General features: G+C 57.8%; 1 protein-coding gene across 2 annotated transcripts; it reads left to right on the top strand.

Annotated features, from left to right (window-relative positions):
- The first annotated feature begins 8,166 nt into the window (after positions 1-8,166).
- STARD8 (StAR related lipid transfer domain containing 8) lies at positions 8,167-50,757 on the top strand. Of its 2 annotated transcripts, XM_048319022.1 has the most exons (15): positions 8,167-8,463; positions 10,750-10,783; positions 40,963-41,034; positions 42,385-42,466; positions 43,547-43,610; positions 43,897-45,236; positions 45,878-46,051; positions 46,508-46,667; positions 46,933-47,131; positions 47,263-47,473; positions 47,644-47,758; positions 48,026-48,241; positions 48,462-48,679; positions 48,839-49,015; positions 49,124-50,757. In XM_048319022.1, the coding sequence occupies exons 1-15, from the start codon at positions 8,419-8,421 to the stop codon at positions 49,239-49,241; spliced, it is 3,225 nt and encodes a 1,074-aa protein (XP_048174979.1). In that variant the 5' UTR covers positions 8,167-8,418; the 3' UTR covers positions 49,242-50,757. The 2 variants fall into 2 exon arrangements, with proteins under 2 accessions (XP_048174979.1, XP_048174982.1); XM_048319025.1 differs by lacking the exons at positions 8,167-8,463; positions 10,750-10,783 and adding an exon at positions 32,213-32,556.
- Positions 50,758-67,103: the final 16,346 nt, after the last annotated feature.

The following is a 67,103-nucleotide window of genomic DNA, read 5'->3' as shown; positions in this document are numbered from 1 at the left end:
AGTTTCCTGTGTGGTTCTTGCTAATGAGTTATGATTTTGCATTGCCAGCTTTGCCAGTGGCAGCGAGGGTTCCATCCATGGGCAATGGAGCCAAGGAGCGCTGAGCACCGAGCAAAGCCACCAGCATCTCCAGGCCAGCAGGATGAGCTGCTGACCCCGTGCTCTTCCTCGTCAGCTGAAGATGAAGATGGTGTCCCTGGCTTCCTCTGTCCGAAGAGCAGCGAGTGCAGTCCTGAGGATGAGCCTGGTTATGAGCTGATCCATGACAAATCCTTGCTGTTCCTGTGGGGATCTTTTCCCAGGAGAACCAGGAGGCACCGCTCAAGATTTATCAGCCTCCCACAGGGACCTGCAGGGCACAGTGGGGATGCTACAGGCCACAATAAAATTTTCAGCAGCAGTGAAGTGTTGGCCTTTGGTGAACATTCCCAGACAAAGCCCGGGCATGTGCTCAGGCACAATGAAACAGATCTGGTGGGGCTGCTTGGGGCAGACCTGGGGAGAGCCCACAATGCTCTGGACTGGGAGGAAGATGAGGTTAATGCCTTCTCTGTGTCTCCTGGAGAAGTGAAGACATATCCTGGACAGCTGGTAGGTGTTTCACATGGTGTCTCTGGGTGCCTGTTCCCTGTGCCCCATTTCCTGCTCCCTCGAGATGCCCAGGTGGTCCTGAGGTTGGGATGCTCTGGCAGACACGGATGCTTCTTCTTCTCTTTTACTCTAAACTCCTGCCTCAGGCTGGTGATGTGCAGTTCAAATCCAGTGTGTTAAGTTGCCTTTGTATCCTTTAGCAGTTGATCTTACTACCCTGATGGGTTTCTACCCAAATAGGAACTGGATTTCTGTTCATCCTGGTGGCCAAGTGGAGCAGGGAGTGTGTTGGGGCTGAGGGCAGAATGTATCCCCCCAGGCCCTGCAGGAAGGACAAGTCACCCTGGCCAGGGGAATTGGCACTGGCTGTTTTCCTCTGTTTGGTCTGGGCATTGTGTGCTTTTCTCTCACCTCTTCCTGTGCCTGTGGACCTGCATACTCCTGGCTGGGCTCCCTCACTGCAGCGTCTGTGCTCCTTGTGCAACCTGTTTGTCTGTCAGGTCCCAATGACATCTCTGTCCCCCCTTTGAGTCCCTGTGCTTACAAGAAACTCGTGTGAACATAGTGGTCCTCGAGACCCTGGTCCTGGTTATTTTGGTTGCAGAGAGCTCCAGGCTCCAGAGCCCCTGGAGCAGAGGAGCTGTGGGGCCATTGTAGCAGCCCTGTCCCCATGGCTGTTCTCCTGGTGCTTCCCCATCCCTACCTCTCTTCTCATGCTTCCCACAGCTGCTGCTGCTGCAAGGCAGGAGCCTGATAAGGTCATTGATATCTACGGGAGAAAGGCAGAGGGTGAATTTCAGAGCTCAGCAAGAACTGCTGGATTTCACTGGGACTGTGCTTTCTGGTTCTTTTCAAGCCTTTTTCTGGTGTTTTGTGTCACTGTCTCAGGATCATAAACAGAACATGCAATTATTTATCCTGGGCACTCATTTAAAACCTTCCTCTCCCCATAACTCACGCCTCCCTTAGCAAAACCCACGGGGCTGAGGTCTGGGCTGGAGCTGCTGCCTCCTCTTTCTCAGGGCTTTGGAATTCCTCCCAGCAGCAGGAACAGAAGCGTGAGACAGCCCAGCACAGGATGTGGGGACAGCCCGGTCTGCACCGTGCCTACAGCCAGGATCTGTCCCCAGAAAACCTCTTCTACCTCTTGATTCCCTTTGGAGTGGAGAAGCACGTGGCTGCAGCTCAGCCCTGTGGCACAGTGCTGGGAGCAGGATCCCTCTCCAGGACAAGCCTGGCAGCCCCCGCGGCCGCGGGGGGGCGAAAAGAATTCGCTGTCACATAATGAGGCTTTGTGTGTGTGAGGGCTGGCATAAAGGGTTTTCTGAAGCTGCCTCAGAGCCTTTCCTGGCGTCCCCAAAGAAGGCTGGCAGTGGCGCGTGGCTCCCGTCCAGCCTGGAAATACTCTGGGGTGCGGTGTCCAGGGGCACGGGATGGGCACGGGATGGACACTTGGTGTCCCTGAGCATGGAACGTCTCTCCTTGTCCATGCCAGAAGGAAAGGACATCTTTGGGCAGTGGTTTTGACTGAACAGGTGCCAAGGGAAGATGTGCCCAACGCTGGTTTGCTGCAAATCCTGCTCTGATGCTCCTGACAGGGGAGAGCACCGTGTCCCTGGCAGCCCCACTGCTGCTGCCTGCCCACGTCCTGAGCCCCCTCAGCTTGTAGTGCTCTGCTTTCAGGGTGCCCACAAAACCAGCCTGGCTCTGGTGGGGTTTGACAGCAACCCCAGGCTCTGAGGGCAACTGGGGAGGGTCTCGTGGCCACTTGTCTCTGCGCCGTGGTGGAGCCAGGCAGTGGGTCATGGTGGCAATCCTCTGGAAACCCCAGAGTGCTGGAGTGTGACAAACTGGGCACTGGTGGGCTTGCAGAAACCCTTTGGTCCTGCCACCTCCATGCTCCCACCTGCTCAGGGCTGCATGCTTAGAGCTATCAGGGGGTTTGATTGTTGGCACCCAGGAGCTGTCGAGTCCCCCATCCTGTGTCCCAGTCCTGATGCCATGTCCCCAGTTCTGCTGAGAAGCTGCACTGGACAGGGTTTGCCTCTGGATTTGGGCGTGAGAAACTTGGTATGTGAATGGCCCAACCCTCCACGAGTGAGAGGAGGCTGCTGTGGATTCATGCCAGGGATTCATCTTGCAGACACCTGCCCTCGCAGGGAGCCAGCACTGCACCTGACAAGATTCCTCTGTCCTGGGAGTTAATCCCAACCCTTGTCCAGAATTAGAGCTGGGATCCTCCCTAGACAGCAGCTGTCACCAGAACTATGTGCAAAAATACCCAAGGAGCTCAGATGCAGTTTATTACACGGCATTTCGTTGTGCCAGAGGAGGAGGTGCCCCTGTTGCCTGTGGTTGTTTTTTAGCTGCTGAGTGTGCTGTCAGTGGCAGGTACCAGGGGGATGTGTGAGTGTGAGAGTGTGTGAGTGTGAGTACACACGTGTGCTGCCAGCCCTGTGCCAGCCTCGGGTGTTTCACCATGGGAGCCTCCCTGCTCCAGCTAATAATAAGAGCTGCTGCAATTCCTTGGGCTGCTCTGGTGCCTGCCTTGGGGGCAGGGGATTAATGTCCCAGGATTAATGTCCTAGCCAGGCTCCAGCAGCTCAATGCTATTCCCAGGGGAAGGAAAAACTGCCTGGTGAGCATTCTGCTTATGTCCTCTTTTGTACTTAAAAATGCAGCCTGATTTATATTTGTTGTTCTCACAAAGGCATCTGGAAGAGAACTAGAGTGCAGTAGCAGCAGGTTTTTGCTAGAGTTCTGTCCTGCATGGGAGTCTCTGTAGATGCCCCCAGACAGTAACTCTTGGGTGCTTGAATACAAATGGATTTAAAATTGAGTGGAGATATGGCTCTCAAAAAACCTCCGTTTCCTTCTGTATCACTTGGGTCTATTTGTAATTTGCGTACGTTGTCTATAGTATCTCAAAGATGTCACCATATCAGTTATGCTCTTTTAAGTGTATTTAAATAGTCCCATGCTGAGCACAGCCCCAGGCCCCTGTTGAACTCCCCAATCTTTCTGGCTCCGGGAATGGGGGCAGGAGCACCCCCCCGCTGGTGCAGCGGAAATTCACCAAAACTATCATGGGCTGGTTTTTTTCAGTGAAATTGGGAGGTTTTGCCAGTCTGTGAGGATTAGTCAGCTGCAAAGTTTGTTTGGCTTTTGTGTGTGTGCTAAATCAGTCGGTGTTTGTGAATTCCCTCACTGGTGTTTGCAAACTGGGGCATCCTGTGTGGGGAAATGCACAAACCCGTCTGTGCCAGGAACCCTTCTGGGGACAGGGAGTGCAGGGGGCTTACCGCAGCCCTGGCTGAGGCCATGAGCCCTTGGGTTGTCTCTGGGAGTCCAGTGCACATCTGGGCTAAGCAAAAGTGTCACTGGTGTTGGAGGGTGAAGCTTCAGCAAGACACAAGGGCCACCAGTGCTGGGAGAGGGGACGTGCTGAAGGGTATGCCATGGGACTGGCCTGTGGGATGGGGGATTGATGCCTTTGGCCCCAGAAGGCTCTCTGGGGTACTGCTCTGCTCACCCGAGCACTTCCTTCTGCCACAGGAGCTGCTCATGGGGATTAAGTAATTGCCTAATTGTCCATCCCAGAGAGAAGCTTTGCTTCAGTGCTGGGGCTCCGGTGCAGCCTGTGGCTTGCGTGGCATCCTGACAGCCCCATGTGTCCTCCACCCTTGCAGGCAGCCTCCATGCCCAGCACATCCCACCTGTGAGCCATTGGAGACTGGAGCACATCGGGATTATTTTAAATGAGGAGCTTTTTAATGGAGAAGCAGTGGTGGCAAGTGGGCAGGGGGCTCACTGGTGGCATGGGGCAGCTGTGGGGCTGCGGGGAGCTGGGGAATGTCTTCTGCTGCCCTTGGACATTCACATCTCTCAGCTGGTTTCTTGTGGTCTGGCCGTGGTGGTGCTTCTTTGGTGGCAGCAGAGACATTCGGCCTCTTGGGCTGGAGCTGAGCCCCTAGGTCTGAGCAGGGGTGGCCCCGCAGTGGAGCCCCAGTCCTGGGGAGCTGTGGGGTTCCATGGGTTCTGTGTGCTGGCCCTTCCTGGGCACATCCTCGCAGCCCCTCGCTCGGGGGCACACGGGGGGGTTCAGCCCTGTCCTTGCCGTCTCTACCTCCCCACTGCTGCTCCCGGGGACTGCAGGTTCCGCGTGTTCTCCCCCCCCGTCCCTCTCTCACCGCCCTCGCGGTGTCACAGCCCCAGCACCGCCAGCACCCGCCCCGTGTCCGGCGTCGGGAGAAGAAAAGGGTCCCTGTTCCCGCTATGCTAATGGGGAAACGCCAGCTCGGCAGGAGCTGCGCCCTTCCCAGCCTCGGGAAATGCCTGTGCACAGCAGCAAGTGGAAAATCCCCGTGTGCCGCCGGCTCGGGGCTCTGCTGGCCGAGGGGAGCCCCCCGCTCACACCCCTGCGCGCACCCCGCGGCTCCGGGCCGGGAGCGCGGCCAGGGGGGGCTGCTGCGGCTGCGGGGACACAGCCTGGCCGCCACCATCCTGAGCTGGCACTGATCCTGTGCAACAGCCGCCACAGCAATAGCTCATCAGTGCACAGAAATAGCTCCGGCCGTGGGGACATGGGATCCTCCAAGGAATGATCTGTAGTGGGAAGAGGCTGTACCTGTCCCCCAAAATACCGGCCCTGTCTCCTGAGTTTCAGAGAACATGGGATGTGTGTGGCAGTGCTGGGGCTGGTTGGTGACATCCTGGTGTCCGTGTCAGCTCCAGGCACTGTGGGCAGCAGTGGGAAGCTCTTAGTGAATGTATACAGGGTGAAGTTTTCCTTAGAATCAGCCTCTTAAAATTAACTCAAGTTTAAAACGGGTTTTCACATGGGTCTGAGGAGAATAGTGATACACACACACACACGTATTTATATATAGAATGAATGGACATTGCTTTTGCTTTTCCTGAAGCTTGTCTGTGGAATGGGTACATTAGGATTTTTGGGAAGAGCCAAATGCAGTAGTGGGGTCTGTGTCCCTGAGCCACTCAGCAGAAATACCCATTTGGTGTGCACGGCTCCTGCCACTTCCCCACGGATCCAGTCCCCAGGAGCTATTCCTGCCGAGGATAGTGTCCTGGCACGCTGAGGAAGGATCCAAGATGCAGCATTACTGGAATGCTTTTGGGATGACCGGGTAGGAAGAAGCTACACAAGTATGCAGAAACCGCTGTGGTTTGTCTCCCAGGCCTGGGAAGGAGACATCCTGCTTCTATTTGTGCTAGCTTGGCTCTTTTGGCTTTTGGAGAAAGTGGGAGAAGGACCTGATGCCACTGGAGCGAGCAGGGGCAATTCTCTGGGTCCTGGCAGGGTTATGGCCTATCTGCAAGGGCTTGCCTGGTTTGGGGCAGGACAGAGCCACCTCCCCCAGCCTGTCCTGAGGGCCTGGTGTATGGATGGCCAGACGGACGGATGGACAGACGGACTCACAGATGGACGGTTGGTCGGTCGGATGTCTTTCTGCCCTCCAGTGTGCTGCCTGTGCCAGCTGAAGCAGGCAGGTGCCTGTCCTGCTTCAGAACAACACATGGTGCTGAAGAGTGAGCCCCTGATGGGAAGAGGAGTCCAGTGCCACCAAACCTGGCAGTGCCACCACCTCTGAAGGGACAGTCCCTCCCGTGAGAGCTGCCTTCAGCCCCAGCCCAGGCCCAGATGCCCCAGAGCCTGTAGAAGCATTGAAGAGTCTCCTTGCACTGCACAGAATGACAATGGCAGAGCCTTTTGCAGGACCCTGCGCTGGCAGTGCCCTTCTGTGTCCTGGCCACGGTGTTGGTCCCCTGGCAGCCTCAGCCCTATGATGGCAGTGGCCAGTGAGCTGAATGGGGGATGTCTGGCAGTGGGCAGTACCCCAGATGCCATCAACCCTGCAGGGGACTATTTGCAAGTCCTTGGGGTAAAAAGTGTAGCCCTTGAGGCAACAGTGGGTGAGTTACAGAGGGTGGGCGGCTGTCGGGCAGCAGCATTGGGCTTTAAATCCTTCAGGGAAAATCCTTGCTCGGAGAGGTGACCCTGGTGTGCCCATAGAGGTGAGACTGTCTTCCCAGCCCCGGGTTTTTAAAGGAGGAGAAAAAGGATGTACAAAGCTTGTGCTGTGCCTTGGTGTCCCCAGCCCTGCTGCACTGGCAGGGGACAGGGTGAGGAGCTGCAGCTGGTGCCAAGGCTGGGAGTGGTGCCAAAGCCCGCTGAGGAATGAGCGAGGGGGAGATGGAAGGAGGCAGCTGGAGCCGGCGCCGGGACTGATGCTGCCTGTGAGCTGCTGCTGGGGCCATGGCGGGGCTGTGCTGGGCCATGGCGGGGCTGTGCTGGTGCCACCAGGGCAGTGCTGCCAGTCCAGGGCTCTGGGTGCTGGTCAGGTCTGCTGGATGCTGCAGTGTTGGCAGTGCCTCATGCCATCCTCTCCAGGCAGGTGCATCTGCTCCAGCTCCACTGTGCCATGGTCTTCCGTGGTTTTGTCCTTGCCTTATTCCCCTTATCCTTATGCTTTGGGGCCCCAGCATCCCGTCCAGGCCCACCCTGCCTGACATGTGGCACTGGACACAGCTGCCACAGGCACCAGCTGCTGGGGGTTGGGTACAGACGTGTCACATCCCAAACAGAACCATTGTGCTCTGGCTCATGTTCCCGCGAGCAGGTCCTGTCAGAGTGGAGCTGACACCAGCCCGAGATGGGCGGTGCACAGGAGTGATGCCACTGGAGAGTCTGATGCCAGTCCAGGGTGGGTGACAGCCACTGAGGATCCTGTGGGAGCAGGGCTGAGCCCAGGCATCGCTGTGGATCTGCTTGCCCTTGCTCCTTCCGAACTGCTGACACAAATCACCAGTTTGTGGGGTGTCCTTATGTGCCTGCAAGAAGAATCCTGGCCCAGGGGGCTGTGAGTGGGGGGCTGGCACAAATGTTCGTGAAGTGACCTTTTATTGTGGCGCTTGTGAACGAATGACGTTTGCAGAAGGCAGATAAGGAGCTGTGAACAGCTGGAGTGAATGGCTCAGCCGTGTTTGATGGCTGGGGGGATTCCCCTGTGTTGTTCTCCCCGATGGGGTCCCACCAGCAGGCTGGCCCTGGTTGCCCCTGCTCTGTGATGAGGGTGCTTGTGGTGAGCCTGGGTGCCCATGGTAAGCCTGGGTGCCCCTGTGTCCGTGGTGAGGCCAGCAGCACCTGAGCACCCAGGGATGGCATCGTGGCTGGGTACACCTTGTGCCTCTCAGAGGAGAGCACCGGGAGCTGCCAGTCAGCTTGTGCAGAACCGGAGTGAGAATCTGAACCGTCCAGGGTTTGGGTTTCTAACGCCCTATGTGTGCCTTTGACAGCCAAACTCCCCCTTCTCCCGCTCTGGAGTGTCGGCCGCCCCTCGCCCCTTCCCACTGCCTGGGAATGGGAGCAGCTCGGTGCGTTCCAGGCAGGAAGGAAAGCCTGGAGCTGTTTAAAACTCGCAATCTTCAGGGAATTTCAATCGCGTCCAAGCCCGTTCCCAACCAACTGAATAGCGGTGCAGGGTTTGAATGCTGGCCCGCCTCCGCGGCTGCCTGCTGCTCCTCCCTCCGCCCTCCGCTCTCCGCTCTGCCGGCACCGGGGCTCTGCCGGCACCGGGGCTCTGCCGGCACCGGGCTCTGCCGGCACCGGGCTCTGCCGGCACCGAGGCTCTGCCGTCACCGAGGCTCTGCCGGCACTGGGCTCTGCCGGCACCGGGGCTCTGCCGGCACCCGGCTCTGCCCGGCTCCGCTGCCGCAGCGCTGCCATGGGGGTGCCGGGGGGGGCTCTCCCCACGGCCGGGGGCAGCGCCGCGCTCTAGGGGGGTCTGCCGGGCCCCGCCGCACATCATGCCATTGCTGGATTTCTTCTGGGCTTGCTTCAAGAGAGCCAAGGTAAGGGAGCGCTGTGCCACGGTGTCCGTCCCTGACACCCTCCGGTTTCAGGAGAAGCCTCTGGAAGGGGCGCTGGGGAAGCGTCCCCGGCGGGGCTCGGCTCGCTCACGGTGTCGACGTCTGCTCTGGGGGTGTCGTGCCCGTGCCCGATGGGCATGTGAGAGCTTTTAATTTTGGCTGGGCCATGTGTGGGTGCGCTGGTCCCTGTACCCTAAGCTCGCCCGCTGCCCTTTGCTGTGTCACCGTGTCCCGGCACGGGCAGCCCTGGGCGGGCAGGCTGCTGTGCCCGGCGAGCGCGGCGCTGGGCTCTGTTGTGTGTGTGCACCCTCAGCCCCCCGAGGTGGTCAGCACATGCCAAAAGGGTCTTCCCGTGCCTGCTTGCGTGGTGTGGCCAGGCTGGGACAGCCTTCCAAACCCAGAGGCTCAGGTCACCCCTGGGGTGGCTGTGGGACCACAGCCGACCTGGAGGGTCAGGGCAGCTGTGAGCAGGATGACAAAGGAGCAGCAAGGCCAAGGGCCCCCAGTTTTTAATTTCCTGCAGTAGCAGTTCTCATGGCGTGGCATCTGAGATTTTTCATTAGGGTTTAATTCTTCATCTGTCACCTTAATAAGCAGTGACTCTCCCTGCCTGCTCCTGATCAGTGTTGGTTTATTGTGTCCCAGCCAATGCAGTGTGGTGGGAGGTGAGCTGGGGAGATTGTGAGGGTATGGTTAGTGTGGATTTTGGGAGTTTCAGATTGGGAAAAGTGGTAAAATCCCTTTACAGGCAGTGCTGTACACCGGGCTGTGCTGGGTGAGTGGATCTGCTGCAGTGAAATAGATGAGGAATGCACGCTGTCCCCCGGGCTTTCAGTGCAATGCTTAAAATAGTTGAGTCTAAAAATGACATTTGTGAAATTCATTGGTAATATTAGTGGCTGTCTTGTCCCTGCTGTCTCGTCCCCGCTGTCTCTGGAGAGCTTAGCTGTCCTCATTAACCCTGCTCGTCCCTGCGTGCTGCATGTTGGCATCGCCATCGTACTGGTGGTGGCACGGAGATGGACACTGGGTCCTGCATTGCCATTGCATTGCAGAGCTGCAGCTTGGGATGGCTCCAGCCTGGCCAGCATGGGGCTCTGGTGCCCCCGGGTTTCAGCCTTCTTGGAAGCACCTGGCAGACCACTGGTTTCAGCTCATCTCTTTGGCCCAAAATGGGGTCCGGTGGCCCAGCTGGCCAGGGCACCACCCTCCTGGTTGCCTTCAGTGGACACCAGTGGCCTCCTGTGCAGCTGATTCTTCTGCTTCAGCCTGGCCTCGCTCTCCTCCCCATGCCAGTGTTGCTCAGCTGCTCACCACGAACAGGCGAGGAATTCTCACCTTCCTCGCTGAGGAATTTCTTGAAGAGGGAGAAACATGCTGGGCTCTGTCTGTGGGATTAAAGCTTTCCAGATTAAATGAGGTGCATCTGTGGCTGGTGGAAGATTTTGTGGGAAAAGGAAGGTGTGGGAACAGATTGGGCAATGCCAGAGGATCCAGAGGAGCCGGGTGACCTCCCCTGTGGACATGGGCATGCTCTGAGGTGGCAGTGATGACTGCAGCCCTGGTGATGGCACCCCTCGAGCAGGCGGTGCTGCAGGAAGCACAGCAGCAGGGACATGGTTAAGCCTGTCTTCCCTGGGTCAGCCTCAGCCCTGCTGCCCCGGCAGGAAGAGGGGTCCCGGGGGTCCGTGGGAAAGTCCGGCTCAGCAGCGCGGCGCATTCCTGCAGTGATCCTGCCGGCACCCCTGGCCCCTTTGTGGGGCCGCGGCACTGGAGGGGCTCATCAGCACCCAGAGAGAGACTGGGGAGCATCCTGGGCTCTGTGCTCACCTCAGGACCGGCAATGGGGACCTTCTGCTGCTCCTCCACCTCTGCAAATTGCTGCTGTGTCCCAAGTGCTGCCGAGGCTCTGCTGCTGTGAATCCCATTTCTCGTGGCTTCCCTTGGCAGCCGGGGTGGAGGGTGCGTGCTGAGCACACTATGTTTGCCCAGTGCTCAGGGCCCTTGGGACTGGTGATGGTGTTTTCAAACCAGTGGGGCTGATGCCCCTGGGAGAAGCCTTTGCCAGGGCCCTGCTTGTCCTGTGGCTGGAGCAGCATTGCTGGTCCCAGCTCCAGACCAGCACTGCTGGTCTCAGGTCACCTCTGGACAGAGAGGAGGCTGCAGCGGGGACCAAGCCCAGACGTGAGGGATAGAATTCCACAAATGTGAGAATCAAAATGATTTAAAAAATTATTTCTTTTCTTTTTTCTTTGTTTCTTTTCACAGAAATTCACGTTGCTAGAAGATAAAAAAGATGCAGGTAAGCTGCAGCAATAATTTTTTGGGCCAAAGTGCCCTTGCTGTGGGGTGGGCAGGGGTAATGGGAAGAGGAATGTCCCCTTGCTGATTTCTTCTGCCAGCAGTGTGATTTTCCCCCAGAACTGTTATTTTCAAGGGGATATATTTGCAAAGGGGCCTTGGTTCATTTGCAGTTTGTATTGTCTTTGTGGTGAACAGCTTTGTGCTCAGCAGATAATCTCATGGGGAGCTCGAGAGCCTTGGCACTGCAGTGCCATGGGCAGGAAGGTCACCCCTGGCTCGGAGCCCCTCGGCTTTGTGTGACTGGAGTGTCTCACCTGTGACTGTGGGAGGGAGGGACTCACAGTGCAGCTCCAGGCTGATCCATGGGGATTGTGCACTGCTGCTGCTGCCCTGATCAAACCTCTGCCAAGGTGGGGGCAGAGGCTGGGGGTTGGGGCTGCTCTGCTGTGAGGGCTTCATGGGTGCTGGGGAGGCTGGTGGTGGTCTGTGGGAGCGGGAGGAGGAGGGGAGGGTGTGTGTGCCAGCAGGGCCAGGAACCAGGGATGGGGACAGGGCTGTTGCAGGGGGGTAGAGGTCCCACCTTCATCATCCTACTGGTCAGTGCCCTGGGGGTCTTTGTGCACGACACCCCCAGAGTCAAACCTGTCCTGTCCTACACAGGATGGCCCATGGCCATTGGCTCTGGTGGCCCTGGAAGTAGAGGGACCTGGGGCCGGGGTGGCTCCACTGCTTTGGGCACAGGGCTTAGGACAGGCCCCGTGGGTGGTGGCTCCAGTGTCAGAGGTGGGGGGAGTGGGCCTGTCCGCACTGCTGGCTGGAGCCCTGGCGCCATGAAAAGGGAAACCCTCTGTGCAGGGAGCCCATGGGATGTGCCTGGGCATCTCCAGGCAGTTCCCTGCCCGAAGGGTGATGCACTGAGGGCCTCTTGTTTTCCTGCACGTAAGGGTGAGGTGAGCTCTGAGTCTGGCCGGCGAGAGCCCAGAGCACAGGAGAGCTCTGAGTAACAAAAGGTGCTTTGTGAGAGAGCCCCAGAGGTATCTTGGGTGGTCTCTGGCCCTTGAACAGGACAGATTAAGAACATAAATGTCAAGAGCTTGTTAAAAAGAGTTAAAGAGCCCTGTGGAAGGGAAGGGGCATGGAAGACTCCTATGGATCACACTGTGACTGGGATTTTGGGGCAAAGAATGTTTATAGGTGCTCTCCCCTTGGTCATAACTGCCTACAGAATCCAGGTCTCTCCTGATGAGAGCTCAATGACACTCACATGACCCCAGCTGACACATGTCCCTGGCCCAGCTCTGGCCGCTGGAGGGATGCTGGGTGTCCAGGGGCTCTGGGGGCAGGAGGAGCAGGAGCCTCATGTCCTGAGAAGCTGCACAGTTTCTCACTGTGGGATTTGTCACCTGTGACTCGATGTGATGATGGGGCCGTAGTGGCTCCTGGTGTCACTGTGACCTGCAGCAGCGTGGTGCCTGGGGTACGCTGGAGTTCTGCCTTTCCCGTGGATTACACTGGACAGGGAGCAAGCCTGCAGGGGGGTTGTGCCTTCCACTGGGAAGGGGCCAGGGCAGGTGCCTGCTGTCCTCTTCACTCATTGTCCCCAGACGGTGCTCAGACAGTGGGAGCATTCAGGCCATGGGCTTGGGGGACACCATTCCCTTCCCTTATGATGATTTTCAGTCTCTTTGGATGGGTGGCATGAGGACCTTGGCTCCTGACACAGTGGCATGAGGCAGGGTGGAGTTGGTTCTGGTTTATCCCAGTAGCTCTTGGCAAAGTGTCTCTTCCACCAATTCCCAGAGCTTGCCTCTGATTTTCCCCCTCCAGCACTGCTGCTCTCCCAGCACACCTGGCAAACTCCCTGAGCTGCTTTCCAGGCATGGGCAGACCCATTCCCAGCCCCCTGTTTGGAACCATGGTTGTGCTGCCACATTCCCTTCCCCGAACACAGGCTGGATGAGGTCAGTGTGGCTTCCCGCTGGCATTAAAGTACCTGGGTATGCCATGGCAGCTCCTGCAGCAGTGATGGTGGAAAACAACTTGGATTTCATCTGCCTTCTTGGAGGTGATGTTTCAGCTGTGGGAGCACCTGTTTCCCCACTCTCATTCCCGCTGCCCTGCAGCAAGACCTGCCCTGGCCCACCCTGAAGTACCCTCGGGCAGCACCTTTGTCTGGGTGGGACACAGAGCCCCTGCACAGCCCCAAACCTAACCACTGGGACAGTCCCAGCTGGGTCAGGTTTGCATGGATTTCCTAACCCTCTGCTTCCTCTCCAGCATTCACTTCCCGTGTATTGTTCTGGACTGAGCAGAAAGGAAAAGCTTGAAGAAAGGAAAGGCTCACAGCCTGGCCATGCACCTGAAAACTGCATCCTCATAATAAATTCCTACCAACAGCAGCACCAGGCCCCTCCAGAAGGGATTGGGAGGTGCTCTGCCCATGTCACGGAGCAGTGGGTCCTCTTGCTGCTAAAGGATAGGGACAGACTTGGTGGCTCCTGCCAGCACAGCCACACAGTGGTGACATTGCAGCGTTTCAGGGTGGGCTGCTGCGGCTGGATGTGGTGAACTAAAAGGGCAAAGCAGCACAAGGGACTCGTCTGAACTTTTGCCCCTGCATGAAATAATAAGGTTGTATTTACCCAGCATCTGGATTACTGAAAATAACCTGCTAAATTTAGCTGCTGTTGATGTGTTGTCACAGCTGAGCTGTTCTTCTCTCCTCGCACAAAAATCTCCTGCACTGACTTGGTGGATTTGTGGCTTGAGCATGAGGACCCCGTTCCTCACCTGACCTGAGCCCATGCGTGTGGCTCCCTGGGTTTTGGGGAGAAACAGAGGCTGGGATCTGGTTTTGTCATTGTCTGAATACGTTGGAAGGGAGAGGGGCCAGGGGCTGGTAGGGGCTGTACTGGGATCTGTGGGTGTGCAGGGACCAGTGCTGCTGCCCTCGGCACCGGGGCCCTGCTCTGGCATCAGAGCCAGGGAGATCAGAGGGGACCCATGGAGTTAGTGGGATGCCAGATGTGGCAGCAGGGACCCATTCTGGGCACTTCTGGAACTTGTTGAGGAACTGCTGCTCTTACATGGTGGAAAAGGCAGTCATGGGGTTGGGTGTGGGTCGGAGAGGTGGGAAGCAGAAAAGCTGAACCGAATGTGATTATTTGTGCTTTTGGTGGGACATGTGATGAGGGGATTCTGTGCTGCTCCTTCCTCTTCCTCTTCCCTGCCCTCGCGGGTTCAAGCTTGGCTGGTGAATCACCAGTTCTCATCCTTGTGCCCCTCTGCCTGTAAAATTTGTGTAGCTCTGACCCCCTGATGACTGCTGCCATGACAGAGCCCCCTCCCCCAGCTCAGCTCCTTCCTTCTGGGCTTTAATTCCAGGGCTGGAAGTCTTCCCATTTCCTGTAGCTAACAAAATACAGATTCCCCCCTCTGGACAGCAGGATCTGCTCCCAGGTTGGGGGATTTTCTTTGAAGGCCAGAAAGGAAGAGCCTGGGTTAGAGAGAAGGTTTTTCTGTGTTGGTGAGCTGCAGAGCACGTGGGAAGTGCAGGGAATGAGCTGGGAAAAGGCCCCTTTAGCCACCTCGTCCCCTGAGTGTCGCCAAGTTTTTCCCATGGCAGCAAGGAGCAATTGAGACTGACTGGAAAGTAACTGCAGGCAGGAAAGTACATTTCTATCTGCATCCTCGGGTGGTTTGCATGAGACTGAAAGGATCAAGAGAGAAGTTCCGAGTGTGGTCATTTCCCTGAAATAATGATGAGAAAATACACTTAAAACTGGCAGAAAGGTTTGGCTGGGCAATGTTTTTTCTTTGGTCAGAACTCTGACATGCAAATTGCCTTAACATGCACAGGAAGGTAATGTTTTCTGTGCCTGAAATAGCCCTTCTGTTCTTCTGGGCAGAAGCTGGTGCAAAGGGAGCAGGCATGGGGCTGTGGGAGCCTCCTGGGGCTGTGTGATGCTCACAGGAGTTTGTTTTCAAAGCCTGAGAGGTCAGATGGGGAAAAAGCAGTGTGAGGTGTTGGCAGGCCAGTCTGATCACGTTAATTCCTTCTCCTCTTAATGAAGAGCCCCTGCGTCGTGCCCGGCGCGTCCGCAGGGCTTTGAACACCCGCCCGCCCCCGGGAGCGGAGGCGGGTGCGAGCGCGCCCAGGCGCGGGGTAGCACCGGAGCGGGGGTGACTCAGTTTTGGGAGGATGCAGGTGGAACACGTGGCTCAGCATCACCTTCACCTGGGCCCCTGGTGATGCCCGACCCCGGGGGAAGGGGCTGAGCGGGGTCCCAGGCAGCGCGTCCCGGGGATGCTGCGGGACCCGGCGGGGGGAGCGGAGCCGCCGGGAAGGAGCGTGCCCCAGGGCGAGCGGCTTCCTCGGTCGGAGGCGCGGCCGGGGAGGATCCGCGGGGGATGCGGGCAACGGGCGGAAGGGGAGCGGGAGCGGCCCCGGTCCCGTGCCGGCATCCCGGCGTGGGAGGAGCCGCCGCTCTCGCCCGTCCCGCCGGAGCGCAGCGATGGGTCGCCGGGCCGGGGTCGCGGCTCCGCGCCGGGGCCCCGGGCGCTCCCTGGGGCTGAGGCTCCGCCGCGCCGCGGTCGCGGCTCCGTGCGGGGCGGGACGGCGCGGGCGGGCAGGTGAGTGCGGGGCCCGGGGCTGCGGGGGCGAGCCCGGTGCGGGGGCGAGCCCGGTGCGGGGGCTGCGAGCAGCCCGGTGCGGGGCAGCGCCGAGAGCGGGGACGTCGCGTTTGCTGCACAGCGAGGCGAGGGACAGAGGGCTGGCGCAGGGTGGGCTCCGTGCGTGTCAGTGCGGTGGATGCAAAGGGCAGAGCGCGGGCAAGGGAACGCGGCTGAGGGGCTCAGGCTCTGCATTCCTTCCAAATCGGAGCGATTTTGGTGGTGTTCTTGGCCGTGCCCGGCTGTCTGTCCTGTCTGAGTGATCCCGATCCCAAAGCCAAAGGGGGGACTGTCCTGAGCCGACTGGTAAAGCAGATCACCCGCCCGAGGGACCATCAGATGAAAAGAACTTCCACTTTTCATCCAAAAAAGAGCATTATTTTGTATTTGATAGTGTTTTAATGATGCTTGTATCAGTCATCTTGTCAAGGCTGTGAAAATGCTTAAGGAGCTTTTGTTCGTTTGGAGCTCCAGTGCTAAATCTGGTTTGATGTGGCTTGTAAAGATGCCTGTGATAACAGGGTGTGGGTAATGATCTTGAAAGCCATTTATTTTGGGTTGTGTGAAGGAGGAACTGCTGCTGCCTGGTTTCTCCGTCGGCTGTGATGCTTAGCGAACAATTCTGCCTCATACCTGTCCCAAGACCCATGTTGGAGACTCATTCCTTCTGCTGATAAATGATCCCTTCAGGAATGGCCCAAAACATGCTGGGTGGACAGGGGTTATTCCTCAGGGATGAGAAGATAAGCTTAGTTTGTTGTAGGTGAGAGGGAAGTGGAGTTCTCTGAAGATCTCCTGCTGCCGGACCCCATGCCAGTGACGTTGCCCGGCTCAGTGCTGGCACATGGAGCAAGTTGTAGCCAGGGGCTGTTGGCCCCACGGATCAGGGGACAGAGTCCCTGCAGGAGACAGGAGGTTGTTTTGGGATCATCCACATGAGAGCAGGGAGCATACAGATCCTCTCCGGGGACTCCTGGAGGGTCTGTGGTTGCTCCCAGGAGCCAGCCCTGTCAGGAAGATTTTCAAGACATTGCTCAGCATCCTGTGTCTTTTCACACGTGCTGGTAACCCCATGCTTCCAAGGATGGACCAGAATGGAAACCCACGTTCTTAGAGTTGCAAAGTGCTGCCCTTATCTTTGGGACCACAGACTGCTTGGTTTGCCATGTGCCCCATGAGCAGCCCTGCAGCACCGAGTCCCTCGTGGCCCCAGTCACAGGCCTGAAGCCACTGCCTCTGCCTGCTGCAGCCAGGTCCACGTCTGGGCTGGGGACTGGGGTCCTCACCCTCCCCTTGGTGGGACTGGCTGGAGGCAGGACCAGCAGTAATAATTCCCCCACCCCCGATGGGCGAGAGGAGGCTCTGACTCGAGTGGGTGAGGCAGGAACAGTTGGATAATGGAGCTGGTTGCTCATCACTTGCCAGCGTTTTGCCTTCCAGGAGCTGGGGGCTTTCTGCTCTGCTGTAGCAGTGGCCACATAATCAGGATTCCTCGGGTAAATTCCTGCTGTTTCTCCTAGATCTGTGGCTGCTGTTTTAATTGCCTGGAGCTCTGAGCCAGACACAGGACCCTTGTTGCACAAACCCAGCTCTCATGAATGATGCTGTTGTGTGTGTGTCTCTGAGCTTCTCTTTTCCTCCCTCTCGCCCTCCTCCTTTGGAAGCCAGGGAATTCGGTGCTGGTGAGATCCCGCCTGCTGTATTCGTGCAGCTGGCAACACGGCTCCAGCTGCCATTTTGGGTGTGCCAGGCGACCTCTTCCCCCTGATTCTCCTCTCATGAAGGATATTGAAGCCATCCTCGTCCTCTTGGCTGGAGCTGGTTTGCTCACTTCTCTCTGGTGTGAGGCTCAGTGCTGAGGCCAGCACTGAAACATCCGTGTGATCCTGGAAGCTCCAGGTGGATGGGGCAGAGGTGGTTTCTGGGCTCTCTGTGCTGCAGATTCACCATTTTCAGGGGTGTTGGGGATGACCTGTGGGCCTGGGGCTCCTTGTGGGATTTGCTGTGTACCCAGTGATTGGAAGGGCTGCAGTGGGGCAGTGGCAGCACCTGGGTGCTGCTTTTAGGGCTGGGGATTGGAAAAAGCCAACAAGTGTTCTGCACTAGGGTGGCTGGACAGGGAGATAAATGGGGCATCCCAAGGTGGGCAAGGGTGCTAGTACGGGCTGGGCCAGCTCTGCCGGGGGGTGACACCCTTCGTGTGAAAATAACACAAGTTTCTCCTGTTCTCCATCCCCAGCAGTGGATGAATAGGAGCCAGGGATAATGCATTAGCGGAGCAGGAGGCCTTTGGCAGCTGGGTGTGACACACGTGCCCCAGACCCCATCGCCCATGGGTGCCTTTCTGGGCTCTGTTTGTATTTATACACCTGAAAGAAAACGGTAACCTTTTTCTCCCCGGTTTATTTTGGTTGTTGGAAAAGAGCAGCGGTGGAATGGCCATGGCGCGGTGGTGCAGGATGTGTCCGCCGGGGCTGCGTGGGTCCCCTTCTGCGGAGCGTTCTCAGCTGGAGCAAAGGTGCTTTTCCCGTGGACTCGGAGTAGTTTTTTGTCCCCCTTTTACGCCGTTTCCTGGCTGTGACTCTTCCGGGAGGGTTCATCTGTCGGGGTGTTGCTGCCGGGGGCGGCAGAGGGCGCCGTGTCCCCCGGGGCCGGGGGGGTCACGCGTGGGGAGCCCCGGCCCCGCGTGGGAGCGGCCGCGCCGCGCTGCCCCCGCCGCCGCCTCCTTCCAGCTCAGCGTCTCCGCTACATTTCCTGCTCTCTGCCTCCACACCCTCCCTGTTCCTGCTTCACGCAAGGAACGAGCGGAAAAATGCCTGAAATCTCTGAGCCCGGCGCTTTTCCAGTGGCCGTCACCGTGCTGGGAGCACCCGGGTGAAACAACCATCCCGGCTGTGCCCTGGGCTGCTGGCCGGGGGCTCGGACAGCACGCCAAGGCTCTGCACCCATCGTGTTTCCAGAGGCTTTGCTCGCCCTCTGTCCCTTTTTTGTCCCCTCCCCACGAGCCGGGGAGCTGCACTCTGGGGGCGTTGGGACTTGTCGGGGTCAAGGCTCGGCTGGGTCCTGACACCCGGCTCCCCCTGACCCCTCCTCTGCCCGCGGGTGCTCGCAGCCCTTCACTCCTCGCTTAAATGACCTTGCAGTGATCCCCCCAGATCAACAGCTGCTCCCTTCGCTGGGGCTGACCCCGGGGGGCCGCCGGCTGCCTGCTGTCACCCCCCTGCCACCCCCTGCCCACCCCTGGGCTCCAGCTGGTGAGGGGCTCTCACGCACAGAGCTGCGGGAGGACTTTGTAGCCAACAAGGGCTGCATTGAGCAGCCTATGCTGGAGTCCCTTCCCTCCGTGGTGAGGGCCAGGGCAGGGGGGACTGCGGAGGGGCAGAGGCAGGAGGGAAGTTGGTGGGAGGAGAGTCAGGAGCTTGGGAAGGAAGGAAGGAGATGTGCCTCTCAGACTATGAAAACAATGGGAAAAAAATCCTGTTTTTTAACTTGGTTCTCCCATGTTGGGAGCTTGGGCATCCCTCCAAGCAGTGATTTCCAGAGGAAAGCTGGTTTCTGGCATCCCTGCAATGTACCTGGTCTCTCTCCTGCTTTTCTGGTCTTCCCACCCCAGATTGCTGCCTGCCTCCATCTCACCCTCTGCCTCCTCTGCCTCTCCCTCCATGCTTGGGCTGGTGCTTCCTGACCTCCAGCCCTTTCGCCTATCATTGCTCACAAAAAAAATCCTCCTTCAAGTCCATTTTAAACACTGTTTTTCCCTCTTAGCCCTCTATTCTGAACACCGTTCCCCCTCTTCTCCCTCATCTTCTTGCAAATCACCTCTGGCTGTGCCCCTCTGGTGTGACAGGAGTCTGTGGTCCAGAGCCAGGTTGTGAGGTGTGTATGCCATGAAGAAGGTCCTCCTCACGCTGTGCTGTTGGAATACTAAGTACAGAGCAGTGCAAGGGGATTTCTGGGGACATGAGTCCCTGAGAGCAGGCCTACTGCTCCTCTCAATGCCTTGCTGTGGCTTCCACCCCAGCTGTCCATCTGCTGGGTCTGACAGACAGGGAGAGCTGGAGACAGCCAGGTGTCTGTCCAGAAATTGTCCTGGGGTGCCTCTTTGTGGGGGGAACAGCCTGAGGGATCCCCGTGGGTGCTCAGCCCTGCAGGGAGGTGGCAGTTGTTGGTGTCCCCATCCTGCAGTCGCTGCCCCAGCCCACGGGCCAGGCCAGGCCCTGCAGTTGCTGCTGCCGGTCTGGGAGTGGAGGGAGGGGGGTGACTGAGCTGGAGGGGCACCGGGGCCTGGGGCAGTGCAGGATGTGAATGGAGTTGGGGGTTCTGCTGAGTTTGACATGTGGCACAGAATCACAGAATGGTTTGGATGGGAAGGGACTTTAAAGTTCATCTCACTCCAACCTCTGCCATGAAGGGACACCTTCCCCTATCCCAGGTTGCTCCAAGCCCCATCCAACCTGGCCTTGGACGCTTCCAGGGAGGGGGTAGCCACAGCTTCACCGGGCACCCTGTGCCAGAGCATCACCACCCTCACAGGGAAGAATTTCACCCCAGTATCCCACCTAACCCTTCTCTTTTCAAGTGAGAAGCAATTCCCCCTTGTCCTGTCCCTCCATCCCTTGTCCCAAGTCCCTCTACAGCTCTCCTGGAGCCCCTTTAGGCACTGGAAGGGGCTCTGAGGTCTCCCTGGAGCCTTCTCCTCTCCAGGTGAACACCCCCAGCTCTCCCAGCCCGTCTCCATGGCAGAGGTATTCCAGCCCTCGGAGCATCTCCATATCCCTCCTCTGTCGCGGCAGCCGCTTCCCCGGCAGCGGCCGATGCGGTACCGGGGAGCCCCCGCACCTCCAGCGCAGGCCCGGGGACTGCGGCGCGGGGCGGTCCCGGGGCGGAGGGCGGATCGTGGATCCCGGGGCGGGCGGTGCCGGGGATAGGAAGGAGGATCCTGGGGCTGGGGGCGGATCCCGGGCGGCCCCCGCCGCAGAGCCCCGCACCTGCCGCGGCCGCGCTCACACCGACAACAGCCGGAGCGTCGGCTGGCACTGCCCGAGCCCGCCCGCTGCCCGCGGCGGCCCGGGCACCCGGGGTCCCCCTCTGCAACCTCCGTCCTCCTCCAGACCCCTCTCCTCCCCCTCCCTCGACAGGTCCCCCGAGAGCGCGGCTGGACGGGGCATAGCCTGAAGGTAAATCGGGAGCCTGCGGTTAGGTGCGGGGAGTGAGGGGACAGGAGGAGGTGGGTTCCGGGAGAGAGCATCCAGCTATCTGCTAAACCTCGTGGCTTTGCTCCTTGGCTCAGGCTGGGCTGCGCCGTGCTCTGAATGCTGCACATGCATGGCAGAACCCCTTCCTGAAATCACTTACAGCTCTGTGTGTAATGGAGTAAATAGACAGGAGGTGATGGAGAGATACAGTGGCCTCAAGTTTTGTCGGGGGGGGGGGGGGGGGGGCGTTAATTGGATATTAGGAACAATTTCTTTCCTGAAAGGACTGTCCTGCCCTGGCACAGGGTGCCCAAGGTAGTGCTGGAGTCACTGTCCCTGGAGGGATTTAACAGCTGTGTAGATGTGGCACTTGGGGATGTGGGTTAGTGGTGGCCTTGGCAATGCTGGGGGAACAGTTGGGCTCGGTGGTCTCAGCGGGCTTTTCTAACCTCAATGATTCTGTGATTCACCTGTGGCTCCAGAGAACGTTGCTCAGCCCCGCTGGCTCCAGCAGCACCAGAATGCCACCAGGTGGGATGTGTGTGCTCTGGTACCGGTGTCCGTGTCAGGACGGACACGGTGCCTGTGTGAGGTGGCTGTTGCTGCAGCCGGGGAGGAGGAGAAGCTTGGAGCTGGTACACAGCTCCTGACAGCCTCGTGCAGTAACTGGATCCCCCTCTGTCATTCCCAGGCTGAGTCATGGCAGTGTGTGGGGCGAGAATCCGCTGCTGCCATTGGAGTGGCCGGGTTCAGGTTTGGCACGTTCAGCTCCTGGCTTGGCCCCACTGACCTGCGTGCTGCCAGCAGGATTCAGGAGGGCTGTGATGAGATGTCGGCTTTGGGCCACCTGGGCTTTCCCAGGGCACCTCCTCACCTCCTCTTACCTGGGATTAGTGACAGCTAACCTGGTGGCGGGGAAAACACAGATTTGCCATCTGATTCAGAGTCAGTGAGTTCTTGGAGAAACCACACTGTTGTCAGGAGACTCCAGATCAGGCCCTCTCACTGCAGTGGGGGAGGCTGGGCTCTGTGTCCTGCCTTTCAGTGCCATAGACGCGTTTCCAGTGGATTGGCTCCTTTGGAGCCCTTTGTTGTTGGTAGGGACGGATGGGTTTGCTGTGCATGTATCATTTGTCACATTGTGAACCAGCACTGCTCTGGAGAAGGGTGCTGGCAAGGTGAGAGGCTCCTTCCTCAGGGGCTGTTTGATCGTGCCGAGCTCAAACACCAGCTCTTTGTGCGTTTAAATTGCGGTTTGTGTTCTGAAATGCTCCGTGTGCTGAGGGCAGCAGAGCCTCTTCTACTTAAAGACCTTTGTACAGTCCCTGGGTGTTGGAGTACATATCGTGAGTTTTTGGCAGAAATCCACACTCTTTTCCACTTGCATACGTGAGCTCTTATCAATGGCTGTGCCTTTTTCTGTTTGTATTCTCACCAGAGCCCAGCTTGGGAGGTGGCTGTGCAGCCGCCCCTTGCCACTCTCGGCACGTGTGTGCCACCAGGAGCAGGGGGCACGGATCAGCTCGGATCCCATCAGACCCCTCGATTCTTGCATGGGAAAAATCAGCTCCCACCCTTAATCCTGAAAGCTTGTCAGTATTTTCCGTGTGTGGCAAAATATGAAGTCCCAGCACAGAGCAGGTATCAAAGCTGCTTCTGAGGAGCAGGTCACGCTCATGCCATGTGCTCGCACTTCCTCCAAGAAATCCTTTTCTGATAAAAGACTGACTGCATAAATCCAGCCGTGCTTCCGTTGAGCATTCCTTGTCTGCATCGCCTCCAATGCCCAAACCCCAGTGTGTGTTCACAGGACAGGCTGCCAGAGCTTCAGTTTCGTAAGAGAACAAAATGTGGTTGTGCCCAAGGGCACGTCAGTACTTCCCTTCAGTTTTGTACTAATTTCAAAAAGATTTGAAGGTTCTCAAAGTCAATTGAAGTGAGTGGAGGAACGAAAGGTCGCCCTTTCCCTGAGGGCATGCTGACGTTGCTGTGTGACTTTGGGCAGAAGGACCAAGCTGGGAAGTTGGCTGGCACTGAGGGGAGCGGGTGGTGCCGAGGGTAAATCACTGCCAGTGGAGGGAAGAACCAAGTCTCCTTCCTTCAAGTGATCACCCCATGAAAAGCCTGAGACAGTTTGCCTGTTGCAGGGGTTTGGGATTCGCCTTTGCCCTCGGTGTGGCTTTGGAAGGGCTTTTGCATTTGGTGTCCATGGGAGTTTAATCCCCAAATTCAGCCAGCACGCTGGCAGCAGGGCTGTGGGGAAGGAATGCTTTGGAGAGGTCGCTTTGGCCCTGATGCATGGGGAGCTGGCGGGTCCTGTGTGTGGTGGGACTCCTGCCCTGTGCCAGGGCTCATCTCCCTGGCCCAGCAGAGCATCCCCTAACATGGGGGTCTCCTTCCCTCCCCCCAGCCCCATAGCAGAGGTGTTGCTCCATCCCTCCGCCCATTGGGTTTGGTGACAAGGATTGCCAGAGCCCAGGGATGAAAGCTGAGCTGGTTTTGTGCATGTAAAAAGCTTTAGAAGTGGTGTGAGGGCTGTAAAAGCTGGGATGCTGTTGCTCCTGCCAGTCTTCCCATCCCACGCCGTGCCCATGCTGGTCCTGCTGCAGCAGCAAGGGTACTCCAAGGCAAGAGGAGCCACGGGGAGTAACAGCTCCCCAAACTATGTCCCGGGTGAACTGAGCATGGGAATGTCTCCTTGGAAGTTGGGGTTTCTTGTTTCTCAACTCCCCTTCTTGCACATGCTGTTCCAGGCCTGCTGGGATGTGTGACAGAGGTGTTTGGTGGGATTTAGCACTGGAGGAAAGCTGTTCTGGCAAGTGGCCGGAGCCTCCAGGGGCTGGTGGCCAGGGCAGAGGAGCGCCTGTGAACCTTTGAGCAGAGCTCCGGAGGGGACCGGCAGCGGCGGCACATTCCAGCGAGGCCGGGGGTCTCCGCACGGTTAATGATTGAGCTGCAGCGGCCCTTTGGTTCCTGCTGTTTGGAGAGGCACCTCGGGAACACGTGAACCTTTCCAGGCTGCGGGGCTGGGCGTGGGGATTTAAAGAGACCGGGTCTGTCCCTACATTTCCAGTAAGAGGATAGTTTCCTGGTGCCAGAAGGTGATGGCTTCTGGATCTTCATTGTCTGTTTGCTTTCTGATTCATTGGGCGCCTTACCTGCATGTTCTGCATGGGGATCGTTGTCAGTGTGGAGCTGTGCTGGCCTCACTCTGCCCCATTCCATGCTCATCACCCTCTGCCCGATGCTCCCCCCGAGGTGCTGACCCTGATCCCATGGGATGTGGCTCCAAGTGGGTCCCCATGTGTCCCCCGTTTCTGGATGCTGTGACACCCATGGGTGGCCGCGTCCCCAGGCTGCTGCTGTTCCCTGCGGCTGCTGGGTTAATCATTGCCAGGTCCCCGTGCCCCGTGGGCGCTGGCCCGGCTGTTTGCAGAGCCCTTATCAGCACAGGGCACTTGTCACCGCGTGCCAGTTACAGGCAGAGTAAACGGTGCTGGGAATAACTTTAACAGTTATGGGGACCTTCCCCAGGGGCTCAGCCAGTCCTCATCCCATTGCACCAGAGGCACATGGAATTTCAGCAGAGGTGCAGTGTGGTCCTGTGAGAACATCTGGATTTTCATGGGTGCTGCAGCCAACGCTTGGTCCCATTGCTTAAGTGGGAACAGGAGTTGGTGGATTCTCCCAGGGCATCCTAGTGCTGAACCCGAGGGGTCCTGTGTCCCCCAGCCTGGGTGAGCTGGGGGATTTCCTGCCCTGCAGGTGGAGAGGACAAGAAAGCTGGCATTTAAAGGAAAAAGGAAGAAAAAAGGAAAAGGAGTGAAGAGGACGAGGCTTTGCTGCCAGTGCTGAAGGCTGGGCTGGGCAGGGGGCCAGGCTGGGGGCGGGGGTGGTTCTGAGGCTGCAGGTGGGGGTTTGCTCTGTGGGGTTTCAGAGGGTTGGCTGGCAGACGGTTCTCTCTGCTGCTCCTGCTGAAACTGGAACTGACCCTGGGCAGGGGCGGGCAGAGGTGTCACAAGGCTGTGGGACGGTGCCCACAGCGGTGACGCAGAGTCCACTTGACCTCGTTTCATCAGTGTCTTTAGGCAAGAGCAGGACATCTGGGCAGCCAGGGCTGGTGTTGCAGCTCTATTTTTCCAGGAGGAGGGTTGCCCCATGGCCTCTGGACACCTTCCTGAGCAAATCCCAGGATGGCTGTTGCATGGCAAGAGCCACTGGCATGAACCCCCTGGGCACAGACATGCTGGGGGTCCTGCACGGACTGTGGCTGTGTGATTTCTCCAGCTGTGGTGCTGCTTTCTTGGGAGCAGCAAGGACGTAGGAAGCAGTGGTTCTCCTCCAGCTAAAAGTAATGGGCATACACAAAGTGAAAAATGAGGGACAAGGCAGAAATTGCCTCTCTTCTCCCGGCAGGTGATCTCCTGCTGAACCCTGAGCCCTGGCTGCTGCTCTGGACGGACATTTGCTTCCCAGCCAAGTGGCAGCTGACCCCACGCTTCCCTTTCCCACGCCTGGCCTCACACCTCCACACAGTTCTTCCAACGCTGCTGCTGCGCCGAGAAATTCCAAACCACGGCAGGCACCGGAGGCGTTTTGCAGCAGCAGCTGAATTGGATCAAACCACGGCGTGCCTCTGAGGCTGAAGGCCCCAAGTACCCCGTTATTAAGGGGACGTTTAGGGAGGTGCTGGGGGCTGGTGACACAGGGAGTGCTTTGGCTGTGCCCTTGGCCTTGCTCCTGCCTCAGTGTCCTCCTCTGTAGAGGGAGAATGGAATCACCCTCTCTGTGGCTGAGACCTGTGAGTGCATGGGAACACTGCCAGATCTTGGCACTGAGCTTATTTATTTATTGTCCTGTCCCATGGCAGAGGGACCGGGGAGAGTGAGTTCTCTCCTCTCCACACTGGACTGTTGGCTTTGGCCTGTCCTTGACTGACTGTTTGAGGCTGCTGCTTCTCCACGTCCTGGATTTCCTGTATTTCTTCTCTTTTTGCTTTCTTGTGCCTGGTATCAGGACGTTGGTGTGAAGGCAGCGTTTGTGCTTCCTAAGCCTCCGTGTGTGTCCCTGCTGGGCTGGAGCAGCTGCAGTGCTGGGCTGGCACAGGAGCTGCTGGGGCTGGGGGGGAGTGCAGGGGGCTGCATCGCCGGGGTGCCCCATCCCTGCCCTCCGCAGGAAGCTGGGGAGCTGCAGTTCCATCTGCCAGAGATCCCAGCACACCCTGAGGGACTCTCGGAGAGGGGGCAACTGGCACACCCCACTCAGGGCCCTTGAAGGAAGGGTCTGGGTGGGGAGGGGGGCACAGGTGCAGCCCCCTGGGCCCCCTGGCTGCAATGCAGGACCTCCAGCAATGCCAACAGCTGTGCAAGTTCCTGCTCTGCCCAATGGCTCTGGGAATGGAGCCAGCGCCTTTGTGAAATCAAGAGTGGGTCCCCAGCTATGAGCCCCTTTAGAGGGTCCTGTGCTTTCCTTGTCAGACAGAAATTTTATGTTTGGATTCTGGATTTTTGGCATTTTTTTCAGGATCTGGCGATGCCACAGGTGGCCTCTGGCAAGAGGCTCCTCTCGCGTCACCAATCCAGAGTCCAGACACGTTGAGATTCCCTGAGGCCAGAGGCACATGGGGGCTGCATTTGCAGCAGGGACTGAAGGGGTTAAAGCTGCTTTGCAATGTGATTTAAAGAAAAAAAAGCCATTTCCTTCATGTCCAGAGACAGTTTATTTTCTGGGCATTCTTCGGGACGCAGGGAGGTGCCTTTTCTTTAAGGCATTTCCTGTAAGCAAGGTTATATTTGGCCTGAGGAGGGTGGGGAGAGGAGGTGGGTGCTGGGGAGGGTCCACGGCCGAGCCGGGTGACCTCAGCTTTTGTCTCTCTGTCCCGAATTGTGGTGGTGGCAGGGCCGGGAGGCGCGGGCCGGGCCGGCTGTCACAGCAGGGCGAGGAGCAGGGTCCTGCGGCATCCCACGTGTGCCCCATCAGCGCTGCTGCCTCTTGTGGTGAGGCTGAGCTGGCATCTACGGGGTGTTCGGGGTGCTTTCAGGCCACCCCTTCCTTTCTCTTTAGGATGATGAAGATAAGAGCTGCTGGACCCCATATCCTGTGCTTGGTGTAGCTGTCTTCCCTCCCCCAGGATGGCTTTGATTTCCATTGAAAAGACAAACAAGCCAGCGTGGTAATGCACCAGATCATCAACATTCACTGTGCCCCTGGGGTCGCTAGTGCAGATTTAACTCTTTCCCTGAGGATATTTGATCAGACCTTGATCCTGGGGCAGGGGCTGCAGCCAGACCCCGACGCCACAGGCTGGGCTTCCCCACGCAGTGCCGGGGCTCGAGCTGTTCCCCGATGTTCCCTGTGCCAAATTTCTTCTCCCCCATTTTGTTTTCTTTTTATTACCGTGATTTCCTAAGATCGGAAGAGGCGAGTTATGAAACTGGAGTTATCCAAACACGTCTTGTTTGAAGATAGCGTTTCATCCAGCAGATGCAGCTTCCTGCCCTGTAAATGGTTCCCATTGTTTTGCCTTGGCTCCTGGCCCCGGCAGTGCTGGGGTGTCGCTCCGCTCCGGCAGCTGGAGGAGCGGTGGTCCCAGACATGGAATGGCTGGACTGGGAGCACTGGTGCTCTGTAGGCAGCCTCTGAAAGCACCTGGGGGGCTTCCTGGGGCTGCCTCAGATCAAAGGCAGCGAGCTGGCAGGGTGCTGGCTCGGCTGGCTGCAAACATCACCTGCAAACTGTGCTGGGTCAGGCACAGAGGTAGTGCTGGTCTGACGGACGGTGTCTGCATGGCAGGAAGCAGGGAAGAGGGGGTAAATAAAATGAGGTGGTGCTGGTTGATGTGGTGAGGACAGTTCCCAGCACAAAAGAAGCAGCACACATTTTTAATTTAAAATTTTTGGGTTTTTTTAGTGTTTAAATGCAAAGAGAGGGTTCAGAGGTGACCCTCAGGTGCTGCTGAGGCACTGTGAATAACTTTTTTCCTGTGAGGGTGGTGAGGCCCTGGCACAAGTTGCCCAGAGAAGCTGTGGCTGCCCCATCCCTGGAATTGTTCAAGGCCAGATTGGATGAGGCTTGGAGTAACCCAGTCTGGTGGGAGGTGTCCCTGCATATGGCACGGGGTGGAACTGGATGAGCTGAAAGGTCCCTTCCAACCTAAACCATCCTGTAGTTCCAAGATTTCTCTGATTCTGTGATCCCTGTGGTGGTGGCAGGAATATGGTGTGGGATTGAAGAAGTGTTAACAGTCAGAGTTTGTTGGTGAGCTGCAGCTTCGTGCCTCATGTTCCCCTGCTCCTGCCTGGCCTTGGTGAGTGTCTGGCGGCTGCGGCTCCAGCTGGCTCTGGATGGCTGCAGGATCCTGGGCACAGGGAGGGAGGTGCAGCAGGAGCAGGCTGGGACCTGGCGAGATTTGGGTGGATCACTCTTCCCCACCAGCAGAGCCTGCTTTGAGAGGAGCTGGGTGTGTCCAAATCTCTTCCTCCAACTGAGGAAGCCGTGGCGGGGGTCACACTGTCCCTGGAGCTTGGGCACGGCCGTCCCTCTGCAGCCGCACTGTGAGGGTGCCTTTCTTCTCCTGCTCTCCATGGCCTTCCCACCTGCTTGAGCAGCAGGGATTGTTTTGTAGTAAATTTTTTGTTTCTGTGAGCACTGTTAGAGGCCGGGGAGCTGCAGCTGTTGGCTCATTAATGAGGTTCTGCAGAACTGTGGCCGGAAGTGGTGCCAGGCCCTTGGCTGAGCTCGATGGTTTGACGCTTTTCCTTCCTGCCCTCCTTGGCAAAGCAAACTCGCTTTGCTGTGCCGTGGCCACCCCCACCTCAGCCCCTGCTCCCTTCCTGCTTTGGGTGTCGATTTTTGCTTTGAGGGTTGGGCTGGGGTCCCTCAGGCAGGGTCCTGAGGAAGAAGCCTGAGTCTCGTGTCTCAGTTTCTTTGGCCACAGTGGTTGGAGAAGGCAGAGATAGCAAGGTCAGGAGTCTCAATGATTGCTGTTTGATAAGGTTCACTGATATTTTATTGGTGGTCTCCAAGGACAGAAGGAAACTTTGTGAGTTAAGAATGTAAGTTTGGAGTTAAGGGTGTGCCTTGGCAGGGCCACGTCCCCCCTGAGTGCTCAGTGCTGGCTCGGGATGGAACCCAAATCCTCGGAGATCCCAGTTTCTCCTTACTGCCAGCGCCCACAGAGATCTTGGCTGTCCTTGAGCTGCTCTCTGGCTGTGCTGGCAGAGCCAGTCACCTGGCCAGCTGCTTCACCTGGGATTTACCTGCTCTCAGGTGGTTCGTGCTGCTCCTTGAGCAGGGACTGAGCCGTGAAGGGCTCCTGGCAGCATGGAGGATGTTGTGTAAGACTGGGTTCCATGGATTATTGAGCACTTGTGTTTCTTGGCCAGGCTCCTCAGCCCATTGTGGCATGGAGTGATGCACTGGTGGCTTTGTCAGTGCTTTCCCTGTTTTTCCAGCACTGCTCCCCTTCAGCTCATCTCCAGCTCTGCCGAGGTCCTGGGTGGGGATGGGCACAGGGGTGTTTTGCAGTGGAAGTGGGAGAAGATGCCGTATCCCACCTCTCTTTCTGGGAATGCTCTGGAGACCAGAGAGAGCAAAGATCAGCTCCTGCAGCCCCGCTTGGTGCTCTCAGCCTGAAGGGGCCTTGTGGCGCTCCACAGTCCCTGGGCAGGTGGGAATGAAACACTCGGTGAGCAGCCGGCTGGAAGAGCAGCGAGTCCTTGTGTGTGGCGGTCACGGGTCAGTGTCACCTGTCACGTGCCAGTCAGGGCAGTGGAGCATGGCCAGCCGTGTGTGCATGGCTGTGGCTCAGTGAGGCGGTGTTGGGCGAGCAGCCGTGTGTCCAGGCACTGGGACTGGGGCTTTTGGGAAAATCAAGGTCGGGCTGTCTTGGATGGGGCTGGGGTGGCCGTGGGGGCTGGGGGCACATGCTGCTCATCCCCAGCGATGCTGAGGTTGCTGAGGTGCGCTGGGGCTTTGGGTCCCTTCTGAAAACTCGCATGTGAGTCAAAAATTAGTGGTCATAAAAATAGATGGGCGAAGTTGTAGAAGGGTGTGAGCTGATTGATTGACCACAAACACGTCAGCCAGCAGCACTGAGGGAGAGCTTTGCTGAGGCAAAGGCTTCCTCAGAAACACCAGTGGGGCAACTGCTGCACACTGCTGGGAGTGGAAAGGAGTGTTTACTTGGGAAAAGATGAGCATTTTAGAGTGTTCTTCTGAACTGACTGGCTGAGGGATGGCTGGGGATGGCTGACTGCTGGGGATGGCTCCCCTTCTGTGCACAGCTACTGTGGTGGGGGTTTGGCTGGGAGGTTCCTCCCTGTGTGATCGCAGTGGGTATTGCAGAATGACTCTCTTTAGGGCAAAGTGTTCTTGGTATCGCCCCTGGGAAGCACTGAGCACCAGCTGGAGCCTTTGCCAGCCCTGGCATCAGCCCACCATCAGGAGGGGATCTGCCACCCATGAGCAGCCCCATCCTCACCATGTCTGGCTGTGAGCACCAGCGAGGCTGTTGTGCAGCTGGGGCCAGATGAGAAAACCCCAAGCAGGTCTTGCTGTGACAAATCCTTTCCTTACAGAGGGGCTTTCTCATGGAAGGGAAGCTGGAACAAACATGCCCGTTCCTGCCAAAGGCGCTGCTCTGCCAGTAACTGGCCTCTGTTTCCTACTGCAAGCGGTTGGTGTGTGGAGCTGGGGCTTCCTGCTGCCTGCTGACCCCTGGGCTTCTCCTTGGCCTGACCCCGGGAGCTGTTCCTCTGCTCCTGACCCTGCTGTTGGCAGCCACCGCTCCGGCTCCGGTGTGTTCGGCGTCATAACTTCCCGTGAGCCGGAATAGCTGTGCCAGGGTTGTGAGCTCCTGTGCCTGTAAATCCCTTGGAAGGCCGGGAAGTGCTTGCTTAATTAACCAGACTGAGGAAGAGTTGTTTGAACCATCTCTGGGAAGTGTTTCACCTGTCTTACAGCAAAGGTCTTGGATTTGGGACTGTCTTTTGGCCACGGAGCAGCCCAGATCCCTTCATGCATTCTTGGATCCTTCCCGATCCATGGCTGTCAGCTGTGTCCCTCAAGGCTGTGCTTGCCTTGGCTCCTCAGAAATGCTGTTTTTTACGTAAAGGGCCCCATTTTGGTCTCTGCCCGGGTGCAGGGTGGGTTTGGCTGTGGGAAAGGACACAGGCAGACCTGGCTGTGCTGGATTCTCCAGTGGGAGGCAGACAGATGGGACCATGTAAGCTGGCTGCCATTCCCATGATTGGTCTTCCATTGGGATTCAGCATCTTGACTGTCAGGCCAGAGCAAGAGCATCTAATATTGCTTGAGGCCAGATTTGCATCCTGTTTTATAATATTCCCTGACATTCCCCACATTCCTGGCAAGGAGACTCCTGTATTTTTTTAAAATATTCCTTTGTCTCTGAAAAACTGTGACGTCCTTTAAGACTTCTTCAAAATGTCGATATCCTGCTGTCCTGGCATCTCCTGTTAGCTCCGTAAAGCACGGGCAGCCTTGAGTTTCAACTCCAGCCCCAACAATGTCTCCTTCCAGTTGGGAGAAAGGACAAAAAAGAACGAGGTGGACCATGTGCTCCTGTTTGACTCAGTGACCTCCCTAAGCCTGATGTCCCTTCTGTGTTTCCCCCCGTCTGCAGGTTTCACTGCCCCCCATGTTTTTGGGGTGATAGTGGGCCTGAACTTCCATTGCTGCCACAGCCTTGTCAGGACAGCGAGGTCTGACGGGCTCGGGTCCCCCCTGGGGCCTGGGTCTGCAGGGTCTGACCTGCGAGGTGTGAGCTGAGGGCGGGCAGGATGTTTTCCAATGTCGTATCCCTGGATAGGGATGAGATACTGGGAATCAGAAGCAAGGTGAGACAATGCTCAGCTGCAGGGATCTCACAGCTCATTCTGGGAATGATTTGTGCCAAAGCACCGGCTTGGGAAGGGCAGGCACAGGGAATATGGTTTTCACTGTGGACACTAATCCTGTGTCAACCACAGCTTCTTGCTTAGACTGTGCTGACCCCTCTGCTTTGGGCTGAGATGTGAGCCGAGTCCTGCTGCTTGGGGAAGAAGCATTCCCAGGGCAGGTGGAGCACACTGGGCTCAGCACAAACCAGAAATTTGTAGGGAATTGGGTGATTTAGTCTGGATATCTCAGATTGCAGGCACTCCTCCTGTTCTTGTCCCTGAACCATCTCTTTGAGCTTTTATTCGTTTTTGGTATCTTGAGGGACTGGGAAATTTATGATGGCTCAGCCTTGGCTGTCAGTTTTCCCATCCCTTGCACACTGGCAACAGCTCCTGCTGTTTGCCAACAGCGGCCCGAGAGGAGCCTCAGCTGGGGCTCACAGCCAGTGGTTTGAGTGGTTGGCGTCTGATGATGAGAGGGGGTTTTGGGGTGTCCATCCCTCTCCTCCCTCCCGGTGTACTGCCGGACAGTGTCAAACTCCCCACCGGCCCCGCTCCCTGGAGCCGACACGGTGCCGCCCTGCGGGACACTTGGCTGTCAGCCCTCATTTCTGCGGTGGAATGGGAAGCCGCAGCTCTCCTGGCTGGGCCGGGGTCCCGCGCTGGGCAGGACAGCCCCGGCTGCCCGTGCTGTAGCGGGGCTGGGAGCGGTACCGGATGGAGCCCTCCCCGCTGCTCCCACCCCCGCCGCGGCGCTCAGCCCTGCGGGGCCGGGATGTCCTGTTTGCCCGGGACACGTCGGCTCGGCTCGGCTCGGCACAGCCCTGCGGGGGGAAATTGCAGCTCTGCCATGGAGTGCCTGTGGGAAGGTCTCTTGCCGCCAGTGGACAGTGCCGGGTGGCCGAGGACGGCATGAAGGAGGCTGGAGGTCATGCTGATACTTTTTTCTGCATTTAATCCACGGTTTCCAATGAACAAAGCCGGGATTAACAGCTCCTGCCATGGTGAGTCTGCTCGTGTCCCAGCTTTGTGTTTGGATTGGGATGCTCCAGTCAGCAAACGCTCTCGGGGGAGGTGGGAAAAGCTGTAAAATTACCTTTTTTCTTGTTAGAAATTTCTTGTAAGCAGCGTTTCCTGTGCAGCAGGGCTTTTACACGGGGGCGAGTGCAGGGTTCAGAGGTGTCGCTTGAGTTCTTGTTAAGTTGTTGGGGGGTTTTTTAATCTTTTCTTGAAAACCAGAATTTCCTTCACCTTTTTTCCCCTGGAGTGCTCTGCAGCTACTGCCCTGCGGGAGCGTGTGCCCGGAGCGGGGCGGCAGCGGGGTGTGCAGGGAGCCCTGTGCCCCGGCGGGACACGGCGCTGGCACCCGGGGATGCGGCTGAGCGGGGCAGGGATGAGAGGGGCGATGGCAGTGGCAGAGCACGGGCTGGCCTCAGTCACTGCGCCTGGGGCTTCTCCTTCCCCGCTCTGCTCCCCGCTGAAGAGACCTGCAGCCCTGGCAATATTTGGGTTTATTTCTGCCAGAGCCAGCCAGGCCGGTGGGAGCGCGGGGAGCGCCGCGTGCCAGCTCCTTCTGATCTCCGATTGTTTCCTGAACCCGAGCCAAAATCCCGCTCCTGCCAGGCAGTGAGGGCGGCAGCCGGCATGGCCACGGGTGCGATGGTGCTGGTGCCAGCCGTGCTCTGGGATGTGGCAGCACCTGCTGACAGCAATTCACTGATATAAGGGCAGTTTTCAGAAGGAGGAGAGGAGGAAAGAGAAGGGAGTGGGATTTGGAGCTGTGGGGTGGGGGTGGAAATGCCCCTGGAGCTGCGGTGAGCGATGCCCGAGTGGGGCCGGTGGGTGTGGGGTGCTGCAGAAGGGGGTCCCGATGGGAGAGACCTGTGAGCTGGTGACAGCCCTGCCGCGGTGCACACATACCTGCGTCCCCCTGAGAAATGTCCCTTGGCTGCGTTTTGAAACTCGGAGTCTGGGTTATGCCTCCATCTGTGGCTGTGCCCGGAGGGGTCCCTGCACGAACGGGGGTTCTGTGCCTGCACCTCCCACGGGCTGAGGGGGGGCCTTGTGCTCGGCTGCACATCCAGGACTCCTTGGGGTTAAACTCCTGAATTTGGCAGATCTTTCTGATGTGGGATGGGATTTCGGGAGTTTAGCAAGGAGCATATGCAGGCACCTGTACTTCCCCTGGGTGGCAGGGACCGATCAATAAACCAAAGCTGAGGCTGGTGGGGAAGGAGGCAGGATTTTGTGCAGAGCTGGGAAATCCTTGATTTGGGGTTCTTTTTGTATTGCAGCCTTTAAGAAGGGAAGAAGAGAGCCCTAAAGTAACCCTTTGTGCCTCTGCTGCGAGTTCAGTGCCTGTTCCCTCCTGTGAGGGCTTGTGCCCATGCCAGGGCTGTGGCAGTGGCCACCGGCTGGGTGTGACAGCCATGGTTTGGGCTCCCTCTCCGTGGGGGCGTGTAGGGCTCCCACCAAAGCTGCTGGAGCCTGAGCATTCTTCAGCCAGGAATGGGGTGGGTTTGTGATTCTGTACAACATGGAAAAAGCTGCAGCAAGACCACAAGGGAATTCTGCTCCAGGGGTTCCTCTGGTAACACACGTGTTTATGCTAAATAAATGCAAAAAAGTAGGAGGGAATTCCCTCGTGTATTAAGGGACTGTTTTTTAGAGCCTGGATTTAGCAGTGGGAGCTGGGGGTCGTTCCTCGGCGTGGGAAGCAGGAGAGCAGCTGCAGCAGGTCACATCCATGGGAAATGCAAATTCTCCAACGGGTGATTGGAGCTGAGAGCTCCCTGCAGAGCCAGAGCTGCTGCTGGTTCTGTTTTTTTAGCAGAGCTGTTGGTGTTTCCCTTTGACTTGGCCTTCCTTGGCCTTTAGTAGTGGCTGGTGTTGGGTCTCGTGCAGCCTGGGGCGAGAGTGCTGTGCCGCGAGCAGCACCAGCGTGCAGTACTCCGGACGCTGACCTCAGTCCATGCTGGCTTTAATGCTCTTCCAGGTGGTGAAAACTGGACTTTTGCTGTTGTCCGTGTAAAGAAATGTGAAATGTGATCACTCTTCATGGGGAGGTGCAGCCTGGCTGGCACCTGTGGTGGATGATGGATGCTGTGCCTGGTGCTGCTGAAGCTCTGGCACCGCTGCCTGCCCTTGGAGCGACGGCGTCCACTTGTCCAAACAAAGTGCGTGTGAGATCCATGGGATGGTCAGCAGGAAAACAGTGCAATTTTTAGAAAGGGTGGACTGCAGGATGGGCAAGATGGATTAACTTTCTTCAGTATCCGAGTAGCCGTTTTCATCTTGCTCCTTGTGGATGTCTCATGCCTGGAAGTGTCCAAGGCCAGGTTGGACAGGGCTTGGAGCAACCTGGGCTAGTGGAAGGTGTCTGGCAGAGGGCCAGAATGAGATGATCTCTAAGGTCCCTTCCAACCCAAACTATTCTGGGATTCTCTTCTGGATTTCTCTTTCTGGGTTCAGCAAACACCAAAGAGAAGGCAGGAACTTCACCCCAAACCTAGATCTGACAGAGGTAGCTATGCTGGCACTGACAGATCTTCTTGGGGTGGTGCACAGGGTGGGCTGGAGCCAGAGACTCTCTCTGCTCTGAGCTTGCTTTACCGTTGCCTTTTCAGAGATGGAACCCCAGGTTCCTGCTGGACTTCCGCTCAGGCATGGGGATCTGCTGCTGTGTGCTCCTGGCACAGTGGGACGGTCCTGCCCTCTCTGTTGCTCCTCCAGGGTCAGAGCAGCTGCAGAAATGCAGGTGGGGGAGTCAAGGATGGATCAGGGTCCTCACCTTCCTGGCCCTTTGTTTCTGTTCCTCTCTCTTTCCATCCCTTGTTCCCCCCAGACATCTGCTCTGCAGCTGCAGCCCGAGCAGTGGGATGTGTAACCCCTGAGCTGCTGCAGTGCTCCTGCTCCCATGTGCTCTGGAGCTGCTGGGAGGAGGTGTCCTATAGGCCAAAGGGGCTCCAGGACTCTGAGGGGCTGCCTGGGGGAGCAGGAACCTGTAATAAATATGCTGTAGGACACTCCTGTAGCCATCACAGTAGTGCCAGGGGATGCTGACTTGGGCTCTGCCACCTCACTGTGTCCTGCTGCCAATGTCCATCGGACAGCATGTCCCAGACCCTCTGGATCCTTCCCTCCTGGTGCATCCCATGCCCCTGAGCGTGGCTGTCCCCTGTTCAACCCTGCCCTGTGGGGTCTGTGAAGATGTGTTGGTGTGAAGAAAGGACTTGGGTTAGTGGTGGCCTTGGCAGTGCTGGACTCGATCTGAGATGGCTTTCCCAGCTTAAACCATTCCATGATTCCAATGAGGATCCTAAGCCTCATTTGTTTGTGGCTAACCTGTCTGCTTCAGTGCTTCCTTCTCATCTTTATTAAAGACAGCACTGGCTGCAAACCTGAATTTAAGTTGTTCTGAGGGATGCTTGTAGAAGCAGAGGTGTTCCCTGTGCAGATTGGGCCCAGCTCCTCTCCCAGGTGCCAGCCTGCGAGGGCAGGAGCTGCTTTTGGCTGGGCAGCATCACCTGGGTTTCCTGGTGGCCGCGTTCCTGCATTGTGCAGCACAAAGCTCTGCACACTGTGCGTGCAGAGGGCTGGCTGAGCTTTTAGAACAGAATAAACCAGACCTGAGGCTGCTGTTGGGCTCGTTTGAGGGGAGGAAACAAGAGCTGCCACATCCAGCTGATAAGGGCGGTCACACACAGCCCTGGAGCCCAGCTGAGGGATGAGTGGGGCAGAGATAAGGCGGGGGAGTGCTCTGGGGGGCTATGACAGTGCTGTTGGGGGTCTCTGTGCCCACCCGGCATGGATTATGATCCAGATCTGATCCAGACATCCAACAGTTACAGTCTCCCTGCCCCGTGGGGGCCAGAGGGGTTCCTGTCTGGGAGAACAGACATCACCCAGCAATTCCCATGCAACCTCCAGGATCATATTTACCCCTGGATGTCCCTTGTATTGTGCACCACACAGCAGCTGTCTGGGACAGGAGTGGGGTGGCAGAGGTGCCATCCCCCTGCCAGGTGCCATCCCCAGGGAGCGATGCCCTCAGACATTTCAGGGCTGGAGGTGAAGGAGGCATTTGAGCAATTCCTGGTAGGTGACATAGCAAGGAGCAGTTCCCAAAGCTTATGAGACCTGTTTACTGTGTGAAGGTTAATTATGGAAACACGCCATGTCTGGGACAACATCCAACAGCATTCCTCATTCCTGTCCGTGTGCCCTGTCCATGTCTGTGCTGGCAGCTCCAGAACCTCTGCACTTTGCTGAGTGGAGCTGGGAGCTGGAAGCAGGAGGTGCCCGTGGCTGGGAGATGCCCCTGGCTGTGTGGGGCTCCACGTGCCTCCTGCCCCAAGAGCCCAGCTGGGTGGGCAGTGAGTCCCAGCTGTGCCCAGTGCCAGGAGGGCAGCGTGGAGGCTTCCTCCAAAGCCCACTGGGAGGGTCTGGGATTGGCCCTTGGCTGCTGTGGGAGTGATGTCCCGTTCAGGGAGGCAGCTCTGATTTCTTCAGGCAGAGTCAATCCCTCTGTCCCTGGCCATGCCGGGGCCGGTACCTTCGGCATCAGTAGGATACACTTTTCCCATGGCACACCTGCCTCAGCTCCTGTTCTCAAGCAGTGAAGGCACATCCCCCTGGCTCAGGAGAGGTGTTGGGACTTTCTGTCGTTCCTGTAAAAAGCCAGCAAGGAAGTTCTGCTTACAGCCAGGAAGGAAAGTCCCTGTTGTAGGCAGTTTTATTTTCAGGCAGGATGGAAAGAAATCACACCAAAATGAAAGAAAAAAAAGCAATTTTCTCCCCCTGGTGCTGGGGTTGAAGCTTCCCCTGCAGTGCCAGGCAGCTGCTTCCAGCTTTCCATGAGGTAACGTGCAAGCAATTTTGTGGCGGGGTTTTCTCCTCGCACACTAATTGGCTGTGTGGGATGTTTTATGGGGATTTGGAACCTTGCTGTGGGAAGCTGGGAGCCTGGCCTGGGACTTCTCCTTCTTAGTTTTGATTGTTGAAGTGAAAGTGCAGAGCTGGGGTTCTGGGAAGTGACTTTCCTGCCTGGAATTCTGCTGGCCTCTGGTGTTCCAGGTTGCTAATTTTAGAGCTTTTATGGAATGTCCCAGGCTTTTCCTTGTCCATGCCTGTTCCAGGCGAGGGTGGGGTGGATGGAGCCCCAAAATCACTGGAGAGAGAGCTGTCAGGCTCCAGACACCCCACAGCCACGAGCCATTCCTGCTGGAGCTGCCAGTGGGCTGCACCAGGGAGATGCCACAGCGCAGTGACTGCAGGAAGGGGATTGGGGAATTTTGTCCTTTTTTTTCCACTTCAGTGTTAGTTTTCATCCTTTTTTTCTGGCACAATGGGAACCTCTTCTCTTCCTTCGTTTTTGATTTCCACCCCGTGCTGGGGGCGTTGGGGGGTCAGGGTTCCCTGGCTGGGGGCGCCCAGGCTTGGGGCGTGTCTGATGGACCATGGTGGCACTTGGGTTACAGTCCCTGCCCCTTGCTGGGTGCAGGGGATGGGAGAGCAGCTGTGGATGCCTTTCCTTGGGAAATACCATCCAGCCTCAACAGCTGCTAGACAAGGGCAGAGGCTTTGCTGGGGGGGTTCTCTGGTGGGTTGTGCACCATTGGGAGCTTTTTCCACTGAGGGTGTTGGTGCTGGTTTCCCCTGCGGGGATGTCCAGGTGTTTGCTGAGGACTCATCTCCCACGGAGAGCTTCCTCTGGAATATGAAACATAATGGGGCTGCTGGTCTGCCTTCCCTGCCTGCAGTCAGGAAGCTGGTGGGATTTATCCCCTTGTTTCTCAGGGATGCATGGACTCTGCCGGTCCCCTGTACCTGCACCTCCCGCTATGCAGCTGAATGGGATGATTTCTGCACCGTTTAAACTGCAGATCTCAAAGATACTGAGTTGCTATATGCTCCTGGAAGTTATCTTCTGACCAGTGGAGGCAAGGAGATCCTCTTTGTGCCCTGCTGAGGGTGGGTGTAGTGTTTGGTGAGCCTATATTAGACATCAGAGAATCCTGGAGATGTTGGAAACCCATCTCTGTTGCTGCTGCCTGGGGCTCGGGCTGAGCTGGGTGGGAGGTGAAGGGTCTCTGGGCAGCAATCCCTGGGGTCAGGCTGGATTCCCAGTGGAGGCTGCAGCCAGGGATGTGTGCTGGCCTCAGGTCCCATCCCCCTGCCCTGCCTGTGAGGTTCCTGCGAGGTGACAGGGAGGGCTGGGAACACGGCTGGCATGGGTGACCCTGTGCCCAGCGTCCAGCCATGCCCCACGGCAGGAGTGTTTGCCTGCCCGGCCTTTCCTGCACTTCCCTGGGAAAGCACGTCCATGGGAAGGGCAGGAAGAGGAGGAAGCTGGCTGCTGACTCCCTCTGGGACAGGACACTTGGAAACCTTTTCTGTGACAGCACTTCTACGTGAGAAGGGGTCAGCTTGGGCTGTCAAAGCCCCCCCTGCTCTAGGGGCCTTCTCCCTGTTTGAGGGGCTCTGGGGGGATGCAGGACTTGCCACAGCGGGAACCTGGCTCCCAAAGAGCTGAGGAGAGGCAGAGGCTCGGGGCCCTGGCCCCCAGCCAGCCCCTGCGTGGGGGAGGCGGCAGAGGGAAGGAAATGTCGTGCTCTGACTCTGCGTTTCCACCAGGATGAGCAGTGGCCGAGCCCAGTCCCGCGCAGAGCATCCTGCTGCAGCCCTGCCCTGGCTGCTCCCGGCCTGACGGGGCGGCTGTGGCCACGCTGGGTGTCACCGGGCTCCGGTGTGGCCCCAGTCGGTGCCCGGCCGTGCTCTGGCACCAGCTGAGCCCTGCTGCGGGCAGGGGTAAGCGCTGCCACGGCCCTGCTCCTGCTGCCCTCTGCCAGACCCGTCCCTGGGGCAGGATCCATGGCACAGGTGGGAGGTTGGTGGTTTTGCTCATGGCTGGGGGCACACAGAGCTGCAGTCGCTGGCTGGGATTGGCCCCATGGAATTTCCATTGGGAGAGAAGGGGGAGCAGAGTTGAGCAGGAGCGGGAACTGGCAGGTCCGTTGGCAGGGGCTGTGGGAAATGCCTGTCCCTGGGTCCTGTCCACCCCAGGACTGTGGGAGGGATCTGCTGCCAGAGCTGGCATGGCCAAAGAGCATTCCCAGGGACCACCAGTCTTGGTGCCCTCCTGCTGGACAGATGCAGCCATGGGGTGCCCTGCCCACGGGGTGTCGGGTTCTTTGGGAGGGATGTGGTGCTCCACGTGGACCAGCTGGCCCCGGGATAGCTCCAGGGTTGAGTTCTCCACTGGGATTGCTGGGTCTGAGCCCTGTTGGGGGCAGAAGGGGTCAGCCCTGGGTTTTGGCAGGACTCATGGCATGGCTAATGACAGCTGTGAGGTTTGGACCCAGATCCAGATGCTCATTCCAAAACTTCTTCCCAAAACTTGCCAAGTATTTGGGTCCAGGGTTTTGGCTTGGTCCTGTCCTGAATTGAGCTGCTTATTTGGAGCTTTTTTTTTCACTGCTGTAAGCTTGGAATTGGGAATGCAAACTGTAGCCAGAGCTCTGGGCCGAGGCAGTGGGCAGATGGGGATGGAATCGGGGTATTCCAGTGCTGGGTGGGTCTGGCCTCAGCCCACTCTGTGCTGGGTGGTGCCTCCAGGAGAGACAGGCCAGACCCTGAGGCTGCCAAGGGATTTTCTGCCCTTGAGGTCAAATGTCGTCACCCTCAGCAGTAGAAATGTCATGGGGCCAATGGGTGCTGACACTTGGCAATGACTTGCTGTGGCTGCGGGAGCTCTGGGCTGCTTTCCCTCAAGTTCTCTAAATTGGAGGAATTTCCCGGGAAATACTGCTGGCTGCTGAATGGGCTCATTTGGGTGAGGCTGATCCCTGAGTGAGGGGTGGGAACCATCTGGGTGAGGGGTGAGGAACCCCACCAGGGGTTTGGTGCCCACTGGGATGAACACCAGCTTGAAGAAGAGGTGGGAAGGGCTGGGTGGTGGGAAGGAGGTGGGGAGGAAGGGCTCCTTTGGCACACTTTTCTAGGGGATGTTTGCAGAAGTGATCAGCCCCGAGCTTTGATGAGCTCTGAACTCATGATTACAAAGAAAGATCTTCCTCTCCTGCCTGGCCAAGAACTGTGTTTGGTTTGGTGGGTTCAGAAACAAAATGTTTCATCAGAAGGTTAAAACTGTGTCTTGTGGCCCTGTCATTCAGGTGGCATCACTGTCACCTCCTGCTCTTTGCCCGGTCCTGGCAGAGAGCTGCAGCTGAGCTGTGTCTGCCCAGGACCCTGCTGCTGGTGGGACCCCCAGCTCTGCAGCCATGCATCTCCTCTGCTCTGTGCACATGGAACGTGGGCTCGGTGTCAGGGCTCTGGGGGGAGTGGGCTGCGTTCTGGAGGTGTTGCTGCTGCTAGTGGGATGCTCAGGCTGGTTCTTTGCTTTCTTCCAGAAATTGAAGCCAAGAAAGCGTGTGACTGGCTACGGGCAGCGGGATTCCCCCAGTATGCCCAGCTGTACGAAGGTGAGAGCTGCCTCCTGCCTCTGACCCTGCTCTGTACCTGCTCAGAGCCTGTATCTCATCCAGATTCCAAGCGGGGCTGCAGGGACAGCGCCCACAGCTCCAGGGAGAGGAGGGAACAGAGGGGATTGTTCACTTGATTATATGAGTGTGTGTAACACTTTGAGCCCTTGGCCATGGCCTGGAGAACCAGCCAGTTAACTTCCCTGCATTCCTGAACTTTTCCCCTTCAGGCAGGGCTCTGAGGAATCCTGGGGCGGCTGCTTCGGCCAAGGGCAGCCAGGCTTTGGAGAGCCATCAGCTCTTAAGAGGTTGAGGGAGTGTTTGCCATGGGTGGGAGCGCAGGGGCAGCCAGTGTAGGTAATGTGGAGAGCAAGCATGTTCTCTCTCCTTCCATCCCTCCCCATTCCCACAACCCCTGCCCTGCTCCAGCCTGCCCTTCCTGAGCACTCAGCGAGCCCTGCCTGGAGCAGACCATGTCCCTGCGCCTCCCCAGTCACGGGGCATGGGCATTACCCAGCCGGTGTTCCTACTCCCAGCTCCTGTGCCAGGCGCCCAGGGCAGTGGCAAGGTGGCTGTGGCGGTGGCTCTTGCCTGAGGCTCAGCTGTGTTTACTTGGAAGCCGTGCTGGGATCCTGATCCCGGCCGGGGCCAGTGCGAGGAGCGGTGGCTGCAGCCGGCCCCGTCTGGCTGGACAATAGCGGGAAGCGGGGCTCCGGCGGCCGCAGCCACGGCCATTGTTCGGCTGGGCACTTCCCCCGCCCCCCGCAGCACCAGCCCCCCGGTGATGCCTTTATGAGCAGCATGTTTGCTGCCAGTGCCTATTTTGGGAGGCAGGCCCCACGTGCAAGGACAGGCTGGGTTCCTGCCGGGATACCCAGCCCCAGGTGCTGGCCCCAGACAGTGCTCACAGCTGGGCAGCGAGGAGCGGTGCTGGTGCTGGAGACCACGAATGAACTAACCCTTCTCCAGCCTCTCTCTACAGAACTTCCCACATCCTCCAAGTGTTTCCCTCTGTTTCCCTTCCTGTGGTGATAACACTCCATGGCTTCATGAACAGATGGATTGAGACCCTTGGGGTGGAGGGTCCAGGTCCCACATGCACGATCCCAGCAGAGCTGTCCCTGAGTGCACAGGCATGAGCAGGGAACTGAATGGAGGCCCTCAGGCACCATATCACCCTCACCTAACATACCTAGAAAGAGCTGTGCCCAGGGACCCTGGGCATGCACCACCTCCAGGTCTTCTCCAGCCACTTGGGTTTCTCCTCCTCTTCCCATGCCCGCTGCTGCCCTTTGTCTCTGATGGAGCAGCTGGCTCGGGATCTGCCACTGATGTCACTTTCCTTCCCAGAGTCATCATTCCCTCTTGACATCAGTGCTGTGAAGAAGGACCACAGCTTCCTGGACCAGGATTCCCTCAAATCCCTGTGCAGGTAACACTCCCTTGCCCCCTTGCACATGGAATCAGCACGGGGATGTGCCACAGACAAGGGCAGCTGTCCAGGCTGATGGGGCAGTGGGTACTGCGGGGTGCCTGATGGGGCAGTGGGCACTGCAGAGTGGGTGCCTGATGGAGTGGTGGGCTCAGTGGGGTGCCTGCCTTGCACCCTGGCTGGGCTCAGAGCCCGTTCCAGCGCTTTGGCTCCCTCTGCGGTGAGAACTCCGTCGTTCAGATCAGGGAGCGTTGCTGGTGTTGGGTGGTTCCAGGGAAACAACAGGTTTTTATGCTCCGTGTGACGCTGGTCATCCCGGTACCGGGCAACGCAGCCCGGCCGGGCGTTTCCACCTGGGCACGGCGCTGCTGCAGCTGCAGTCTGGGAGCAGCCGCGGGAGCTGCCTGGAGTGGTGTGCAGGGAGCAGCGTGTGGGGGACTCGGGCAGCCAGAGCTGGCACCCAAAGCAGGCCGCTGACCGGATGGTCTGTCTGGACGGGCCGTGTGTCACTCAGTGCTGCCGAGGGTGACTCAGCCCTGCCTTAGCTCTCGGGACACGTCATCACAGCCGTGTCCCTGCGCTTCAGCGCTGTCCCTCCCACTAGAACAGAGAAGAGGCGGGAACAGGGTCTGTTTCTTATTTCCCGGCAGAGAGGCTGCTGTGCTGGGCAGGAGGGGATCCCCGCGCCGTTTCCTGGGTGCAGTGAGGCAGGAGGTGATGGGAAATCTCCGCCTGTCCCTCCCTCTCTGAACTTTCAGGTCCCTTAGTCATTCCCTGTCTGGGGCGCAGGAGTTTCTGAGGTGATTTTGCTTTAATAATCTGGAGCAGGTCACCCCTGCCCACTTGCAGAACCAGTGGCCCCAGCAGCTGGCATGGGCATGGCCTGGCTTGGGATACCATCTGCTGGCATTGTCTCCTTGTTGGTCGGGTGTCCCTCTGACCCGTGGAGCGAGTGACAGGTGACAGGCACAGCCAAGGCTCTGAGGCAGGAAAATTAAAAGAAGCCAAAGCCATCCCTGTGTCCGCAGCAGGGCTGGGACAGGGGCTGGGACCAGGGTAAAGCCGCTCTGTTTCTTGCAGGAGGCTGATGACCCTGAACACTTGTGCCTCCATGAAGCTGGATGTTCACTTTCAGCGTAAACAGGTAAGTCCCGGATGCTTGAGGCAGGTGAGGGGCTGAGGGGTGCAGGGGATCATGTGCTCGATGGCAGGGCAGTGTCCTGGTGAGCTGTGGGACTGCCCTGGGCACAGAGTGGCTCCTGGAGGCCTCTGCTGCCAAAGGGGTCCCGAGCTGGTTAAAGGGAGTGAACACGCTGCTCTCCTCCCCACCTGGTGCCGTGCTGGTGGCTGTGCCCCTCTGAGGTGTGGGGATGTGCTGACCCTCCTTGGCTCCAGCCAACTGATCATCCCCTATTCTCAACTGCCCACAGAATGAAGACTCTGAGGAGGAAGACCAGTGTGCCATCAGCAACCGGTGGGCATTCCAGAGGGACAGCAAAAGATGGTCCCGGGTGGGGTCCGCTGATGTCCTGTCCCAGGGCTCAGAGGCCCTGAGCTGCACCATGCACCCGGTGTCCAGCCGTGAGAGTGTCCTCACGGACCTCAGCACCAACCCCGAGGCCACGTCCCTGCACAGCACGGGCAGCGTGGGCAGCGTGGGTGGCACGGGCGGCACACTAGGTACTGCGGCCACGCCGTCCGAGCCCCCGTCCCCCCTCCGTGCCACTGTCAACGCCTCCAGCTGCAGCCGGAGCGAGGGTTCTGCGCAGGAGCAGCCCTCGGGGCAGGGAGGGGGCTCTAAGGAGAAGCTGAAGAAGCGACGGTCTCGCAGCTTCCTGAAGCGGATTGAGTCCCTGCGGAGGAAGGACAAGCAGAGACCCAGCCCAGACAGGAGGGTGGCTCCACACAGCAGCGCCACTCTCCCACCGGGATGGGGCTCCCTGCAGAGTAATGGGGACCTTGCAGCCACCAGGACCAACTCCTCTAAAAGAGGGATACCTGCCTCTTTCCACAGCAAAAAACACTTCTTCTCAGTATCGTACAGGACTAACCGCCTGCTCGGCCCCGCGGGCACCAAGAGGAGCTCTGACCCCAAACGCAGCGGAGTCTACCTGGAGGACTACGACACGGCCACTGCTGCCGAGTGCCAGCGCCGGGCTCACCATGGCGATTGCCTGGTCTATATCCCCTGTGACCACAAGCCCGGCACCTTCCCCAAATCACTCTCCATCGAGAGCTTGTGTCCCCTGGGCGGCAGCTCCCTGGCCCACTGGAACGCAGGGAGCGCGGCTGTGGGGCTGGGCGAGGGCGGCAGCAGCAGCAGCGTGGAGGGCTCGTCCTCCCCGAGGGGCTTTGCCTGCCGGCGCCGCGGCTCCTGCAGCTCCCTGGGCAGCCGCGTCAGCGTCTACGACAACGTGCCGGAGTTCGGCAGCAGCGAGGATTTCTGCAAGGACGGGGAGGTCACCTTCGAGAACCTCGACGACATCCTGCAGCACATGTGGGGGCTGCAGCAGAAGGTGGAACTCTGGTGTAAAGCCATCTCCTCTGGCCTGGATGGGGAGGAGGGGGGCGAAGAAGAGGAGGATGAGGAGGAGTCGGACTCGGGAGGGGAACCCTCCAACCTGCATTTCGAAGAACAGTCCATGTCGGATGTTGGCATCTCTGCCAGTGACTTTGATAGCACCGGGAACTCCCTCAACGAGGCTGAAGAGATTGAGACACGGGAGCGCCGAGATTCGGGGGTGGGAGCATCACTCACAAGACCCTGCAGGTATCAGAGAATCCCAAGATGGTTTGGGTGGGAAAGGAACATCGAGACCATCTCGTTCCACGCCCCCTGCTGTGGACAGGGACACTTGCCGCTAGAGCAGATTGCTCCAAGCCCCGTCCAGCCTGGCCGTGAACACTCCCAGGGACGGGGCTGCTGCAGCAGGGAGGGGTGCACAGCCCATGGGTGTGGGGAGCAGCGCCGGATCCCGTCCTCGGGGGCCTGGACGATCGTCCCTTCCCGGGAGGCAGAAGTGGGCGGAGCGGGGGAATGCTGCTGGAGCCGCACGGTGCGGGCAGGGGAGCGCAGCGCGGGGCGCTGGTGCGCTCTGGTGGCCGCAGGACACCACTGCCACCGCTGCCAGCACTTCCAGCAGGGACACCGCTGCCGGTCCTGTCTGCCTGCACAGACCCGTGATTCAAAGGTTTTTCATTAACTAATAACAAGCGTAAACGCAGGAGGCACGTGCCTACCCCTGTACCAGTGTTCCCTGGGGCTTTACCCAGGAGAGCTACGGCTGCTGCCGAGTTCTGTGGCTTTCCTCACCCAGTTTGGCTGGTGCTGGAGGGTGACGTGGCAGTAACCATGAAGGAATAGAGAGCAGTGGGGGTTTCCTTAGCTGGGAATGTCCTGTGTGTCCCCAGAAAGCTGCGTTGGCACAGCTTCCAGAACTCACACCGGCCCAGCCTGAACTCGGCCTCGCTGGAAATCAACCGCCAGTCATCGGCCCAGCTCAACCTGCTCCAGAAGTGCTCCCTGCTCCGGCTCACTGCCATTATGGAGAAGTACTCCGTGCCCCACAAGCAGGCCTGGACGTGGTGAGCTGGGGCGAGGGGGACCAGGACGGGGCCCACAGGCTGCAGCTCGTGCTGTGCCCCTTGCCTGGGGCAGCTTCGGGGTGTGGAGGGGAAAAGCCAAACCAAGGGCTTTCTGCTCTGGCAAGTGTGAGCCAGGGCTGAGCCCCAGGCTCCTGGCATCATTTGGGCATCCGGGGGGCTCCTGGCATCATCTGCCACTGGGGGGGCTGCAGGTGTCCGTGGGGCATTAAAAGTGCTGCAGCAACATAAGAGAGTGGGACAGTGGTTTATTTTCATAGCCAAGCATCAAAGCATTTTGGCTTAATAAAAAGTGCTGCCATTCCTGCTGGGAAGCTGCCTTGCTTGTATTGCAAACACTGCAGAAATGTGTGTGTGTTCCCAGTGTCCTGCTCCCCCTGTGAGGGGGTACTGAGGGCACCAATTGTTGCATGGATGTCTCTTTGTCCCACTCGGCAGGACTGTCCCCAAGTTCATGAAGCGGAGTAAAGTCCCTGACTACCGGGACAAGATGGTTTTTGGGGTGCCGCCCATTGTCAACGTGCAGCGGACAGGGCAGCCCCTGCCCCAGAGCATCCAGCAGGCCATGCGCTACTTGCGCAGCCAGTGCCTGGACCAGGTGAGGCCGTGGCTGCCGGGCAGCAGCACTGGGATTTGGGGGGAAAAAAATAGCCTTCGGGGTCCTTTTGTTCACCTCTTGTGGTGTGTGCTGAAGTGGGAGGGTGGGATTGTCTGTGGGAACCCAGCAGTGTCCCCTTGGCCATCCCTCACTCAGTGTCTCCTCTGGGTTCAGGGATGAGCACTTTGGGGAGGGAGTGTCATTGCCTGTCCCACGGGTGCCCACCCAGGCCTGTGCCTGCTCACCCCCTGCTCTGCCCCGGCAGGTTGGCATTTTCCGCAAGTCCGGGGTGAAGTCCCGGATCCAGGCGCTCCGGCACATGAATGAGACCAGCCCCGACAACGTCAACTACTCGGGGCAGTCAGCGTACGACGTGGCCGACCTGCTGAAGCAGTACTTCCGCGACCTGCCCGAGCCCATCTTCACCAGCAAGCTGACTGACACCTTCCTGCAGATCTACCAGTGTAAGGGCCGGGCTGGGGGCAGCTCGAGGTCTTCGGGGAGGAGGGGTCCCTCCGTTCTGTGGACAGAGGTGGCGGGAGCGGGTGGGTGGTGGCCGTGGGGAGGCCCAGCTGATGCTGCCCCGTGCTCGCAGTCGTGTCCAAGGAGCAGCGGCTGCAGGCAGTGCAGGCCGCCATCATCCTCATGCCAGACGAGAACCGGGAGGTGCTGCAGACCCTGCTCTATTTCCTGAGCGACATCGCCTCAGCCGAGGAGAACCAGATGACGGCTGGGAACCTGGCTGTGTGCCTGGCCCCCTCCATCTTCCACCTCAATGTGTCCAAGAAGGAAAGCACATCGCCCAGGTAAGGGCTGGCTGAGCTCCAGTGCCCCTTCCCTGCCTGCTGTGGGAGGGGGCCAGCAGGGAATGCTGAGACACGGGGTGCTCTTGGCTCTGCTCTGTGACACCAGTGAGAGTCATGGGGGTCTAGAGGTGCCCACTGGTGCCAGCACTACCTGGCATATGTATCTATAGGGCCATACACAAGAGGGGAACCATGGGGAAACCGGACCAGAAGGACCTCAATGAGAACATGGCTGCGACGCAGGGGCTCTCCCATATGATCACTGACTGCAAGAAGCTCTTCCAGGTGGGTGGCAATGGTGTCCCAGCCCAGCGCTGCCTGTGGGAGGTGTGACCTTCCTGGAGTCCTGAGGTGAGGACAGCTGCTACCAGCCAATCAGCCTGGGGCCAAGCCCAGCTGCATCTCCTGGGGCAGGAGATGGTTCAGGCTGTATGTCCATCCTCCCCACTCCCTGGGGAATGAGTTATGGTTCTCTGTCTGTCCAGGACCACTCACAGAGTCCCCACAGGATCCCTCTGCCTTGCTGAACATCCGTGTGCTTTTGGCTTGCAGGTCTCCCATGACATCTTGCTGCAGCTGAGCAGCTCCTATATGGCCGCAGACGCTTATCCCCATCCCCTGGCTGACTTGGTGTGCCAGGGGGAGAGCAAGGATTTACACTCCTACTTTGAGCAGAGTGTCCAGAACCTGCTCAAAGAGTCGTCAGAGAAATTCAAGGGGTGGCTGAGCACAGCAGGGCCCCTGAACACAGAGCTGTCCTGCAAAAAGGTAAATGCCACTGTGTGGAAGGGCTTGAGAACATGCAGGGAAATGTGTATGGGGTGACCTCTCCAGTAGCCAGAGCAGGTCCCACCCCATCCCTCACTAGCCAGCAGATGGGACTGCGCTGTTCTGTGGCAGTGGGAGCCATCAGTGAAGCTGCTCAGGGGTTAGCACTGGGGGTCCTGCGGGACAGACAGTCTGTGTGACCCCCACCTCATCCACTCAGGTCGGGGACGGGCACCCTCTGCGCCTGTGGAAGGTCTCCACAGATGTCGAGGCCCCTCCCGCCACGGTGCTGCACCGGGTGCTGCGGGAGCGTCACCTGTGGGACGAGGACCTGCTGCAGAGCAGGGTGGTGGAGGCGCTGGACAAGGACATGGAGGTGTACCACTACGTGACGGACAGCATGGCCCCGCACCCGCGCAGGGACTGCATGGTGCTCCGGTGAGGGCGGCCGGGACCCGCGGGGGGTCTGGGCTCGGTTTGGTGCATCCCCTCTGCTCCAGCCCCATCTCCTCCAGCCCGGGCTGTGTGGGCTCCCCCGGTGTCTGATCCTGCTGTGGACCCCATGGTGGGCACATGGTGACTCCTGCTCTGTTGCAGGCGCTGGCGCACGGACCTGCCGCGGGGAGCCTGCCTGCTCAGCTCCCTCTCGGTGGAGCACGACAAGGTGCCGGTGGAGGGAGGGGTCAAGGCCATCGTGCTGACGTCCCAGTACCTCATCGAGCCCAGCGCCATGGGCCGCTCCCGGGTGACCCACATCTGCAGGGCTGACCTCAGGTAACGGGGCCCTCTGGGGAGGGGATGGAGCAGCAGGATGTGCTGCTCCATGATGTTGCCAGGGTCTCTCCTGCCCACTCAGCCCCTCCTGCCTCTTCCCTTCTCCAGGGGCCGGTCTCCCGAGTGGTACAACAGGGTCTTTGGCCACCTCTGTGCCATGGAGCTGGTGAGGATACGAGACTCTTTCCCAGCCCTGAGTCCCAACGGCCCTGAGACAAAGATCTGAGGCACCAGGAAGATGCTCTGTCCTGTCAGACATGGACTTGCCAGTGGATCCAGACTGGGGCTCTCAGCAGGAAGCATGGCATGGGCAGTGCCCGTGGAGGAGGAGACAGAGGCACATATTTATAAACATCCTTTCACCCCGGGCTGGGCAGTTCTGTCCCATGGCCCGGGGGCTGTGGGGCCGCAGAAGGGAAGCTGTGGTGTCCCTCAGGAGGAGCGGGGGAGCAGAGGGAAAGAGTGGCCATGGGGTGACCCCTGGATGCACCTGTGGCAGGAGCTGGGCCCCCCCACACAAGCCAGGAGCAATGGCAGGGACAAAGGAGCGTGGAGTGAGGTGGCAGGAGCGAGCGGGGAAAATGGGGCCGTGTCTGCAGGTCGCAGAGTGGGGTCGGGAAGTGGAGGGTGGGCAGCGAGGAGGGGATTGTGTGTGGTGTCACCTGGTGGGGACAGCCAGGGAGTCACTGTGTGGTAGTGGAAGGGGCTGCTGTTCTGGGAGGAGGGGGCTGCCTATGGATACATAGGTACAGCTCAAGTGCCAGCCCCTGTTGAGGGGCAGATGGAACCTGTTGCAGCATTGGTGCTGAATTCATGGAAGAAGCAGCCCTGTACTCCTGTGCCCTGCTCTTCCTTGGCTAAAAGCCCTCTCTCTGCACTGGGTGTCACTGGGAGGAGGGGTGGATGGACCACGTTTCAAGCCCAGGCCATCGCTCAACCAGCCGACCTGTTACTTGCATGGGGCAGGACGTTGCTGGAGCCCCAGAGCAGCCGCGCCTCAGTGGGAAGGGGCAATGCCTGGGAAGAGGCATCGAGGTGGGGAGAGACTCCCCAGACCAGCTCCTCCTTTGTGCTGCCCTCAGTGTTGAGGGCCATACCCGGAGAGGGAGGAGGGATGGCAGGAGGGGCAGTTGTTTGGGATTCGCCCCTCTTTGGGCAGCTACACATGGCCCATGCCCACCTACTCCCTGCAGAGACATCCATTCTGCTTTCCACCCCTTCTTCCTTCCCTTCATGAAGGAACTGTTCACCAGAGCTGTGAGCACCCAGGAGATGACCTGGTTTCTCCATTCAGGCAGGAACCCAAATTCCCAGACATCGTTCCAACTGGGAGGCAACACGACCCATGAGCTGGGGACCCCCAGTGTGAGTTGGGCCATAACTGTCTGTCTTTTGGTAAAAAAAAAAAAAGCACAAATCAGCCTCTAGTCTGTGTTTTTATATATATGTATTTTATATATATATATATATATATATAAAAATATAACTAACATGTGGGGGAGTGAAATTTCTCCTGATATTTTTTTAAAGTGTTTCTTTTTTTCTATCTATAAATACTTGTACAGGTGGAGTATTAATATATAACTCTGGTGGCAGAGCTCAGCACCAGGTGATGCTCACTTAGAGCTGGGTATTTTGTATTTAAGGGACTTTTGTTTTGTATCATATGAAACTGCAGCAGTTGTTTGACTTGGATCGGGGCTGCTCTTCCCATCCGTGCAATTAATAAACTACTAACAAGATCTGCTGGCTGATGAGGAAACCTCTGTGCTCAGGACTTCTCCAGCATTGGAGCAGCCCAGGGCTGAGCAATGTGCAGCCTTGGGGCTGCCCCTGCGTGGGTGAAGAGACTCAAACCCAGCATTTCCCATATCCAGCTGTGCTTCAGGGCCTTGCCAGGGTTTGGGGTTCTCCTGGCATTGCCACCTGCAGCAGGGAGAGCAGCTTGAGGAGGAAGATCAGCATCCAGCATCAGTGATGCCGGTGAAGAAGAACCACCAGAACTGTGCTGGTGAATTCCCTGGAGCAGACGCCTCTCTCCACTGTTTTGGAAGCAGTGGTGGGAATAGAGTAGAATGTGCTGGAGTAGGTGAAGATGATGGTGCTGAAGGCTGCAAGATTGAAGCCTGGAGAGGAAGAAATCCCTCTCTGAGCTTGGCTAAAGTGTGGGATTGGCAGCAGCGAGACTGCTCTTGCTTTTAGCACTAATGGGGGCAGAGACAATGGGGCAGCCCTGGCTCGTCCCAAATCCACCCATGGCCAAGGCTCCAGCACTGGGTTGGAGAGGGTACCCTTCCCATCCTGGGGTGGAGGGCAAGCTGGCATTTCACCTTCCAGGGCCCCAGCAGGGTGGCAGCACTCTGTGGACCCACACAGGCATCCCACTGATGGAAGGGTGTGAGCTCTCAGGGACACCCCCTCCCACAGGGAACCCTGTCCTGCCTCACAGTGTCCCCATGCCTGGGTCCGAAGTCCCCAGTGGATTGAATGAAGAGGTTTCTCACCCCTCTGCATGATGCTGTGCTGGGTGCAGACACTAAATAACACCCTAAAACCTCTGCAAAGCTGGCTGGAGCCACCCCAGGGCTTTTGGGCTCACCCCAGCCACGCTCCCAAATGCGCCTCCACTCAGCACCACCAGCTGATCAATCCAAAAGTGTTTTCCTCCAACTTCTGTTTGCAGAGACTAACATTTAAAATCAATTTCTTATTGAAATCCTCCAAGTTTCATTAACAGAGATTTATGTTTTTTCCCTGCACATTATTACAGATTACCTTTTCAAACCTTATAAAAACCAATCCCTATGACTTAGCAAACCTCTGCATCTGGGAAATTACTGCAGAGCAGCAATGCCAGGCTCAGTTTGGCTTAATTAGAGATAAAAAGAGAGAAAATCATTCCTTATTAGCCAGTCAGGTAGAAGCTGTACTGTATTGAGAGTGCAAACAGCCCCATTACGGGGAGGAACATGCACAGTTGTCTTTCATTACAGGTACTTGAAAATGGGCATCTGGGGAAATTAATGGTCATTCTCTCCTTCCAAAGAGAAGCTGCAGCCATTCCAGCTGGCTCTGTGGGCCATCCCCAGCACAGGAGTGATGCTTGTCCAGCCTGACCATTTGCCCATCCCTGGGATCCTTAGGCCATTATCTCAGCCCTGGCAGAAGGATCTCTAAAGGGATTGCTCCACCACAGCTCTCAGTGCACAGGTAGCACCTGGCTGGTGGAGTCTACCTGGCCCCCACCACCTACACAACACCTATCTGGCTGCCCCCACCCACCCAGCATGCACCTTCACAAATACACATCACTCTGTATCACACCTGGGCCAGGACAGGGCCCCCGCAGCTCTGCAACTTCTCTGTCTTCACAGGCAGAATGTTCCCTGTGCCCTAAATCAGCCCCAGCCAGGAGAGACCCTCTTGTCCCAGGGGATTAAAGCAGTATCTTCATGCTGGGGGGGCTTCCTGTGGGCTGGAATAACTTTCTCAGGGGATAGGAGTGAACTGGTTTCTCTTCCTGCACTCACATTGGGGGTTTTAAGCCCAGCCAGCAGCTCAGCACCACAGCCACTCACTCCCACCACCCCCATGTGGGGATGAGAATGGGAAAGAAAAGGGAAACTCTGTGGGTTGAGATAAGAACGGCTTAGCAATTAATACAAAATATGATTATAATGCTAATGAAGAGAGAAAATAAAACCCAGGAGAAACAAGTGGTGCCCAGTACAATCACCCACTCCCTGCTGTCACAGCATCTTTACACTCTGGTTGTATTTCTCAACATGAGCTTTGTTAGTGGTCCAAGAATTTCCCACCCTTTGGCAGCAGTCCTTGTCCAGCTCCTGGGATTGCGTCTCCTCCCAAGCCCGGGATGATGTAGGGCTCTTGGACACCTCCCCGCACGGGTTCAGCCTCTGGGCTGTGCAGCCCAGCAAATGTTACAATACAGACCCCGAGGGGCTCGGGGAAGGCTTGTGCAACCTCATGGCATAGATTTATATCCCGGGATTTCAAAGGTGTGACCTCCATGGCAGAGCTCCACAGTCATGTCCCGGGCATCCCCCGCTCCAGCACAGCCGCGCAGGCGCCTTCCCACCGGGATAACGTTATCTTTGAGCAAACCAAGCCAGCTTTTCCTTTTGCTGTGTTTGCCACTGGGATGATCCCTCAGTTCTCACCCAGGCCTGGCTTCCCTGGTGCTTTTTTCCCCTCTCTAAATAAAGACCACGCCACCTGCCCGGCCTGGCAGTCGCACAAACAGGCACTCTGATTTCAGCATCCCTGCGGAACAGGCATTGTCTGGTTGTGGACAAGATGGGAATCCAGGCATCCTCACTGCCTGATCCCGCTGACAGAGATTTGGGGCAAACCCATTCATTTTTACATGAAAGAAAGGGCTGTGAACCCATGCAGTGCTCCCGGCCCTGCCAGCACTGCATTGGCACCCTGACGGACACGGCTCCTCCTGGGATCACACACCTGGCTTGGAGAAGGGCCTGCCATGTGTCCTGGGGGATGATGAGTGGTCCCAGCAGGAATCCCGAGGGATCAGCCCACTTCAGAACACAGATTATCCATCTGCAGCTCCCAGCCTGAGGCACCTCATTGGGCTCTGCCTTCCTTTTCTGTCCTCAGATGTAGGAGAAGGTCCTTCAGGCAGAAAAGAGATGGAAGTGGGCAAATGGGAGATAACACTGCTTTAACTGGGGCTTTGAAAGTTAAAAAAGGAACACAGGCAGAGTCACAGAGATGGCACAAATCTGACCAGATCCTGTAGGTAAGTGAAGTCAGACAGTCCTCATGGCAAGGGGAGGAGCCAGGTGCTGAAAGAAGCGGGAGACCAAGTCTTCCTTAGGAGCAGGGATGGTTTAGTGGCACAGCTACCGAACAGGATGGAAGGATATTTGGGCAAGGTGCTCAGGGGATGCTCCATCTCTCCTTTCAGTGACAGCCAATGTGTCAGTCCCATGATTTTTAACTGGAATGATGACACCCCTCGCTGCATAATCCCTCTGACCCCTGCAGATCACTCGCTGTGGTTGCAGAGGTCAGGAGGGGATCCCATCTTCCGCTGTCTGGTCCATCCTCAGTGCACGTGGCTGCTGCAGCCAGTGCTGGGGTGGCATCGAGGCACTCCCAGGGCACATCCACGGTAATGACAGATGTGATCCTGCTCCCAAGTGCAATTCATTTTTATGACATCCTGTTTCTGCTGGGAGCTGTGAGAGGCTTTGTAGGGCAGGAACCTGTCACATCACCTGCTGAAGGTGTGTGTGCTGTGGGACAGCTGGCAGGTGAGTAGACCTGCTGCCCTGGCCCTGCCCTGCTCTTACTGTTCCCTCAGTGCCTCTAGAAAAGGCAGTTCCACCGTGGGTGCTCTCCCAAAGGTGCTGCTGCCTCTGCAGCCCAGCCAGGAGCTGGTGGTGTTTCATGTTTCTTCCCAAACTATTCAGGGTTTTTACCAGCTATCATCAAACCCGTGTTTGTCACCCAGTGTGAGTTTATAACATTTTTTATTTTATCAGCATAACAAACCCCAACCAAACAAAATCCACCCCAAGAGTGTCACAGTCTCCGGTTCTGACTGATATATCTCCATAAAGCACAGCCCCTCCCTGCAAAACCTGCTTTTCCCAGAACCTTCCCCAGCATCCCAGCTCCAACTCCAGATGTAGAAGCAGCACCTGCAATAATAATCAAACCTTTAGCAAACATCATTAGAAACAACTTGCCAATGAGCAGAAATAATTACCAGGTAATTGCTCTATGGACAGCTGAGCAGGGAACACAGGAACACCATTTTCTCCATGTTAAACAGGGAAACACAAGTAGGGAAAGAGAAGCACCAAAGGGCAGAAGTTGCTGTTTAAGGCCACAAAATGATGAGAGACCCACTCTGACCCCACACCACCTGCTGCTTGGCCGGCCTCATGCAGGGGCCTGAACTCACAGCTCCAGGAGCTTTGGCATTCCCGAGGCCGGGATCTGGAGGCACAGCTGGCTGCATTTGCCTTGTCACCCTGCCCTTGGTCCTGGTGTCCTGCCCCCAGCAGGACATGGCACCCCGGTGCTCCCCTGTCCCTTGGCTGGGACTTGGGCATCCACACCAGGCTGGTCTGGAACACCTCGGGAGAGCTTTGGAGCTCTCATTCCCAGCAGAGGAGCAGCCCAGGTGCTGATGTTTTACCAACCTAGCCCGGGTGTTGGTACTTCACCCCCAGCCCCCCAAATTGCTAAAGAAAGCCAGGCGTCTTTCCCTTTCCCCACTGAACTCTCCCGTCCCTGCACATCCCTGTCCTCCCCCGGCTGGCAGGTTCTGCGGGTGGGCAGCGTCCTCTTGGGGGGAAAACCAGTCACAATAAACCGGTGGCAGTTTAGGGCGCCGCGGGGAGCGGATTATGCAAATGAGGACATCCGCTTTAATGGCATTCCAAGATTTTAGTCAAATTTAATTACCTTCCTTCTTCCCCCTCCCTGTGCCTGTCCCTGATCAAATTAAAACAAACAACCCCCAGCAGAGTGTTTATGACAGGAATCGTGTTGGAGACTAATTAAAACCTGACGATTGTCACCGCGATGAGCCTGGCAGCCGCCCGTGCCAGGCGGCGGGGGGACAGGGCAGGCGACACGGGGACAGGGACAGGGCAGGTGGCACGGCACGCTCGGCTCTGGATGCTCCCCACGGCAGCTCATTATCCGCACGCTCCCCATCCCGTGTCACGGCTCCTGCCCGTGCCACGGCTGGCGGGGAGGGACCTGCAGGGGCAACACGTGGGTCTCAGTTACTCCGGCAATAATTTAACGGACTAATTAATAAACCCATCCGGCAGCTTCTCCGGGGTGCTGCGGAGGCGGGCGGGGTGAGGTTCGTGTGGGAGCTGCCGGCTGCCATGGAGCTGGGGTGGGGGGACAGCTGGGCTGAGCGCCCTGTCACACGTCTGTCCCCTTTAGAGAGATGGCCCCGGGCACACGGAGGCTCAGGCTGGTTCTGGCAGCTCGCCCCAGCACAGCACAGCTCCCTCCACCCCAGCCCAGCGTGGGCTCCGTGTTCCCGCCCTGCTTCCCCTGCCCTGCAAAGCTCCAGGTTTGACATTGGTGTGGAGAAACCCCCGCCGTGCCCTCCTCAGGATTTTGCCTTTCCCCCTGTGGTTTCCAGCGCCCGTGTGCGCCCAATGCCATTGAGATCGAGTCGGCTGCTCTGCCTCCCTGTGCCTCTGGCCACACGGGTCCAGCTGGGATGGGGAGGAGGACGGATGGATGTTTGCAGGCACTACTTGGCTGAGCAGTGGGGAGGAACAATCTCCCTGTGATGAACCAGCCGTGACCCAACCCCTTGCAGCCTCTTCCTTGTTATGGTATTGATGAAGTCACTAAATGATCCCTTGTTCATATTCCCGTAAATCAATAGGTCCTGGCGCTGTAATACACTGGCTGGTTCCAGTATTTTAGTTGGGATAGTCCTCAAGGGGAGCTGGGCTCGTTAATTAAATCCATCTAATCAATCTGGCCTGGAAGGGCACTGGTTATTTATTCATCAGAGGCTGCACCGTGCAGCCCAGGCGATCTGAAAGGCAGTAAATAAACATGGAAATGAAAAGCTGAGGCAGCGGAGTTTGCCTGGGCCTGGGAGACTTCAGAGCTGGGTCAGATAATATGGGATCATATGTTTAATTTAACAAAATCCAATAAAAAGTGCACCTGGATTGAACAAAATCCCTGGGATGGGGGAGTTGCCAGGGTTGACGGGGGATGAGCCCCCGGGGGTCGGGGTGTGCCCAGCCCCTGGGGGTCGGGGTGTGCCCAGCCCCCTGTCCTCTGCCGACGGCCCCTCCGTGTCCACACAGCCAGGGAGAGCTCGGGGCGAGGGCAGCACCAGGCTCAGGCGGGGCGTTCCCAAAGCAGCTTCCCATAGATTGTCCTGCTCAGCCGCCTGTGCTGCCGAGGAACTCACAGCACGGTGGGGCTCACATGTTCCTGGGAAGTGAATTACAGAGAGAGCCTACCAGGAACTAGGGACAGGAAAATTTCAGCTGATGGGTGGGAAAACAAAGGAAGGCGATGTGTCACATTTCAGCTCGTGGTTTGCAGAATTCCCTGCTCTATTGAGAGATGCTGAGGGAGCCAAGCTGCTGGGAGCAGATGAGCTCCCTCCCGTCCCGCCTAAGCCTGGTTTTGCCCTTGTTGGAAACCAGAGTCATTCCAATATTGTTGTGAATGCAAAGACTTGCAAATCAGTGCTGAATAAAGTATCACTGCTCCAAGTGGGGCATGTCTGAACCCTTGGGCCGTTGGGTTTGCTGTCTCTTGCAGCTTGAAGAGCTGATAGATCCCTTCTTCCGGCTTGGTTTTCACGCCCAAGAACCTGGATTAACCTCCACAGTGTTGGGATTGCCAAGAGCGTTTCCAGAACAAAGGCAGAGGGTTCCTGAGGAGTGAGGGCAGGAACCCTCTGTCCAGCAGCCTCTGGGAGCTTTCACCAGCCCTGGCATGACGCTCCTGCTGCACGCAGTGCCTGAGGGATTCGTGAACTGATGGCACAGCTAAATACCAGGGGGTGGGAGTGCGGGTCAGGGACCCGCAGGGAGGACAGGAGGAAGGTGAGGGATCACCGTGCCTGTGCAAAGAGACGTTCTTGCACCTCTGCAGGGGCTGAGGAAGAGACATCTGGAGTGGCTGGATGAGGAAGATGAGGAAAACCTGCCAGAACACAAGCATGGGAAGAAGGACTGGGGAAGAGTGGGGCAGAGACACAGCAGAGCAGGGACCAGCTCTGGCTGGGCCACGGTTGGGGTTTGAGGCTGAGCCCGCCACACACAGGAGTGTTTGGAGCTGGGGTTTGCTCCCAGCTGCTTTCCACACCCCTGGGTGACCCTCAGAGGGAGGTGGCTCCCCTGGGACATGAAGGTCAGGGGGTAGGAGGAGGCCTTGGCACTCCTGTGGGTGGTGTAAACCAGAGTCTGCATGGAAAAAGTTAATTCAAATATGGGTGAGTGCTGAGGCTGTCAAGGCACAGGGAGGGGCACGGGATTAACCTGTAAATCATAATAAATGACTATGCAAAGCTGGGAGAAGGATTTGTCCCACTGCAGCTCCCTCTCAGTGTGAGAACTCTGACTCGAGTGTCACCCCACCACGGAGTCATTTTCCCAAAGCCCCAGACACCTGTAACCTGGAAAACTTCTGCAAAGGGATGCTCTGCCCTCATTTTGTGAGTGCACTGCCAGCGAGGAACAAGAACCCTTTGGGAACAGCTGCTGTGGATGGAGACGACTTGGGGGAGCAGGAAGGTGCCCTCAGCCTCCTCCTCCTCCCACTCCCTGGGATGTGTTGGGCTGGCAGAGCTCGCAGCCCTCTCTCCCAGTTCATCCAGCACAGGAGCATCACCCACAGCCCTGGCCGCGGGCAGGGCAGGGACAGGTCCCTGCAGGGCCAGGGCAGGATGCTGGGATCCCCGAGGGGGCCTTTGCCAGGGGAGCAGAGGCCAGACCTGCTGGACCCCCCCACCCCCTTTGCCAGCTCCTGCATCCCCCCAGGCTGGGCTGGCTCCTGTGGTACCTGCGGTTTCCCCCTCCTGCTTTCCTGAGAGCTTGCGATGGAGCTCTAATGACAGGAACACAAACTATTAAGCAGTTTCAGTCATGAAGAAAGAAGCAAGGTTTGCATCCAGGTTTTGTCTAATCCAGTGTTTTTCCGAGCTGGTTTCTCCCCCTACGTCCCAGACTCCTGTTGATTCACCACGACCTCATTACTTCTGAGTTAACACAACGCACTTGGCTGCTGGTAGATGGTTTATTAATTCTGGACTCGTTCCCCTGAAGATGTGTCCTATCTAGAGACAAAATGCTTTTATCGTGTCCCAAGATTCTGGCCAACCCATTTGGTCTCCAAGCTTGCCTGGGGTGAGGACGAGAGCACGAGGAACAATAAATACAATCTTTCAGACAGTTTTTCCTCTGAGGATCAGAAAGCCCAGACACACCTGCCTGAAGGGTGCCCTGGGCAGGGGATGGGGAGGAGATGGTTCATCGGTGTCCCTGTAACACAGCAAAGCACAGGTGCTGTGTCCTCTTACAGGGATGAACAGAGCATGTTCCCCAATGCAGCATGTTCCTGAAATCCCTGAATGGAAAATCCATAGGCCTGGAAATGAATGCATTTGTTCTCTCGCTGTCTCCATTGTTAGCTGGAGGAACAGCTAACAGAGTGCATCTTCTCTGGGGGCTGCAGCGGGAAGACAGATGGTGAGAGTGACTCCAGCTGTCAGTCCCTGGAGATGTGTGGAGAAATCAGTGTTTGACATCTGATTTAGCTCTGCTCCCTCCTTGAGTCACCACCGTCCCTGGCTCTGAAAGACGTGTGTTCTTCTGAGACGGTTAAATTAAACCTCACCCAACCGAGGGGCATGTACTCAGCGCCTCAGAAATGTCAGCTGGCAGCTCGTCACCAGGAACCAACGGATCTGGGCTCACTCCCCGGAATCTGTGTGTCTGCCTCCTTCCCCCTGCAGTGCAGAGTTACACTGGCCTGGGGGAGGATTGGCAGCCAAACCGAGCAGGCAGAAACGGGCATGAACAGTTCCTGGGAAAGGGGGAGCCTTTGGGGAGCGTTCCCTTTCCAGGGCTGGCTCCAGAGCTGGGGACAAGCCAAAGGGAGCCCTGCTTAGGGGACAGCTGTGTTACCTGGGTAGGGGACACCTGAGAAGCAGAAACAGGGAAGAGGAGAAGGAGGAGGAGAAAGAGGCAGACATTCCACAAGAATCGCCATCTGTATGGAGAGGGAGTATGGTCCAGGGCTGTAACACGTCCCAGATGAGGTGGGAAGGGCTCAGCAGAGCATGAGTCACTGCAGGGGAGGGGAGAGGGGCTTTCTGATAAGAGGTGGAGCAACTTCCCGCGGCTGGTTAATCTTCATTCACAGACTCTGCCAGTGGAGCCTTGCACAAGGGTCCTTCGGGGACTCCGGAATGCAACCCCCTCCCTTGGCTGCTCGACAGTCCTTGTGTCCCTCCTGGGCATGTGGCAGTGAGGTTCTGGTGCCCACAGAGAGCGTGGGGCAGGGAGACAGCTGCCTGTAGGGTCAGTCCAGATGAGGCTGCCTCTGGAGACTCCAGCAGGTTCCATTTCCAGTACAAATAGGACCCATCCCATCCCCATTGGCACGAGAAGCTGAAGTTAAGGGATACCTTCCACTGTCCCAGGTTGCTCCAAACCCTGTCCAACCTGGCCTTGGACACGTTCAGGGATGGGGTAGCCACAGCTTCCCTGGGCAACCTGTGGCAGGGCCTCCCCACCCTCTTAGTCCCAGTCTTCTCTCCCAAGAAAATCTCCCCCAGTGGTTCAGCATTTCCTTCCCATCTTTCCCATCGTCCTTCCCTCCCCATGACTCCCGTCTGTCTCAAACTGCTGTGGGTCTGTCCGTGTGTCTGGGCACGGCTCCCCGGTGGATGCGGGTCCCTCTATAGGTGTGGGTGCGGGTCCTCCGTGGGTCCGTCTGTGGGTGCGGATCTGTCCGTGGGTCCATCCCTGGGTGCGGGTCCGTCCGTGGGTGTGGGTCCGTCCGTGGGTGGGGGTCCGTCCGTGGGTCCGTCCGTGGGTGTGGGTCTGTCCGTGGGTGCGGGTCCGTCCGTGGGTCCGTCCGTGGGTGCGGGTCCGTCCATGAGTCCGTCCGTGGGTGCGGGTCCGTCCGTGGGTGTGGGTCCGTCCGCGGGTGTGGGTCCGTCCATGGGTCCGTCCGTGGGTGTGGGTCTGTCCGTGGGTGCGGGTCCATCCGTGGGTCCGTCCGTGGGTGTGGGTCTGTCCGTGGGTGCGGGTCCGTCCGTGGGTCCGTCCGTGGGTGTGGGTCTGTCGTGGGTGCGGGTCCGTGCCCGGAGCCGCCGCGCGGGGGCAGGCGGAGACCGCGGGAGGAGCGTGGGGCCGGGCTACCGCTCCTATGGGAATGGCTCCGGGATGGAGGCGAAGCCTGGAGCAGGGGGAACCCCGCGAGCTGCGCTGTCCTCAGCGGGGTCCGCGAGCTCTTTTGGGAGCGGTGGGACAACGAGCTCTGAATCCGAACCGATACAGGGCTAAAGGGAACGAATCCACCGGGAATGGGCTCCCGACTGCGGGGGCGAAGGGGTGAACTTGGAGCGTGACAGGGCAGGGGAGGTGCAGGCAGAGGATGGGCCCCACGAGGTGTGAGGGCACCTGCACTGGGATCAAGGCACCAAACTGCTCCCAGACTCTCTGCTCTGAGCTGGGGGTTCTGTTTGTGTCCGTCCTGGAGCCGGAGCCAGGCCATAGGGGTGGGTGTCCACACCTGCAGATCCCACAGGCAAACACTTCCAGAGTCACTCCTGTGGGTGCTGCCTGGGGTCAGCTCCTGCCAAGAGCATCCTCTTCTGGAGCTGTTTCCTCCCATCTTGGGTTTGTTCCCAGCCCCCCTCCCTGCCTGGGGTGTGTCCCACTGGAGACACTGTGTGACAGCAGAATCCTCGTGCCAGGGTGTGGGGCTGGCACGGGCCCCACCTGCCAGCAGCATCCCCGCCTGGGCTGCCGTGGTTGCCGGGGCAATGGATGTGATGTGATAAACAGAGGGAAATGGGGATGACGCCAGCAGGGAAAGGGCAGAATGGATTTTATTTCACGTTTATTGAAGCACAAATTGCCATAAGAACCAACTTCCTCGGGAGCAAACAAGGGAAGCTGAGACCCTCTGGGCTGCACGGTCTCTCTCTGGGGTCTGAAAGAGCCTTTCAGCTAACACCACTGACCTGCTGCTTGAGCTGAGCTGTGGGTTTTCCATGGAATTATCCATTTACATTTGGATCTCGGAGTGTTTGGGAAGGCTCTGCCGGCAAGCGTGAGGCTGGGCTGGTCCCAGCAGGGTGCTCTGCAGGGAGCTGCTCCTTTCTGCGGGATGCACCACCACTGGAGCAGCGTGGGAGGTGGGGAAGGAGCCGGTTACCCCGAGGGGATAGGAGAGCTCTGCTGCCTCTGACCAAGCTGGGAGGAGGCTCCAGCAGAGGTTATGACTGGTCTAACAGCAGATAAGGAATGAAAAATCCCAGGTTTTGCATTTACATTTGTGCAGGCTCTGGTGATTGATGTATTTCCATCTCTTTCTCCCACCTTCCTGAGCTGGAGAGACAAGGAAGACACTGAGGGGCTGGAGCGTGTCCAGGGAAGGGAACAGAGCTGGGGGAGAGTCTGGGGCACCAGGAGTGGCTGAGGGAGCTGGGGGGGCTCAGAGAAAAGGAGGCTCAGGGGGGACCTTGTGGCTTTGCACAACTCCCTGACAGGAGGGGGCAGCCAGGTGGGGGTCAGGCTCTGCTCTCAGGGAACAGGATGAGAGGGAACAGGCTGTGCCAGGGGAGGTTCCATTGGATATTAGGGATAATTTCTTCCCCAGAAGGGTGGTGAGGCACTGAGAGAGGCTCCCCAGGGCAGTGGTGGAGTCTCCATCCCTGGAGGGATTTAACAGATGTCATGTGGAAGAGTTATAGCAAGGGAGTTTAGGGAAGATCAAGTACCTCAGAGATGAATTTCCATCTGTAGGTAACAGTACCCCCATGGGCTGGCGCTCTCCGTGCATCCGTGTGTGTCCCAGCACAGCCCCCACCCCACAGATGGCTCCTGGCCGGAGCAGGGATGAGCCGGCAGTGGTAACATTATCCTTGCTGCAGATGGAATTGCATTTACTGATATTCAGACCCAGGAGGGCTCATGTACAACTCTCTGGTCTGATCTGCAGGGAGGGGAAGGCTGCTCCGAATGGGAAAGCCAGTGAAAAAATGAGCCAAGGAATGCTGATCTGTACAAAGCCGTCCCAGGTATCCCACTCCACGTGGCTCCTGCTGTCCTACTTCCAGGCCATCCCGCTGTGGGTGAAACAGAGAAGCCCTTGAGGAATTTTAAAGTGTCTACAGGAAATATCTGAAACTCTCTGCAGCAGGAAATGGAAGTGGAGGAGGTTGAGTGGCCGCGAGGGCCGGGACACTGGCCCGGAGCATCCTCAGTCTGCTGTGGCTGAGGATGTGGAGGGAAGGGGATTATCCACAGCTGGAGAAACAAAGGGAAAATATTTCCTTTAAGAGAAGGGAAAAGATCCTCTGCACTCACTCACAGAGTCCCTGGTTGGATAATCCCCTGAGGAGAGGGGAAATGTGCTGCTGGTGCCAATGGGGATCATTTATGGATGAAATGATTGGTGTTTTCTGTTTCCACTTGGTTGGATGACAGCAGAAATCCATGGAGAAATGGAGGCAGAGGCCAGGAGACTTTGCTGTGCACCTCCTCCCCATGCCCCACTTTGCAAGGCTCTATTCCCAACTCAGCTGCTCTCCCTGCTGCTTCCTGTTCCTGCCATCCCAATGGATGGATGAGCTTGGAAGTGGCTCCAGCCTGCCCAGGACATGTCCCACAGGCACTCCCAGAATCCTGTCTCCAGAGTTGTCCAGCTCTTGGCCACAAGACCCACCTGAGTCTCTCTGGGGAGAACAGACAGGGGTGTCCTGACAAGTGCCTTGGGAGGAGGAGGAGGAGGAAGAGGAGGAGGAGAAAGAGGAGGAGGAGGAGGGCAGCAGGGTGAGGACACACATCTGCTGTTGGGAGCCTGTTGGGAGCTGAGCACCCCCTCGCCCTCTGGTCTCCTCATCAGTGACGAACACGTGCACCAAGGGCCACCGCAATGAAATATATATTTATAACAATCATCATTATTATTCTTTCATCAATTTTCTCTCCCGTGGATGGAGCCTGGCAGAGACTTCAGAGCAGGCAGAACTGCTAAAGCAGAAAGTAATGGTGCCCCCAGGACGAATAAACGGAGCACTTCAAACCAGCAGATGCTGCGGAAAGCCCCAGTGCAGGAAATATCTGCGGAATGAATCGGGAGCTTTATGGAGCTGGGGCTGAAGGGCTGTAGGAAAGTTCACCAGCCTAGGAGAGGAAGGGAAATGGGGAGGACCAGGAGCTTGCACCTCCTAGTGTGGGGCTGGCACCTCAGGGAGTGGGACTGGCACCTCAGGGTGCGGGTACCGGTGTAGGATGGAATTCCTTGATTATTTAGGGTCTTACATCAGCTGTGACAGGAAAGACAGACAGTTCCCTGCTCATGGGTGCCCCAAATCGCCTGTGCAGGAAGCAGCAGCTCTGTGAAACCCCAGGAAAAGCTGAGAGGCCCCAGATGGCACAGGCTCAACCCTAAGGAAGGAGAGAGAAAGGGCTCTGACAGGCACAGGAGCTGAGGAGCAATAACTGCAGCAGCATCCTCGGGACAATGGGAGGCCCCTGCCCCTCACACTTCGCAGCTCCGTTGGTACCCACACTCCCAGCTCTACATGTGCGTGGTTTGGGGAGCCCTGGGCAGCGCCTCAGGAGATGGGACCCAAAGGACAGGTGGCATCACTGACTGTGCACAGCCACTGCCACCACTGCTGCCCAGCGCCAGGAAAAAATCAATAAATCAAGGAAACAAGATTCCTTCCCAAAAAGCCTTCAGACTCAGGCAATCCAGCAACAGCTGGGACAAAGGCATTCCTGCATGTGCTGCTGAGGTTTGGCACGTGTCTCCTAGTTCCAGGTTGTTTTTTTTTTTATAGTGCGCCATAAAATAATGTTCTATATTCTATATATTTTTATGGGCGGCAGGAGAGCAGTAGAGGGCAGGGACGGCAGAAGGCTGGCCAGGAGGAGGGAGGCTGGGGGAAAGGGTCTCCAGAGGAGCACCAAGGTGGGCAAGTACCCTGGAAGCAGGGCTTGGCCCAGGGCAGAGGTGAGGGAGCAGCAGCTGGAGGAGGGATGGGTCAGGTTCAGCATGGCCAGAGCAGAGCAGGGGGAGGGAGGGGTGTCTGGAGAGGGGGCATGGCTCCAGTCAGCTTTGCCCAGGAGGATGTGAGAGGAAATCCTGCACTGTGGGCTGGGCTGAGGCTGACCCCTCCTGTGGCAAGAGTGAGGTCGTCCGAGGGCTTTCTCATCCACATGCTGGATGCTGCGTTGTTCACAGCCAGGAAAGCACAGAGGGATGGAAAGCTCTGACGAATTGCCCTCAGCCCAGCCCTCAGGGCCCTCCGAGCTGCCCAGAGAGGGGACTGCTGCTGCCTGGCTCCGGCAGTGAGGATGCACGGCATGGAGGAGGTGGCACCATGGCACAGAGGTGACACCATGGCATCAGGGTGATGGCACCACAGACGAGCCCTTAGCTTTAGCCTGAGGGCACAGGAGACTGACCTTTTCCAGAGAGCCACTCCTTGGTGGCTGAGGGAACATGAGCCTGTGACAGCAAGACCTGAAAATGGGTTTTCAGGAAGTAAAACGTTTCTGGGAGTCAAAGAGCACAGGGCTTTGGTGAGACAATCCAAAGTCAGTTCATATCTTCCCCAGTTCCCGCCAATGTCCCCAGGCCACTTAACTGGTGGCCGTGTCCTGGGGCCTGCTCTGTCCCCACAGCCCCACACCCACGCTGTGTGCTGGGATCCATCTGCCAGGATGGGCAGGGCACGGTGCGGAGCCAGCGCCCAGCTGGCACCCAGCCCCTGGCTGCAGGATGGGCCTCATTAGATGCTTAATTTTTAAGATGTTCACTAACTTTACGAGCTCTTTCTGGCCAAGAGTGGAAACTCGCCTGTGGTCCCCGGAGGCGTCTGTGGGCCGTGCTGCCGGAGCGCGGCGTGCTGGGGCCTGCGCCGCCGTGGGTGGCGGGGCCGTGGCCCGGAGCCCACCCGCCCGTGCCAGGCGTGTTCCTGCAGCCCCTCCTGGGCCATCCCCATGGCAGCCCAGGTGATTCTTTCTCTCTGCTCCCTGCCCCTGGGGCTGCTCCAAGCCTTTGATTCCAGAGGCTTGTCAGGACACTTCGGCAGCTCCAGAAGGTGCATGTAAACACTGCGATTAAAAAAGGTGGTTCCAGGGGCTGTGCTGAGGCTAAAAATGGCACTGAGGTAGCCCAGAGAGAGAGGGGGGTGCCACAATAACTGAGCTACTTTTTCTAAGCCCCAAGGAGCTCACAGCAATGGGGACAGGGGCACAGCCAGGAATCTGGGAGGGGGTGAAGGCCAGGGGAGGACTCACCCCTAGAAGACAGCAGGGAGGAATGTGTTGCTGTAGGGTCCAGGGAAGATTCTCTGACTGTTCAGGGAGGAAAGAAGGATCAATTTTTAGATAAAGTGACTGGACTGCCCTGACAGCCACATTGTTTATTAGTGGAAAGTTGGAGGATTTCAGAGGGAAAGTGTTATGAAGGTCATTTATTCTGTTCAGCTCCACAGAGCAGCCAGGGCCTCACCATTCCCGGCCAGGGGTGGAACAGCTTGTGGATGTTTTCCCAGTAAAATACAGCTGGGCAAGGAAGGTCACTTCTTTCCTCCTTCCTTTACTGTTTCACACCTTTCTCTCACCACCTCAGAGGTGCCTTTTGCTGTGTCACATATTGACAGGTGCTAAAGTTGAGCCCCAAGCAGGGGAGCTTGGCAGGGAGGGGAAAGTGGTTTTGGTCGTGGAGCTGAGCAAGGTCCAGCGTGGAAACTGCACTGGCCCCTTCCCTTCTCTGCACAGCATCAGCTGCAGCTACTGCCACAGGGATGCTCTGGTGGTTGCTCCCTCGGTGCTCATGCAGCAGAGGGTCTCACTGACACTGCTCAGCAAAGCTCTCATTAGTGCACTCCTTGCTCTGGATTTGGGGCGATCAGATCATCAGAGCCTGCTCTGGCCCCTCCTCACCCTCAGTCCTCTCCTCCAGCCCTGTCTCCCTTCCTGGGGCTCTATTTGTCTTTGCACCTTTGAGGAGGAGCAGGAGTGGGAGCAGGAGTGGGAGCAGGAGTGGTGGATGGAGCAGGGACAGTGGCTGTAGCCGGAGTGCTGGCTGGAGCAGGAGTGGTGGCTGTAGCTGGAGTGGTGTCTGTAGCTGGAGTGGTGTCTGTAGCTGGAGTGGTGTCTGTAGCAGGAGTGGTGGCTGGAGCTGGAGTGGTGGCTGGAGCTGGAGTGGTGGCTGGAGCTGGAGTGCTGGCTGGAGCAGGAGTGGTGGCTGTAGCTGGAGTGGTGGCTGGAGCTGGAGTGGTGGCTGGAGCCGGAGTGGTGGCTGTAGCTGGAGTGGTGGCTGGAGCTGGAGTGGTGGC

This window comes from Corvus hawaiiensis, chromosome 14 (assembly GCF_020740725.1).
Source record: "Corvus hawaiiensis isolate bCorHaw1 chromosome 14, bCorHaw1.pri.cur, whole genome shotgun sequence".
Lineage (NCBI taxonomy): Eukaryota > Metazoa > Chordata > Aves > Passeriformes > Corvidae > Corvus > Corvus hawaiiensis.
The sequence above is the reverse complement of the archived record's forward strand: the minus strand, read 5'-3'. Positions and strand labels throughout refer to the sequence as shown.

Excerpts from the sequence above, each read along its gene's own strand:
- STARD8 (XM_048319022.1), top strand. The coding sequence starts at position 8,419 with ATGCCATTGCTGGATTTCTTCTGGGCTTGCTTCAAGAGAGCCAAG. Across the intron at positions 41,035-42,384 it reads GTATGCCCAGCTGTACGAAG|AGTCATCATTCCCTCTTGAC; the intron begins GTGAGAGCTGCC and ends TTTCCTTCCCAG. Across the intron at positions 42,467-43,546 it reads TCCCTCAAATCCCTGTGCAG|GAGGCTGATGACCCTGAACA; the intron begins GTAACACTCCCT and ends TGTTTCTTGCAG.